Source organism: Thalassophryne amazonica, chromosome 6, assembly GCF_902500255.1.
Source record: "Thalassophryne amazonica chromosome 6, fThaAma1.1, whole genome shotgun sequence".
In the NCBI taxonomy this organism is placed as follows: Eukaryota; Metazoa; Chordata; class Actinopteri; order Batrachoidiformes; family Batrachoididae; genus Thalassophryne; species Thalassophryne amazonica.
Window position 1 is genome coordinate 103,484,119 of NC_047108.1, and position 60,948 is coordinate 103,545,066.

The 60,948-nt window shown below is 40.0% G+C and overlaps 3 protein-coding genes and 1 long non-coding RNA gene across 5 annotated transcripts in view; 3 read left to right on the forward strand and 1 right to left on the reverse strand.

Moving 5' to 3' along the window:
- scrt2 (scratch family zinc finger 2) overlaps positions 1-5,121 on the forward strand; it is an 8,359-nt gene extending 3,238 nt beyond the window's left edge. Inside the window, exon 2 of the mRNA XM_034173046.1 lies at positions 2,483-5,121. Coding sequence (XP_034028937.1) covers positions 2,483-3,282 — 800 coding nt within the window. The 3' untranslated portion in view covers positions 3,283-5,121. The remainder of the gene's footprint in view (positions 1-2,482) is intronic.
- Positions 1-6,259, reverse strand: part of LOC117512814 — a 26,252-nt gene extending 19,993 nt beyond the window's left edge. The window contains exon 1 of the long non-coding RNA XR_004561387.1: positions 6,133-6,259. This is a non-coding gene — a long non-coding RNA (uncharacterized LOC117512814). The remainder of the gene's footprint in view (positions 1-6,132) is intronic.
- A 19,396-nt stretch (positions 6,260-25,655) lies between these two features.
- Positions 25,656-36,782, forward strand: srxn1 (sulfiredoxin 1 homolog (S. cerevisiae)). Of its 2 annotated transcripts, XM_034173048.1 has the most exons (3): positions 25,656-25,935; positions 34,991-35,223; positions 36,015-36,782. In XM_034173048.1, the coding sequence occupies exons 1-2, from the start codon at positions 25,702-25,704 to the stop codon at positions 35,198-35,200; spliced, it is 444 nt and encodes a 147-aa protein (XP_034028939.1). In that variant the 5' UTR covers positions 25,656-25,701; the 3' UTR covers positions 35,201-35,223; positions 36,015-36,782. The 2 variants fall into 2 exon arrangements, with proteins under 2 accessions (XP_034028939.1, XP_034028938.1); XM_034173047.1 differs by lacking the exon at positions 36,015-36,782 and having other exon boundaries at positions 34,991-35,902.
- A 6,261-nt stretch (positions 36,783-43,043) lies between these two features.
- On the forward strand, positions 43,044-44,471 carry tcf15 (transcription factor 15). The gene is made up of 2 exons (XM_034171621.1): positions 43,044-43,725; positions 44,140-44,471. The coding sequence occupies exons 1-2, from the start codon at positions 43,249-43,251 to the stop codon at positions 44,200-44,202; spliced, it is 540 nt and encodes a 179-aa protein (XP_034027512.1). The 5' UTR covers positions 43,044-43,248; the 3' UTR covers positions 44,203-44,471.
- The last annotated feature ends 16,477 nt before the right edge of the window (positions 44,472-60,948 follow it).

The following is a 60,948-nucleotide window of genomic DNA, read 5'->3' on the forward strand; positions in this document are numbered from 1 at the left end:
ACCATAACATGACATGTCATCATATTGCATTTATTACAGATGACAAGCACAATTCCTCCTTCATGATTACTAGTGTAGACCCCAGATGGTCTATCGCGAAGATCCAGACCTGAGGAACAGCCAACCAGTGCTAACAGCATGTGTTCTACAGGTTCACAATTAGTGGAAAACATTAAAGCATTTTATTAAAAGCTGAAAGCTCTTTGTTAAAGCTACTTCTTTTTTTTAGGGGTGTAATGATGCAGTCAGCACATATTATGGTTCAAGACTACAAGGCTCACAAATCATAATACAATACACTTACAATTTTTCAGTGTGGACTCAAAGGCAAAAAGTCTTCATATCTAACATTGATGTTCCTGCAACTATTGGCATGTTGGCTGCAAGTTGTGTATTTGCAGTAGCACGTTTAATTTGTTTTGTTATATTATATTTCCCTTTGGGATGGCTCAATACTAATTTTTCAGGTCTGATATGATGTCGATACTGGAACCTTAAGTATCTGCTGATACCAATGCAATACGCATGTCTTAATACAACTAATCTGTGAACAAATACATGTGTTTGGATGTACTTTGCTAATCTGGTCATCTCACAAAACATCAACTCAAACTGTGAAACAAATATTCTATTCCTCTAAAAGAAAACATACAGAGCCCACAACATACATAGATGTGCAATAGAAGACAAGGATCAAAAGAGATTTTGTTTTTCTTTATTTATTTCCGACACCCAATCCAGTAATTTTGGCCAATATCAGACTCAGACAGCACTGGATGATCAATGAGGGTGCCCTGGTGTATAGCTGTAGCTAAGTGAAGCTTTGTAGCTGAAGTTGCTGAAGCTAAACGTTCAGTAAAAGTTTTGTAAATGGCTGTTGGTTATCACGCTTTGTCACACATGTAACACATAAAATACACTGAACTCCGCTTTTATAAAACTTTATTGAATCAGTGTCTGTTAGCTAGCTAATTTAACATGACCTTATCATCATTTGTGGTGTCACAGTAAAAACTTTGCAATGTCGCCACCATAAAATGCTTTTATTGTGAAGCACATTTAGGAAGTGGTGATGGTTTCTTACATCAGCATTTCGGTACTTTTATCTTCATCTAGAGTCATGCCAATATTTTATGGCTTTATGAAAACTAGTTTAAGAATTGAATCCTTCAAACTAACCAACAAATACTATTTTCACGGCGGATATACCAATTTGTTGTAGATTCTTGATCAGTTTCTTAGACTACATTTTCTATCTGTTGCACTAACAGCTGCATTATTTTCCAGATGACAGCCTATTGATCAGTCTAAACTTTGAATTTCATTAAAAAAGCAGTCAATAACTTATTTACACCACTTGCTGCGCACAGTACTTTGGAATAACATTTTTTTTCTGCCTACACTTAGGAGCTGTTTGTCACAGAGAATCCACTGTCACCACACCTTGCATTTGGTTGCATATGTTCAACCAATAAGGCATCATCTCTCAAAAGCACAACACATTTGGAAGTTATTCACTGTAGAAGAATATACTGAGTTCTGTTTATACACATTTTGCTGCCAGCAATCCTTTTAGCTGCCCTGGCAGTCGGCCGCTTCAGATGGAAAGCAAAGAGTAGTGATCCAAGTGGAAATATATCTGTCTGAAATCATGCAGGAGACAGTTGAATCACTTGTGGTGTTTTGTCCTTTGGTGCAACATGCATAAACCTGTTGAAGATGCAGCAAGAAATATAGCAAGCTTGAATTATGCATCTTTATAACCAATATATATAAATGAAAAATCAAGACACTGAAGAAATACATTATGTTGTCAAATTACGTAATTTGTTCAATGTTTAGAGTAAGTGCTCACAGAACCTTCAAATTTGGAGATAGGCTCTGGCTGCAGGGAAATTATATAAAATAGATGATAATCTAATCATTAGAAGAAGGTCAAGTCACTGAGTGCAGTTTGTTTGAGAGTGGGTTTAATATGCATCTTATATATGCGCTAGGTTTAATATGCATCTTAAGGTGAAATTCCTTAATGAGCTCTTATCGCGTTCATCTCAATGTAAAATTGCAACCTGCCTGAATGCGTCTGCATTATGTTCTCTTGCATCATTGCACTATGCAACCGGGGTGTGCTGGACAAAATGCAATTGGCTCTGTGCTGCTACTCTTTCATTATTTCACAAAAAGTAATGATCCAACAAGATAATGTATAATTTTATATGCATATGTATAATTTTTGTTTTTGGTTCAAGCGGTAGGCGTTTATAAGCTTTTGCTTCTGCCTACACCCTTTTTCCGGTGCATGGGTGCATTGTTGGATTATTTTCTCTCTTTGTTTGTATGTTTTTTGTTGTTTTGGATCTGTTTGTGCCGAATAAATTCATTCATTCATTCATTCATTCATAATCATGTAATCGCCACTATGTCACTCTGTCGTCATCCATCTCATCCCCTGGCCAACTGTGTTTGTTTGTCTCTTACCCAGGCTACATCCAGGATTACATCACACCATCTGTATACCAAGGGGAGAAGAAGATGGAGCACAAGCTGGCCTCACCTGTGTCAGACCCCTTGTACACCCAGGTGAGCAGCGGAGGAGAGTACTGTGACCCTGACCTGAAGCACCCTGATAGCCCTCAGTCTGGCATGACAGCCAGCGGCTTCTACAGCGGGGAATCAGAGGCTCTGGATGAGGGTTACACCATGGATGCCTTCTTCATCTCTGATGGGCGCTCAAGGCGGAAGGGAGATGGTGAGAATCACGGAGGGGGGTCAAGAAGCAGCAGTGCCAACGCAGTGGCTCACGAACGGGTACCTGGCACGCCTCGTCACACCTGCAACGAGTGCGGCAAGACGTACGCCACATCCTCCAACCTCAGCAGACATAAGCAGACGCACCGCAGCTTGGACAGCAAGATGGCCCGCAAGTGTCCCACCTGTGGGAAAGTGTACGTGTCCATGCCTGCGCTGGCCATGCACATCCTTACCCATGACCTCAAGCACAAGTGCGACGTGTGCAGCAAGGCCTTCAGCCGGCCGTGGCTCCTTCAAGGTCACATGCGCTCCCACACGGGAGAGAAGCCCTTTGCCTGCGCCCACTGTGGCAAAGCCTTTGCTGACCGTTCAAACCTCCGCGCTCACATGCAAACACACTCTGCCTTCAAGCACTATAGATGCAAGCGCTGCAATAAGACCTTCGCTCTCAAGTCCTACCTGAACAAGCACTACGAGTCAGCTTGCTTCAAGGGCTCTGCAGACGAAGACGACTCTGGATCAGAAAATTAACCACTAGGAAGAAGCTAAATTCTGAACCCCTCCTGTAGGTTCACAACCAATAACCGTGTTCACTCTGCCCTTCATGCCTTTTTTTCTTCCCTTTTTTTAGAAAGCAATATTTTCACTGAGATTACGTGAAGAAACTCTTATGATTATGGCAAAGACAATTTCAAAAGATGCTGGATTTTTCTCCCCCTGCACAGTAGCTAATCGTCCACAGAAACATACAATCAAACAAACTTTTTCCCGAAATACAAACTGTAGATGTACACAAATAAGTACCGTGTGCTCACATGGATGTGGGTGCACGTATACACACACTCACAGACCACACAAACACACGTTTATGTACGCACGTGTGCACACATACACTTATACACAACTATATATGAGGCCTGGCATGTGAATTTTTATCAATGACTATAATAATATTGATATCAATAGTAATAATATTTAGATTCCTGATATTTTATAGGAAATAGTAAAGACAAAACTGTAAAAAAAACCCCATAAAAAAGGACTAACAGTGTTCTGTTTTTTTAGAGACAAAATGACCTCTTGTATTTTTATGCTGCTTTTTATTTGCTAAGAATTGAATTCTTTTGCAACTGCCAACATGAACTTTTTACGAAAATGTGAACTATGACAGTATTTGCAAAAAAGAAAAAAGGGAGATCATTTTAAAAGGTAGGAAAAAAAAACAAAAAAACATCCCTTTTCCACACCAATGTTCCAATATAATGGATGTTATTTTTCTATTTGATTTTTCTAAATTTATTTTTAATGTGCTTATTATCCTTTGGTGATCAAAAGCATCTTTGTAACTGTGGGTAATTATAAAAGAAAAAAAAAATCTAAGATTTCATAAGCTACACAACCTCATAGGCCACTGAATTCTGCCATATTTTAGAGTGTCTAGCAGGCCTGATGAACAGGTGATTGATCACACACGCCATCTGATCAAATTCATAGTTTCACTACTATGGACAAACTTGGACAAAAACCCTGAGAGCCAGAGCAAATGACGTGTTGTGATAAGTGCCATGTGTGATTGACTATAGCAATGAAAACCCTCGTTGTTCTTCCTCGACCATGGTGGCTTGCAGAAACGCACCGTCCACAGTCTTAACGTGCATTCGTCACCCAGTATTTGAGGTGCTCCCTCTCTGCCAGCCTTACCTCAGAGTGAAGGCATGGACTCACACACCCTCAGTTACAAAGTGTCCATCATCTTAATTCTGTTTCTCTGTCTGTACACCGCTTAAAGCTCCGCCCACAGTTTTAGACACGTACCATCTTGTAAATACATTATTTATCGACCTGTTTATTTATTCAAGTTATTTTGTATTTATTGAAGATTTGCCTATTTGTTAATGGTCATGCATTTATTTATTGTTTGTAATTTTTAAAATGAACATTCACTGACCTTGTAAGATGCTGCTGATCTTCAAAGAAAATGTTTATATGCATGAAAACTGTAGAGAGTCCGCAGGACTTAGTTTTTTAAAGAGGAACAATGTACAGTACCAGTGCTACAAAAACGTCAAAGCAATGAATGCAGATTACCTTTGTTTTTTGGCAATAACTTTTAACTGATACAGCAACTGACGTGTAACAATCACAGCTGTCCTGTTTTCAGTCGATTTAGGGCAATAAAAAGAAACAATGAAAATGAAATGTGAGAATATTCTCCATGTCGCTCTTTCCAAAAGTTCACTGCCTCAAAACGGAAGGTTTTTATTACCCCGCCACTCTTATATCTATAAATCTCAGGCAATAACTAATTACCAGACACCAGGCTGTCCCCAAAATTAAACACTATCTGCTAAAATTGCACAGCAGAATAATGTACACGTAAACTATCAAACGGTGAAAAAGCAATAACAATAATCATATTAGTGATTAGAGCCCGACCGATATGGATTTTTTGAGATTGATGCCAATAACAATATTTGGATGAAAAAAATGCCGATAATCGATAAATTGGCTGATTTGCCGATAGCCGAAAAATCAGCCGATATTATTATTATTTTTTTTTTTAAATGAATAAAATGTTCTTTTTTGGACCCTTAACAAAAAGGTACGAGATAAAAGCTGAAGCTTTGTCCACATATTGATTAATTTTATAAATTAGAAGAATTTTCAAGTTCAAAAAATGCACTCAAGAATTAAACCTTTGTGAAATTAGCAAATACATATCCTTAAAAAGAGTTGTGAAATACATCTGATCTTGTACCTCTGGTTGCTGCAACTTAGATATATGTTCAGGATAAGGATACAGATCCTTATAAACTTACTTGTATGCTTTTGTCAGCCGATCAATGCAGTGTGACGGCAAACTACAGGGGCCGGTGATGAACACATTTAAGCAGGGGTGTAAGCAACTCTCAGTTGAATGGAATCAGAGCTCCATCTACTGGACAAACAGTGCAAGGACATTTTACATTGCCGACAAACATTATTTCAGTAACTGTTCTGTTTATGAGAAATTATTGGTGTTCTGTTGGCAAAATTTCGGCCGATAGTGAGTACTTTGAAAAGGGCTTATATCGGCCGATAATATCAGCCGGCCGATATTATCGGTCGGGCTCTATTAGTGATGCAGTAACACAAGCAACACTCAGTTCTTTACAAAATAATCCCTAAACGACCACAAGTGTTAATTTTTTCATCTTAAAAATATTTCATTTATTATTATTATTTGAAGAAAACCTTTTGGCAGCTGATAGGAAGGTACAAGACACACATTAAACAACAGCGTTACAGCAGTTTTGAAGTCACCACTGCTTCCAAATGTCAAATGTCTTAAAGCAGCTCAGCGAGTCTGATGTGTTGAAGGAGAGAAAGCGACTGAGATACCACAAAGGCAGCTTTCTGTATTTCTCAGCAGTACTAATGGGTATTATCTTGACAGAAAATGCCTCGGAAGTGAAAACTGTCATGGTTGTATTAAAACTACGCGCTGCGATGCTCCTCTAACTCCTCCATTATTTGTCCCAGCTGCACATCCCTCCCCACCAGACGTCCTCTCCCATCCCAACTGCCCCTAACAGACGCATGGAGGATGAGATGTGCTGAAGTGGGACTGGCTGAGGGCGCCGGAGTGTGGGAGGATAACAGGTGTTTGCAGACAGACTGCAGATAGGGAGCGTAATTGAGTTGGTGAGTGACCTCCAAGGGGAAGGTCAAGCACCAGCAGGCAAATGCACCGTCAGCTATTTGCATATTCCAAATGGATGACAGGATCACAGCAATGCTGAGCTCACCGTAAAAAAACAAAACAAAACACCTGAACAGAAGAGTTTCTGCTCTGTTTGTCCGTCCTTCCCTCATCACTCTGTCAACGGTCGTCTCAGCCCTACAGCTGAATCACTGCATGAAAGCAGCCAAACCACCTGTCACCTGATTCATGTGTGCAACACGCGTTTTAGTGCTTTGCAGTGCTGGTGCAGAAACCTTTGTTTCTAATAATTTATTATTATTTCTTTCTTTCGTGGGATGTAAAGACTTCAAAATCCATATCACAAATCTGAGGATTCTTTTAATATAATGCGAAAGAAAAGCTCATAACCTGAGAAGTGCAGGCTGAACATGTTTGTATATGAAATAAAAAGGCAGTATTACAGATCATCCAGAGAAAACGCGCTGAATAAATGAGGCACAATTTAATTCTGAACTCTTAGTTACAGGGAAACATTGTTCCTCTTTGATGATTTTGTAAATATTACTGTAAATATATCACAGCAATAATATAACGATGCATGTAGACATTTAATTGCTTTTTTTCTATCTGCGTTGTTTTTTTTTTTTAAGGAATAATAAAAAAAAAGTCAAATACAGGTACCAAGGGTGGCCACATGAATCAGGGAGTGTCTTGATTAAAAGCTATCTGTTAAGTTCCAAGCAAAACTTCAAGATCCGTATATTCTGGAAGATTTGATCATGTTCTGTATAATTTTCTGTTCTTTGTTTCCTTTTGTTGCTGTGCCCGGCTTGGCTGCGCAATGAAAAGTGCCAAAAAGTATGATTTCCATGACAAAAGCCTTCAACATATGGTTGGCTGCTTAAAACCTTCCATATGGTCTTTGGGGGGAAGAAAAGATTAGAATTTTCCACTGTCTTTCTGTCTATCTCTCTGTTTCAGCCGAGTATGAAGAAACTTAAGCCATGATTGCTGAAGGGTGTTTTTGATTTATTTTGTTCTGCTACAGTTAATAATAATAATAATAATAACAATAGCAATGATAAAGGTAATAAAAACAATAGCACAAGGAACCTTCAAGTCCACTCATTTCTTTTAAATCTATTTTCTCTGCTGAGAAAAAACAAGCTTTTTGATTTTAACACTGCACATGAATGCAGATGTTCATTCAACAAAGTCTACCTGTATATTTACTGAACACCATCGGCGGCTTCATTGTGGGCAGGGAGGGTGGGGGCTCAATGGGGCTGTAGCTTCGCCCATAATTTTCATATTCCCAACATAAGTTCATAAGAAAATTAAGATTTGCCATTCGTCCACACTTTCAGCCTGTTTCTCACCACCGTTTTGAATGATCTTGTCCTATAGTGATTTATGCACTGCACTGGGATCAACTCAGTGAATTCACACAACTCACATAATGCAAGATGTATTCATTTTTTCCATTATTCCTACTACTACTTTGGTATGGCAACATCAATAAAAAGGAATTATTTCCTTGTGAAACAATTCCGCCCAGGAATCAGAACTTGAGGAACTCGCGAAACGGGAGGATGATGGCAGTCTGACAATCAGTAAGAGTGAAGGAGAATAGCGCCTTTAATCTAACTTTCATTTGTCATTAGCTGTGTTTTTCTGTTGTTTTGCCTGCAAGTTCCTCAGATTTACATTTAATGTCAGTTCTGTCCATTGTGTACTGCCTGTGTGAATTAACATGTACAGTCAGGTCCGTAAGTATTTGGACAGTGGCACCATTTTGTACTTTTACCTCTGTATACCACCACCATGAAGTTGAAATGAAACACTCAAGATGTGCTTGTACAGTTGACATTCAGCTTGAGTGCCTATGCAAGAAGGAGACTAGCAATATCTAAAGTAAGATAGAAGCTGCTGCTGCTATGACTGGAAAAACTCAAGTAACTCAAAAATAAGACATTCAGTTTCAGATACAGCTTACCAGATGTTACAGGGGAGACATGAGTCTGTTTCTTACAGTCTGCTCCAGTCCACCATGAACCTGTAACACAACACATTTTCAGTCCATTGTGGTGACATACAGAGGCAAAGTAAAATAAAAAATAAGTGAGTAAAATAAAAAAAATGTGTTAGTGTCCAAAAAAATTATGATTATATGTTTAAATTAACTGTAAAATGCATTTTTGCATATTTTGTCACTCCACCACTAAATGCTGCAACTCATCTCCACAAAGAAAAAAAAATCTCTGGAGCCGCCACTGCCATACACACCGTTATTCCCCACATTATATATGTAAACAAACTGCAGATCTTTACTCCCCACATTATACATAAACAAACTGCGGCTAGTCGCATCTGTTGGATCTGTTTGACATCACCTTTAGTTAACTCTACACTGCATCAGCTACAGCATCATCTCGAAATATTGAACATATTTTATGAGATTAACTTTGAATTTCACTGCTCCTAAAGCCAAAATGCCAAAATGTGTTTTTAGAGAGCAGAAACCTGACCACATTTGACTAAGAGTTCTTGAGAATGTTGCAGTTATCAAAAACAGAGGCATCTGTTCCACCACCTATTAAGTCCTTCCTGGCCATTAAATTTTAATGGAACATTGATTTTATGCTACAGCTACTCTTTCTGGGTGACTCAAAAGCCAGAAAGAAAATATGGAACAAAATAAAAATGAATCATGACAGCAGACGGGGATTATTATTCTGGGACATTTCTTGATTGGTTTCCAGGGAATATATACAACACTTGAATTCAATCGCTTACGTCCTTCAGTGTCCTCCAGCAGCAAAGAAGTGGTATAATGAGACAGCAGGAGGAACAGGTACTCCCAAACATGAAAATCCTCTCTTCCTGCGTGCTACATCTGTAAGAAAGCAGTGATTGCCACACTTGACTGTGGTCCATGACTCATTCTAACACACAAAAAAATAAAATAAAAAATAACTACATAAATAAACAATGACAAATGTGTATCCAAGTGTTGCATCTATTGAGTCAGATGACAACTTCGAGCTTGCACGGTGACGCCTCAGAGCTGCAAGATTGATGTGCAGCACTCGCTCAGACTTTACCCTGGCAGATATCCCTGATCAGATTTTCTGATGAAGCTAAATAACTGATTTCATTACATGGCAATGGACTGTAAAATGGCATCCATGGAATCAAATTACAACATCTGCAGGTGTTCTGTGCATGTGTGACAACAGTGGTGTATGAGTGATCAGCACTGGGAGGCAGGTAGAGAGACTGTGGCTGTTCAAACACAACTTATACAGTCACTGTCACACACCCTCCCATCATGTCGCAGCAATGATTAAAAACAATCTATAGAATCAAACACAGCAGACTCACACTTCTAAGACACCGATCTGAGGACCATGTCAACTATTTTCTGGCTGTCTGGAAGAAAATGCATCTACCTTCTGATCATCTACCTTAAAAAAAAAAGCAGATGCAACAGCGATGTTTGATCATCACACTGCTGACAGGAAAGAAGTATGAATTCACAATATGAACTGCTGCCCTGCAAATCATCTGCAGTAGTAGTAGAAGTAGTAAAAATGGACTATATTCACAATAAAAGCCATTAATGGAAAAAAAACCCATCAGCTTAATTTAAACTATTCCTTTCTGAAAATTTAAGAAAGGACAAAAAACATATCTTTTTAGAAAAGCTTACAGCTAATGTTATTAATTGACGTGTATTTTTTATGATGTTTTTACTGTTATTTTTTGTCTCTGTAGCACTTTGAGATTTGGAATTAGATGTAAAGTGCAGTATAAATAAAATTTATTATTATTATTAACTATTGTCTTTCAGGCAAAAAAAAAAAAAAAAAAAAAAAAACTGCAGAAAATATCATTACTTAGATCAACTCTCACCTGTTTCAGGCCCTTAATCTGACCCTTGTTACTCATCTGGCGCCATCTGTTGGCAGTCACCAGCAAAAAAGGCTTCTCTTCTTGATTATACAACCATCAATACCCCAAATTGCATTCATCCACCAAGACTGAACAGTCTGTATGATTATACATAACATTAAATGACTGTAATCTCCTGATTACAATTAACACAAATGTCATTAGCATCACCTGTGTTTCCTTCCAGATCCTTAGGCACAATATTTCACTTGTTGATTGTTTGTGTTGGGATGTACTGGATTAGAAGGTTTCATCAAGATCAATTCATTAGATTTTTTGGAAACTAATGGTGAAAAATTCACAATCTTGTTATATAAACAAAGCTCAAAAATGTTCCAGAATCTGTCCGTGACTCCCAATCAACACTAAAATTGCACAGATTTCCCTCTTGATGAGTCTGATTACATTAATTTTCAGACAGATCGGCTGAAAATGTTTCGAGAAATGTGGGAAAAATCACACCTTTTTTTTTCTATTTTTGTGGAGCTTGTGCAAAAATCTTTGGAGTAATCCTAACAAATCAACAGATGCAAGTGAAAACGAGCTTCTTGCCTAAAAATTCTTTGTGTTTCCAAAATGCAGCAGTGGCCTTGGAAACAAAAGAAACACATAACGAAGTTCATTTCAAAATATGTGCAACTTAAATCACCTGTTCCTAATTTCCATCATGCATATGATACAATTATTAGTTGCAATACACCAAAACATGCCCAGCAGGTGGCGGTGTTCAGCAGGTGGCAGGCTTATGTAATATGGTATATTCAACCAAGCTGCTTTTGCATTGATCTAGTTCACCAACTTCTCAAAGGTTTATTTTCATTATCTCCTTTCAACTGCTAATCCAGCATCATCTGACTCTGTCTTCTGCATCTCCGCCTGTTACACCATCTACAACACTCCATTACTTTGAACACTTGACCTCAAGTTTTTAAACTCGACCTTCACCACCTCTGCTCCTTACAACCTCAGCCACTCACCATGCTCCCTCTCATTCACACACATGTAGCTGGTCCAACTGACTTTTATTCCCCTTTTTCTCCAGATCATATCTCCAGCCCTCAGGTTTGTCTCAACCTGCTCCATAGTTTTAATGCAAATCACATCATCTGCAAACATCATAGTCCATGGAGACTCGTGTCTGAGCTGCCCATCACCATTGCAAACAAAAGAGGGCTAAGAGCTAATCCTTGATCCAATCCCACCTCCACCTTGCACATATCCATCATTCCTACTGCATACGTATTTCACTGCTGTCACACTGTCCTCATTCATATCCTTCACCAACCTTGTTCCTGGAGGGCCCCTGCTCTGCATGTTTCCTAACTCTCGCTGTTCCACTCCCAGACAATTAACTCTATCAGGTGCACTCAGCCAATCAAGAGCTGGAAAACACCACTTTTAAAAAAAATCACGTGTGACTTGAGTAGGCAATGCCGAGAAAACACACTCATCCAAAACACATAAAAGGCATGCTGGATGAAGAAGAATATACCAAAAACAAAAAGATCTGCACCGCCACAACGCTCCCATGCAAAAAGCTTTTTTTCTCAGACAGGGAAGAAGGGCAGTTTGCCCGAAACGTCACATTTTTTTCATTAATAAAGCTTTTGTTTTTGGTATTGACTTGAGCAGGTAGACATGGAAAAGACAATGGAAAGGGACTCTCCAGGTACAGGGTTGGTGACCCCTGGTCTATGGTTTACAACATCCTCAAATACTTTCCTGCCACTTCTAACATCCTCAATACCACAACTCTTCTCTTAGTGTAACTTCATGTGCAATATGTTTTTATTAGTCTTTTTCTAATTATTTTTTATTTATTTTTATGCATTTACTGGACTTTAATCTTTACAGTGTCTTCGAGGGCTGCTGTTTTTAATTTTGTTTTGCTTCTTGTGCAATGACAATAAATTAATTCAATTCAATTCAATTAGCACCCGATCATACCCATTCTCAAAATAATAAAATAATAATAATAATAAAAAAAACACAATGCATTCTTCATCAGCACCCTTAAAGAAAACATGTATCTGTGGTTACATTGTGGTAGACATTGCACGGCTGCTGTGAAAATAAAAATTATATACCACCCATGGGAATCGAATCCACGCCAAAAGCTCTGATTACCAGTCAGAAACTTTACCATTAAGCTACACTGTCCTGTGAAAGCTGCGGGAAACTGCATCATATCAGGAAGGACATGGATGTATTTAAAAAAAAACAAAAAACGCACACCATATAAAACACCGCATTTTACTGAATCTCTCTTATCAAGTGGGCAATACAAATATGGTCTGTCTGTTCCTCTGTAGACGACCCATGGTCACAGACATACAGTAGTGTTCAGAATAATAGTAGTGCTATGTGACTAAAAAGATTAATCCAGGTTTTGAGTATATTTCTTATTGTTACATGGGAAACAAGGTACCAGTAGATTCAGTAGATTCTCACAAGTCCAACAAGACCAAGCATTCATGATTTGCACACTCTTAAGGCTATGCATTGGGGCTATTAGTAAAAGAAAGTAGTAATAGTAGCATCTGCTGTTGACGCTACAAACTCAAAACTATTATGTTCAAAATGCTTTTTTAGCAATCCTGCAAATCACTAAACTAGTATTTAGTTGTATAACCACAGTTTTTCATGATTTCTTCACATCTGCGAGGCATGGAGTCAACCAACTTGTGGCACCTTTCAGCTGTTATTCCACTCCAAGATTCTTTAACAACATTCCACAATACATTCACATTTCTTGGTTTGCTTCAGAAACAGCTTTTTTGATGTCACCCCACAAGTTCTCAATTGGATTTAGGTCCAGGGATTGGGCAGGCCACTCCAAAACATTAATTTTGTTGGTTTGGAACCAAGATTTTGCTCATTTACTAGTGTGCCTGGGGTCACTGTCTTGTTGAAACACCCATTTCAAGGGCATGTCCTCTTCAGCATAAGGTAACATGTTTGACATTTCCAAACTGATCCATGATACCTGGTATGTGATATATAGGCCCAACACCATAGTAGGAGAAACATGCCCATATCATGGTGCTTGCACCACCATGCTTCACTGTCTTCACTGTGAACTGTGGCTTGAATTCAGAGTTTGGGGGTCGTCTCACAAACTTTCTGCGGCCCTTGGACCCAAAAACAGCAATTTTACTCTCATCAGTCCACTAAATATTCCTCCTTTTCTTTTTAGGCCAGTTGATGTGTTCTTTGGCAAATTGTAACCTCTTCTGCACGTCTTTTATTTAACAGAGGGACTTTGCGGGGGATTCTTGCAAATAAATTAGCTTCACACAGGCGTCTTCTAACTGTCACAGCACTTACAGGTAACTCCAGACTGTCTTTGATCATCCTGGAGCTGATCAATGGGTGAGCCTTTGCATTCTGGTTATTATTCTATCCATTTTGATGATTGTTTTCTGTTTTCTTCCACATGTCTCTGTTTTTTTTTGTCCATTTTAAAGCATTGTAGATCATTGTAGATGAACAGCCTGTAATTTTTTGCACCTGCGTATAAGTTTTCCCCTCTCCAATCAACTTTTTAATGAAACTACGCTGTTCTTCTGAACAATGTCTTGAACGTCCCATTTTCCTCAGGCTTTCAAAGAGAAAACCATGTTCAACAGGTGCTGGCGTCATCCTTAAATACGGGACACCTGATTCACACCTGTTTGTTCCACAAAATTGACGAACTCACTGACTGAATGCCACACTACTATTATTGTGAACACCCCCTTTTCTACTTTTTTTTATGAATAGCCCAATTTCATAGCCTTAAGAGTGTGCATATCATGAATGCTTGGTCTTGTTGGATTTGTGAGAATCTACTGAATCTACTGGTACCTTGTTTCCCATGTAACAATAAGAAATATACTCAAAACCTGGATTAATCTTTTTAGTCACATAGCACTACTATTATTCTGAACACTACTGTATAGTCATGAAATGGCATGAATGATGAAGCAGGTTGCGCTTCTCATGTTCACATCTACTGGTCCAGTGCATCCAGCTGGCCGCATGCGCGTGTCCTGCCCGACACGTGTCTTGTGGACGCCGCGCCACAGGACTGACACCATGCCATGTGGAACAGAGCTCACGTGGGTGGTGTCACAGTCAGATCGCCCGCTGTGTGTTATGATTTGACGGTCCGTTTCAACATGGGAGCAGTCTCTCAATGGGCTGCAGCATGCGTGCTCGCTGCAGCCCGTCACTAAGTGATATATGTTTTTATTTATGTCCACGTGATGACAGCAAGCAGACACACACATGTCACAGTTGTTAGTCCATGTCTGTCCAAACACAGTACATGATGTCCAGCTGGGATGTCCAGATCAACAGATCTCCACAGCTGCTCCTGTCGGCGGCCACACCTGTCAGTTTTTAGCGCACACACCAAAGCCACACTCACTTGGCACGTAGACAAATTTCACTGCCAGCACGACAATGATTGTCTGTTGACTGTTGTCGTGTTAATAGTGTGAATGGCCACACATTTTCTAAGTGCCATGCGAGCGGTGTTAGATGTTTGTGTGTGTCACCTGGAATTTGGCCGGCACCTGCCGTGAGAGGGTTCGATGGGCTCTCACAGTGTACACTCTGTCTTTCAGCCGCTGGTGTACACAAATATACTCAACAAAAATATAAACGCAACACTTTTGGTTTTGCTCCCATTTTGTATGAGATGAACTCAAAGACCTAAAACTTTCTCCACATACACAATATCACCATTTCCCTCAAATATTGTTCACAAACCAGTCTAAATCTGTGATAGTGAGCACTTCTCCTTTGCTGAGATAATCCATCCCACCTCACAGATGTGCCATATCAAGATGCTGATTAGACACCATGATTAGTGCACAGGTGTGCCTTAGACTGTCCACAATAAAAGGCCACTCTGAAAGGTGCAGTTTTATCACACAGCACAATGCCACAGATGTCGCAAGATTTGAGGGAGCGTGCAATTGGCATGCTGACAGCAGGAATGTCAACCAGAGCTGTTGCTTGTGTATTGAATGTTCATTTCTCTACCATAAGCCATCTCCAAAGGCGTTTCAGAGAATTTGGCAGTACATCCAACCAGCCTCACAACCGCAGACCACGTGTAACCACTCCAGCCCAGGACCTCCACATCCAGCATGTTCACCTCCAAGATCATCTGAGACCAGCCACTCGGACAGCTGCTGAAACAATCGGTTTGCATAACCAAAGAATTTCTGCACAAACTGTCAGAAACCGTCTCAGGGAAGCTCATCTGCATGCTCATCGTCCTCATCAGGGTCTCGACCTGACTCCAGTTCGTCGTCGCAACTTCGCACAGCCATTGAAGAGGAGTGGACCAACATTCCACAGGCCACAATTGACAACTTGATCAACTCTATGTGAAGGAGATGTGTTGCACTGCATGAGGCAAATGGTGGTCACACCAGATACTGACTGGTATCCCCCCCCCAGTAAAACAAAACTGCACCTTTCAGAGTGGCCTTTTATTGTGGGCAGTCTAAGGCACACCTGTGCACTAATCATGGTGTCTAATCAGCATCTTGGTATGGCACACCTGTGAGGTGGGATGGATTATCTCAGCAAAGGAGAAGTGCTCACTATCACAGATTTAGACTGGTTTGTGAACAATATTTGAGGGAAATGGTGATATTGTGTATGTGGAAAAAGTTTTAGATCTTTGAGTTCATCTCATACAAAATGGGAGCAATCCAAAAGTGTTGCGTTTATATTTTTGTTGAGTGTAGATGTAGCAACAGGTGTACGAGGTAGCTATGAGTTTAAACGTTGTGCACACGATTCCTGCTTCATGCACTTTATGTGCAAATTGACCAAATTCGCACTATGTGCTTACTTACCTACCCACCACCTCTGTTCTCTTCATCAAATAGACCACTGAAGTAAGATTTAATCATCATTCTTTCTTCATGTTTATTTCTTAATCACATCATCTAACTCAATCTTTCTCACCAATCTCACTCCCCACATGTGGGGCATATGCACTGATGACATTCATCATCACCCCTTCAACTTCCAGCGTCACACTCACCACCCTGTCAAACATCACCTCTAGCACTCCTGAATATATTCTTCCTTCAGAATGAATCCTACATACACCATTTTTTCTGCCAACCACACCACAATAGGTTCATACCCACCTTTAATGCTCCTGGTCTTACTTCTCTTCCACTTGGCCTCTTGTACACACAGGATGTGTACCTTTCTCCTCTCCATCATATCAGCCAGCAATCTTCCTTCATTAGTTGTACTGCCAGCATTCAAAGTTCCAACTCTCACCTCTACACTTTTAACCTGCCTCCTCTCCTGCTGACTCTGGGCATGCTCTCCCTTCTTTGTCTTCACCCAGCACAGTTTCTGCCAGAACCCTGCTGAACAACAGCATTGTGTTGGTCACTGTTACACCAGGTCTGGACCAGTCTGGTACGGAAAATTCAATTTAGTGACCTGCATGTTTGATTTGGCAAAATTTACACTGGATGGTGTTCCTGACGCAATCCTCCTCATTCATCCAGGATTGAAGTGGCACTCAGAATGCACTGCTGTGCGCATCCCAGGTGGCAGAGTTCAGTTTATCCTCATTATATCCCCTTTTATACTCACGCTCAAGATCATATCATTAATTGATTTTGAGTTACTGTGTTAACAAACTGGAGGGGATGGACTCATTTAACTACCAATGCATTTTACAACATACATGTCTAGGCTTTTCCAAAGACTAGTTAAAAAAATATTCACCTTAAACTAAAACACATTCTCCATGCAGTCATTCTCACGATAACCGATTTACATGCTTCGTGACCAAATTTACTCTGAAGTAGCACTGGTACAGCCAGGAAAGACCGACCAACTGTAACTGCCCCTTTAAGAGCTAACAGTTTGTCTTTCACATTCTGCATCACAGGAGAGATGCTCATTAAAAGTGCCTCCATTCCTCACCATTTCATCAAGTGAGACTGCCAAGCTCTTTAACTCGGCGTTCTTGATGTTTCTGCTGTTTGTGTAAAAACCCATCTGTTTCCTCGTCTCTCTGTTGGCAGAGGGTCCACCTCATCCGTATGCTTCTCTTTTTGAAGTTGTGTCAAAATCCCATTTTTATGCATCCTAGATATCCAACTTGTCATCAGTACTCAGGCAAAAGTCAAGAAGGGTAGTCTTTAAATAGCTTTTTTCTTCCTTTATATACTGGCACATGCAGAGACAAAGATAAATGGATCTGAGATATCAGATGTTTATGATCAGTTTAAGACAAAATAAAACTGTCACCCATGTTAGTATGTTTCTGCTTTGTACGTGGAGCTAAGTGTAAATGCAGGAGCTTAATCCACACATAAATAAACTCAGTCCAAAGAACCTCGCACTCTGTCTGGTGGAGGTTGAGAGAGCAAATTCATTCCAAGGCGAGGAAGATCATTAAACAGAAATCTCATTCTGAGCAGCTGCAGTGGAAGGAAATAGTGCAGAAAATAATTTCATAGGTTTAGACGGTGAGAGCCACTGGTGAATAATCAACATCACTGAACAAATCAGTCACACGTTCAGCTGAAAACACGGCAACATCCACTACCGCTAAACCGTGTCGTGGTTTCAGACACTTCATCTGTCATTAAAGTGCCGTTTGAAGACTGAAAAGCCCCGTCAGAATAATTATCACTTTAAAAGCATGTCAACGTATAAAAAGGGATAAATAAATATAGCTCACTTCCCTGTCGGAAAGCTGGCAGGTAATTTTCTCCAGCTGCTGTAAGTGTGACAATCCCGTGGGGACTGAAATCTAATATTAACAGCAAATCATTAAGTGGGAACTGTTCTTCCATGACCTGCTGCTGGTACCTGTGTGACTAACTCAATCTAAGTAATTGAGAAATGTTAGCTGTTACAATACAGTGGTGCTGTGACAACACGGGGTCACGCAGAGTGTAGTGGCACTCCAAAGTGTCGAGATGATTTACATGTCTATATTGTTTGACAGGTTCTCTTGTGTGCAGGTGATGCTTGGCTTCAGTCTGTGTGTGTGTGTGTGTGTGTGTGTGTGTGTGTGTGTGTGTGTGTGTGTGTGTGTGTGTGTGTGTGTGTGTGTGTGTGTGTGTGTGTGTGTGTGTGTGTGTGAGATGAAGTGGATTTTGATTGACAGCAAAGCAGCGACTTCAGATTGACATTTTCTAAAATAGTGAAAGCGCAGGGGGATTTGTTGCTGTTCGTATTTACCATATTGTAGTCATGAGTAAGTCATTTGCAAAACTCATGTCAACATATTAAAGTCTATTTGGGAGTCCATGTTGGTGTCCTGCACACCAGCATGGACTTCCAACATTTCCTATATATTTGTATTGCCAAGTGTGTCAGTAGCATGGCCCAAGCAGAGGGTCACCCCTTTGAGTCTGGTCTGCTTGAGGTTTTTTCCTCAAATCATCAGAGGGAGTTTTTCCTTACCGCTGTCACCTGTGTGCTTGCTCTAGGGATTGGTAAGGTTAGACCTTACTTGTGTGAAGCACCTTGAGACAGCTTTGTTGTGATTTGGTGCTACATAAATTAAATAAATTGAACTGAATCTATTTGGATTATTTTAGGATGCTGTGTTTACATTATAACAGCTCTGTTAGAGAAGAGAATGGCATTCATGTAAATGGGTCCTTAGGCCTTTGAAATCTGGAGATGCCTGGTTGATGGACAGAAGTGAGTTTTTTAAAGATCAAATCAAATACATTTGATTTGATTGATAAATCAAATCAAATCAAATACATTTTATTTATATAGTGCCAAATCACAACAAACAGTTGCCCCAAGGTGCTTATGATGCCAATATCTTTGCAAGAAAACAAAGGTCCAAATCTTTAGGGTCCTGGTGCTTCCTGTCATACTATATGATTGTGAGACTTGGACACTAATCAGTGATCTAAGGCAATGCCTTTTTGTCTTTGGTACTAGATCTCTTTGCAGGATCCTTGGGTGCAGCTGGAATAACTTTGACTTCCAGCTTTCACAGGACAGTGTAGCTTAATGGTAAAGTTTCTGACTGGTAATCAGAGCTTTTGGCACGGATTCAATTCCCATGGGTGGCATATAATTTTTATTGTCACAGCAGCCGTGCGATGTGTAACCGCAGAGACATGTTTTCTTTGAGGGTGCTGATGAAGACTACTTATCAGCTTTGACATTTTAGCTACGTTGTGCGTTTCTTGCCTTCCTCAGTGTAGTGGACACACAGCGATGGAAAAAGCCCAAGGGCACGCCCATGCTTCACTTGGCTGCCACAAATAAATGGTTATAAAGGGTGGGGATTAAAAGAGTGATCGAAGGTTGACCATGTCATGAAAATGTAAAACATTTTGATGGCATTACAAAAAACAAACAAGCAAAAATGTGAGACTGGGCTGTAATACACTTATTGTCTGCCTGGGTGGTTGTCATCCAGGACTCGAGGTGGTTCTGTGGTGTGGATACGGTGGTACACAGCACCAGCACATGCTCCCACAGCTGACCTAATGTTTCAGAGATGAAAGTATGAAAGCAGCTTTCAGTTTTGCACACGATGCTTTATTGTGAGGAAACAAACTGTTGCTGTTGCTGCAACACAACTGTCATTTCACTCCACTCGCTGCAGCAGCTAAATTACAAGCTTTATTTTGTTCCGTTTTATTCTACAAGGAAGTATAAGGCACTGATACCACTGCTAATGACTCCATATTATATATAGACCTCCTTCATGTTGTAACTGATCCCTGTGTGACCAATTAATCAACATAAAAGGTGCCGCCATTGCAGTTCAAAGTATTTGTAATAATTCATTATAATGGCCTGCCTCTCCTGTCCAAGAAATCATTTTTAATTGTCTCATTAGAACATGCTCTAGCTGTGGGTTGGAGAAAACAATAGTTGTGTTTCCGCTCTGTGGATCTTTGAAGTTTTCCACTTTACCTGTGCAAAGCTGCAAGCCCAGACATTCTTTTGTAACCACAGCAACCTGGCTGGCTATTTGAAATCTCTGCAAAAATACAATAAGTCCAAGTTCACTTTGAAGGAGGAAAGACTATATCATGCAACACTCCACAATGCAAAACAGTGAACTCATTAAAAACAACAACAACAACAACAAAAAAAACTCTGTCACCAAAGGATTCTGGTTTGGCTCTTTCAACTGTGTGTCTAATTGCCAAAGTGAATTTTAATGAGAAATAGCTTTGCCGTGAAATAAATACTCTACTACATGGGAGGAAGTGTCACACTTTGACGCATAGAGCAAATGGATTAGTTACGCATTTAATTACTTTGTCCGTTGGCAAAAATTATGTAAACTGTCAGTCTTCTGTGGATTTGGGGTTCTGATGAGTGGATGACATCACATTTCCACTGGCAACACAGAGCGCTGCATTCAGCAGAATGATTTTCCCAGTTTAAAAACATATATGTATGTTGGGGGAGCCAGATTTGAGTGGGATTTGCTGAGGTCTGCATGCAAATGTGGATGGAATCCAGCTCACTTGGGGTTCATGATGTCATACTTCCTGACTATGTTCATGAGCTGACAGCATCTTCTTATTGTGCTGGTGTTCAGTGCGGCTGCAAGAGCAAGGACATCAAACAACCTTCTTTCTCTATGGCGACTTCTCACAAAGAGAATCTGCTGGGTGTCCTCTGACATCCAGATAAAAATACACACAGTCCCACTGTCTTTTTCCTCAGTTAAGTCTGACCTTGACTAAATGGAGAGCCATGCTGCACGTTCCTGCATCGAGATCTGTCCTCTCTTTGCTTGGCAGAATTCACACCCTGCGCCGGAGCTTTTGCCAATCAAAAGCCTATTCTGAAGCACTGGGCAGCCACAGGATATTAATCGCACCAGTATCATAAAAATTCACTCCTCCTTTGTTTTTGAAGATGAGCATATTTCTCCATATGTAAAATAAGTGTTAAAAACTACATGATAAATACATGTGAGTGTGGCACAGTTATAGGCCAGGGGCCTGTACTATGAAGCGGGGTTACTGGCTTATCAGGGTAACTTTGGGAGTAAGTTGATGACGTGTGGAGTAACTTCCCGGTTAACCCGTACTACGAAAGGTGGATAGGTTTGATCGAGGTATGCTGCCATGGCAATTTATGCTGTGTGCCAAACCTGCTCCGAGCAGGTTATGTTCTCGGTTAGCTTGAGATTTTCGCTTAACTGCTCCCTTTATAAGTACCGTCCATCCACCTTCAATCACTCTGAAGACAATGCCGGCCTACCTGGATGATCCGTTTGATATTGGGGCACAAATTGTGAGGGGCTCTCTTCGCAGGGCGAGGGTTTTTAAAGACCTCCAGAATCTGCTGACATACCCGGACGATATTTTCTATGAAAGATATAGATTCTCAGCTGAGGGAATTCGTTATCTTTGTCAGCTGAACGGGCCAGAAGTCTGTAACATCACCCATCGTACACTGTAAAAAAAGACTGTTGTTTTTACAGGAAAACACTGGCAGCTGTGGTTACCAGGGAATTCCTGCAAAAAATACAGCAGTTAAATGTACAAAAAAGAGAGCTCTTGTTTGTAGATTTAACAGTTCTTTTAATGTGAGTCAGCCGTGGTTCATTTACTGTAAATCCATATACATATTATGTCTGTAATGTTATCTACTGTGCTGCTGTATGTTTTACAGGAATTCCCTGGTAACCACAGCTGCCAGCGTTTTCCTGTAAAAACAAGTCATTTTTTACAGTGTAGCAATGCCCCGACGATCAAGCAGATAATGTGCCTTGTGCCTATTTTGCCAGTGGACAATTTATGTATTCCATCTGTGATGCTGAACATCTGAGCAAGAATACTGTATGTCGTATGATTCGCGAGGTAGTACTTGCTCTATCTAAACTGTTGGATGCATTTGTCGTTTTCCCTGGCCATTTATCCACAATGCAAATCAAAGAAGGGTTTTATGCAATCGCGGTTAATTACTAATATCAAAATAGGTCTAATGCATGTCCATTAATTAGGCGAAATGGGGCTTATCAAGATATGAATATAAACCTACCGTTTCATCTTCACCTGCTGCCAGGTGCGTTTGGTACTGCTATTGCATCTGAAATATTGACAGGATTAGGAATAGCAATCATACAGTCAAGGTAGCCTATTTAGGAAACATTAAATTAACCTAACATTTATTAGTAGGCCTATGCCCACTTCTGAATCGTGTTGCATCTGGGCGTAATTAATGAAAGAAGGTCATTTTTTTACACATATTAGACATTCCACAGGTTAATCATCTGTAACAGATTTGGGGAACAATTGGATTGTACGTACGCATTTACCCGATCAGCAATATGTTGCCAACAAGCCTGTCTTGCTTTATTGGCAGACGATGTGTTCGATTTCCCCCTTAACATTAATTTAAATTCCTCGTAGCTCCGCATAATAATCGTGCATTCTTCTTCGGTAAAGTAAGTTGACCGCGCCATCATTGAAAAATGGTGATGTGCAACCTACCCCTTTTATGTGAATGCGCACAAACTCCAATTAGGTTAACACAGGTTCAACAAATCAACATCGTATTCAGCGTTGTAGTACCGATTAACACCACTTGAGAAAACCAGGTTTTGTCAACCCCGGTTTAAGAGGTTGACCCTGGGTTACATCTGAGTAAGTTAACCCCGCTTCATAGTACAGGCCCCAGGACAGTTCGATGTGTGAAGGAGCCTATGAATGGGTTTTCAGCTGGCTCAATGTGGTGGCGAAAGTCACACGGACAGTGAGGGTAGCGGATGATGTCTGCTCAAACTTTTGAGCCTCCACGAAACTTTCTGATGGACTCAGCGGACACCAGCTGACAAGAAACATATTTAGAGTACAATGGGAAAAGGGCTTTTGCAGGAAAAAATAAACACAAACACATACACATATACAAAATTCGTATCAGTTCCTCATGCTTCCTGGATGCATCATGGTGTGACAGGCATTGTAGTTGTTTCGGTCATAAAAGAAGCGCACTCGGGCCTTCGGCATCACTATTCACACCAACACTACAGCTTCTGGAGCAATTGCTGGACTTGAACAAGTTGATTGGCATTGTAATGATCATGGATTTGATGTTCATGTTGTCATGCAAGGGTTAATTGTTCATTAGTTTGGGGAGTGGGAGGGGGGAAGCCGCTCGGGGTTGTGAGACGGTGTTTTTTTTTTATAGTGTCATGAAAATAGACAGCGTTCAGCATGAGTTGCAGCTGTAACAGCAACTCTTCCTTTTGTTGCTGTTAAATAAAAGTCCTGAAAGAGAACCGAGGTCCACGGCTGACGTCTCTGCAGCTGGAGATTTACAGTATGTTGTTGGATCGCAGCAGCTATTACATCACACGTCTGCACAGCTGGACTGGCACTGACTGGCAGGTATATCGACTTCTGCTACATATAGTACTTTGGGTTTACGCGACATGATTGTTATGCATTCACAGATTGTCAGCAAATCAGATGCAAGGCAGACGTAATATAAATTGTTTATTTGTGGCCAATCTGTATGCAGTCACTACAACTTATTTTAGTCCGTGATGTGGACGTGATAGGCATGCTAAATATCAGTTTTACACACTGCCCCAGTCCGCTGCCAAGCCGTAAATCCCCATCATTTGCGGATATCAGCGGATAATGGCAAATATACAGCGCATAGCTTGAGTATGTATTGAGTATGTGCAGCGGATGTCATCGGCCACCAAAGTTTTGTGCAGCTGAAAAATGCTGGCAACAGACAAACGTGCCTCTGCGGACAATTGCGGACGTGTGCGGGTGTCAGCCGACTCATACAAGCATGTTTCACGGATATTGCAGCTGTTTAGCGAATATGAGCCAATTTTGTGCGCAATCCATACGCAAACCTTCATAAACACCAGTGGGACCGGGCCCTAACAAATCACATGTACATAAGTATCACAGCCTATGCCATGAAGCTCAAAATTGAGCTTCGGTGCATCCTGTTTCCACTGATCATCCTTGAGATGTTTCTACAGCTTAATTGGTGTCCAGCTGGGGTAAATTTATTTGATTGCACGTAATTTGGAAAGGCACACACCTGTCTACATGTAAGGTCACACAGCTGACAGTACATGTCAGAGCACAAACCAAGCATGAAGTCAAAGAAATTGTCTGCAGACTTCTGAGACAGGATTGCCTCTAAGCAAAAATCTGGGGAAGTGTACAGAAACATTTGTTGTTGTAATTGCTGATAAAGGTGCATCACCAATGTATTGAGCAAAGGTTGTGAATACTTATGTACGCATGATTTCTTAGTGTTTCGTTTTTGAAGAATTAGCAAAAGATTCCAAAAAGCTTTTTTCTTGTCATTATGGGGTGTTGTGAGTAGAATTATGAGGGAAAAATTAATTTACTCCATTTTGGAATATGGCTGTAACCTAACAAAATGTGGAAAAAGTGAAGCGCCGTGAATAGGTGCACTGTAAAATGCAGTGAGTGAATGAATGAATAAAGGACTGAGCCCATCCCTTTCATTTTGTTAACACCGTAACTGAAAAACAATAGATGATACCATTCTGTATGTCTCTGAATTTAAACTCTGCTGCACCACAAAAATCTGAAAAGCAACTTTGTTTTGCTTATGTAATATCTCAAAGACCTGTCTGCCACTTGCTGGATGGATGATGGAAATTAGGAGCAGGTGTGGCTGAACTTACCATGTAGCTTGCTGCCATTTGCTGGACCTGGTCAGTCCTCCCCACAACCCTGCAGAAAGGATTTTGTATGAATGCCAAGAGTGAAGGTGGTGGTTGACAGAGGTATGGAGTGAATGTAATCAGTTAAGTCAGAGTGATTTCTGCACAGAAATACACTGAAAAGAGAAATAATACTTCTCAGATGAAGTTCTATAGAAGCTGTATCTGAATTGTGATTTTTCATCATGCACTCAGCATTTTGAGAAAAATGTGCAATAATATTACATCTTATTCTCTACACTGCTGTTAAATTTGCCACGTTTTGCAGAAATGTCCATACAAATAGATTTTATTTAGCTGTAAACCCATTCAGTGTTACTGAATCCTGTTTTTAACATTTTTGGATAGCAACCACCTAGGCAGACAGCGTAGACGTGCAAAAAACATTACATTTACAACAAAACATTACATTTCCAAAGTTACGCAAGCTGTTGATGTTAGCATAAACAACTTTACAGCCTCAAATATACTTTAAGAGGAAGGAGGGTGTGGGACATATGACGATGATTGACAAGCCAGACGACCAATGAACGCTTTCCACTTGAAGACCCTCCCTGTCCAGGAAGCAAACCAAACACCCGACAAATAATCGTTTGGACAAATGTTTCAATTATTTCTTGGTGTCAAAAGTCAAATTAAGCTGACAGGGTTTGCCTTTAAATATCTGAGGAACATGTCTACTTATTCTGGCGCGGATCTGAAAGATAACGACAACAGGTCGATTCACTCTGACAGTGTTGAAGCAGTTCATAATGTCCCAATGGACATCATCATCAGACCGATTCCTCCTGTTCTGGACGAGGACAAAGTCCAAAGTCTTGTGAAAGCGATACAGGTAATGATATGTGTTTACACTGCTGTTCTGATGATGCTTGGGCGTAGTACGTAGTAAGAAGGAAACAGTCTAACCCTCAGGAATCGACACAGGTTTCGAAACATCATCTGTGGTCAGCTTCGGTTTCAGCTCATTTATAGTTGCAGTACCAAAGTCAGACAGTAGGCTGTGCACCAACTTCGGAAAAAGCAATGTGCAAAGGGATTGAAAACTATTTCAGAAGTGCTTCAACTTTTCATCACTCACAAGTCACTCTAATTCTGAAATAAATAAACTAACGGGGAAAAGGCAACTTGCCCGACTTCAATCAATCAACCAATCAATTTTATTTATATAGCGCCAAATCACAACAAACAGTTGCCCCAAGGCACTTTATATTGTAAGGCAAGGCCATACAGTAATTACGTAAAAACCCCAACAGTCAAAACGACCCCCTGTGAGCAAGCACTTGGCGACAGCTGGAAGGAAAACTCCCTTTTAACAGGAAGAAACCTCCAGCAGAACCAGGCTCAGGGAGGGGCAGTCTTCTGCTGGGACTGGTTGGGGCTGAGGGAGAGAACCAGGAAAAAGACATGCTGTGGAGGGGAGCAGAGATCAATCACTAATGATTAAATGCAGAGTGGTGCATACAGAGCAAAAAGAGAAAGAAACACTCAGTGCATCATGGGAACCCCCCAGCAGTCTAAGTCTATAGCAGCATAACTAAGGGATGGTTCAGGGTCACCTGATCCAGCCCTAACTATAAGCTTTAGCAAAAAGGAAAGTTTTAAGCCTAATCTTAAAAGTAGAGAGGGTGTCTGTCTCCCTGATCTGAATTGGGAGCTGGTTCCACAGGAGAGGAGCCTGAAAGCTGAAGGCTCTGCCTCCCATTCTACTCTTACAAACCCTAGGAACTACAAGTAAGCCTGCAGTCTGAGAGCGAAGCGCTCTATTGGGGTGATATGGTACTATGAGGTCCCTAAGATAAGATGGGACCTGATTATTCAAAACCTTATAAGTAAGAAGAAGAATTTTAAATTCTATTCTAGAATTAACAGGAAGCCAGTGAAGAGAGGCCAATATGGGTGAGATATGCTCTCTCCTTCTAGTCCCTGTTAGTACTCTAGCTGCAGCATTTTGAATTAACTGAAGGCTTTTCAGGGAACTTTTAGGACAACCTGATAATAATGAATTACAATAGTCCAGCCTAGAGGAAATAAAGGCATGAATTAGTTTTTCAGCATCACTCTGAGACAAGACCTTTCTAATTTTAGAGATATTGAGCAAATGCAAAAAAGCAGTCCTACATATTTGTTTAATATGCGCTTTGAATGACATATCCTGATCAAAATGACTCCAAGATTTCTCACAGTGTTACTAGAGGTCAGGGTAATGCCATCCAGAGTAAGGATCTGGTTAGACACCATGTTTCTAAGATTTGTGGGGCCAAGTACAATAACTTCAGTTTTATCTGAGTTTAAAAGCAGGAAAGTAGAGGTCATCCATGTCTTTATGTCTGTAAGACAATCCTGCAGTTTAGCTAATTGGTGTGTGTCCTCTGGCTTCATGGATAGATAAAGCTGGGTATCATCTGCGTAACAATGAAAATTTAAGCAATGCTGTCTAATAATACTGCCCTAAGGGAAGCATGTATAAAGTGAATAAAATTGGTCCTAGCACAGAACCTTGTGAACTCCATAATTAACCTTAGTCTGTGAAGAAGATTCCCATTTACATGAACAAATTGTAATCTATTAGATAATATGATTCAAACCACCGCAGCGCAGTGCCTTTAATACCTATGGCATGCTCTAATCTCTGTAATAAAATTTTATGGTCAACAGTATCAAAGCAGCACTGAGGTCTAACAGAACAAGCACAGAGATGAGTCCACTGTCTGAGGCCATAAGAAGATCATTTGTAACCTCACTCATGCTGTTCTGTACTATGATGAATTCTAAAACCTGACTGAAACTCTTCAATAGACCATTCCTCTGCAGATGATCAGTTAGCTGTTTTACAACTACCCTTTCAAGAATTTTTGAGAGAAAAGGAAGGTTGGAGATTGGCCTATAATTAGCTAAGATAGCTGGGTCAAGTGATGGCTTTTTAAGTAATGGTTTAATTACTGCCACCTTAAAAGCCTGTGGTACATAGCCAACTAATAAAGATAGATTGATCATATTTAAGATCGAAGCATTAAATAATGGTAGGGCTTCCTTGAGCAGCCTGGTAGGAATGGGGTCTAATAGACATGTTGATAGTTTGGAGGAAGTAACTAATGAAAATAACTCAGACAGAACAATCGGAGAGAAAGAGTCTAACCAAATACCGGCATCACTGAAAGCAGCCAAAGATAACGATACGTCTTTGGGATGGTTATGAGTAATTTTTTCTCTAATAGTTAAAATTTTATTAGCAAAGAAAGTCATGAAGTCATTACTAGTTAAAGTTAAAGGAATAAGGACTTGTTCTTAAACATGAGGATTTGCTGGGTTCTCCCCTCCAATTGTAAAGGGAAGGTGTTGGGGTCGTAATGTGCCATAAAAATAATTTTAAAAACTTGAATACCTACATATGGGTTGCCGCGGACTTTACACCGAGCGCCCTCTGGTGGCCATTTCTGGCTGATGAAAACATCGCCGACCTCAATACAAATACATGTAATTTGCTCACTTTTCAGAGGGGTCACAATTGTCAATAAAGTCAATTTAATGTACAATGGTTCATTTCAGGTCAACTTGATGTATAAATCTTATCGTTGCAGGCAGTGAGAGCTATCAGCTAGCTGTTAGAAGCAAGTTAGAGACAAACAAAACCAGCTGATTTCGACATTCAATGCAGCCCGAGGTGGTTTTCATTGGGCGGCCAGTTGCGGAAGTACGAATTCTTGTCTTCGGATTGGTCACTTCGCCAGAAGTGACATGGCTCCGCGGCAACCCATATATCCAGCCCAAGCGTGTTTTCACAGAGCGATTGCTAGCACATGGATGTAGAAGTACGAATTCTCACCTAGTTTTCGCCGGAAGTGACGTATACCTGACTGTGAGAATGTATAGTAGTAGTAGTATACATATTGTCGGGATGAGGGGAACAGTGTAGTGGTGAATGCTTTAATACACTTGCTTTCAAAATAGGAGGTTCCTGGTTCAAGACTACCTGTGCCCGTTCTCCATATAAATGAGTTGTGTGAGGAATGGCGTCCTGTTTAGAAGTTGTACCAAACAGACATGCAGATCTACACTGGATCTGCTGTGGTGATTTCGGCTGATAAGAAGCTGAAATTACTGACTATATCACTGCTGTTATAGGGGTATTTCAAATTAGACACCCTTTCTGACCCCCTCTACAAATCATTCATGGACATTATAGATGTATTAGGATTCCTGCAATCCATTCAGGGTTCGACACACATAAGGGGAAATGCCCTGGATTTGGTCCTTGTTTGCGGTATTGCTGTCACAAATATTGACCTCATATCACTTGCGTCAGTGATGTCAGATCACTCACTTGTTAAGTATACAGTCTCGTTGCCGTGTTTGCTGGAACAAGAACCTTGTATATCATTGCAGCGACACATCAACTCTTCAATTACAATTGAACTTGGAGCCAGACAGACTGCCTGATATCTTGGCGTCACTTTTGGAAAATGACCATTCAGTAGACAAGTCTTGTGGACAGCTTAAACTCAGCGCTCGCAACCACACTCGACATGATTGGTCCACCTATATTAAAATCCCCCCCCCCCCCCAAAAAAAATACAATGGCCTTAAATGGTTCAGTGATTACTTACATGGCCTCAAGCATAAGGCTAGAGGTTGTTGTTGTTGTTGTCGTCCATTCAGCTGCAACCGTTTTGTTCAGCCTCGCCACAGCGGATAAAGCCACATCTGCATTGATATTTGGAACAAAGATTACGCCGGATGCCCTTCCTGATGTAACTCCAGTTTTACCTGGAGAAACAAACACTGACGCTGGTGGTCTGAAGAGGTTGACCATCCAAGTGCTAACTAAGGATGGGTATCGAGAACCAGTTCTTTTTGAGAATTGTTAAGAAATGATTCGATCCACCGACATCAATAACCTTTTTGCTTATCTATTTGCTTATCGGTCCTTCAGAGTGGCTGTTGTTTTCGAGGGTGTTTATTGGGAAAAAGACAATTTCTCTACATTGATTGCAGACCCTGCAGCGGTCAAAATAATCCAAAATTCATCCCATCCCGTGTATGGCTGATGCAGAGAATCTGATCCATGCATTTGTCTCTTCTAGACTGGACTACTGCATTGTTCTATTTTCTGGTTTACCGCAGTCCAGCATTAGGGGTCTCCAATTGGTTCAAACTGTTGCTGCCAGACTCTTGACAGGAAGCAGAAAGTTCAACCACATTACACCCAATTTGGCATCTCTTCAATGGCTTCTTGTGTCTGCAAGATCAAATTTTAAGGTACTGTTACTAACCTATAAAATTATTCACAGACTAGCACCTCCCTACTTAACTGACCTAATTAAACCCTACGTACCGGCGCGGGCTCTATATTGTCAAGGTGTTATAGTGAATAAAAAGTCTGCGGGCCATAGAGCTTTCTTTTATCGTGCACGTGTGTTGTGGAATGACCTCCCTATGGAGATAAAACAGTTAGATTCTGTAGAGACATTCAAGTCCAGACTTAGTATGCATTTATTCTCCCTCTCATATCGCTAGCATACTGGCATAGTGTGGAATTATGCTTTCTATGCTTTTAAATTCATTTTATTAGTAATGGAACAGGTCTCTGCCTCAGCTTTATCTAAATTCTGGGTCTGTTAGTGAAGCTTAGGGCTAGCAGCCAGCGATCACCTTAGTATTTTCTCTGCTTTCCTGTCGATTTACTGCTGATGAATTATACCTTAGCTGTGGTTTTTACTGCCGACAACGGGATGCTGGACTGACTGTGAGATGTCATGCCTGAAGCTAATCCAGCAGATGTAGTTTTGACTTCCTGTTTCTTCAGCTTTGTAAAAACCTTGTAACTGTTAAAAGCAGAGGGTCACCCCTCTGAGTCTGGTCTGCTTGAGGTTTCTATCTCAACATCATCAGAGGGAGATTTCACTTACTGCTGTCACCTGTGTGCTTGCTCTAGGGGTTGGTAAAGTTAGACCTTACTTATGTGAAGCCCTTTGAGGCAGCTTTGTTGTGATTTGGCGCTACAGTGAGGAAAATAAGTATTTGAACACCCTGCGGTTTTGCAGGTTCTCCCACTTAGAAATCATGGAGGGGTCTGAAATTTTCATCTTAGGCACATGTCCACTGTGAGAGACATAATCTAAAAAAAAAATAAAAAAAAATCCGGAACTCACAATGTATGATTTTTTTTTTTTTTTTTTTAATTTATTTGGATGTTACTGCTGCAAATAAGTATTTGAACACCTACCAACCAGCAAGAATTCTGGCTCACACAGACCTGTTAATTTTTCTTAAGAAACCCTCTTATTCTGCACTCTTTACCTGTATTAATTGCACCTGTTTGAACTTGTTACCTGTATAAAAGACACCTGTTCACACACTCAATCAATCACACTCCAACCTGTCCACCATAGCCAAGACCAAAGAGCTGTCTAAGGACACCAGGGACAAAACTGTAGACCTGCACAAGGCTGGGATGGACTACAGAACAACAGGCAAGCAGCTTGGTAGAAGACAACAACTGTTATGATTATTTATTAGAAAGTGGAAGAAACACAAGATGACTGTCAGTCTCCCTTGGTCTGGGATTCCATGCAAGATCTCACTTTGTGGGGTAAGGATGATTCTGAGAAAGCTCAGAACTACACAGGAGGACCTGGTCAATGACCTGAAGAGAGTTGGGACCACAGTCACAAAGATTACATTAGTGACACATGATGCTGTCATGGTTTAAAATCCTGCAGGGCAGCAAGGTCTCCCTGCTCAAGCCAGCACATGTCCAGGCCCGTTTGAAGTTCATCAGTGACCATATGGATGATCCAGAGGAGGCATGGGAGAAGGTCGTGTGGTCAGATGAGACCAAAATAGAGCTTTTTGGAATCAACTCCACTTACCATGTTTAGAGGATGAGAACAACCCCAAGAAAACCATCCCAACCGTGAAGCATGGGGGTGAGAACATCATTCTCTGGGGGTGCTCTTCTGCAAAGGGGACAGGACGACTGCACCGTATTGAAGGGAGGATGGATGGGGTCATGTATTGTGAGATTTTGGCAAACAACCTCCTTCCCTCAGTAAGAGCATTGAAGATGGGTCATGGCTGGGTCTTCCAGCATGACAATGACCCCAAACACACAGCCAGGGCAACTAAGGAGGAGCTCCGTAAGTAGCATTTCAAGGTCCTGGAGTGGCCTGGCCAGTCTCCAGACCTGAACTCAATAGAAAATCTTTGGAGGGAGCTGAAACTCAAAACCTGAAAGATCTAGAGAAGATCTGTATGGAGGAGTGGACCAAAATCCCTGCTGCAGTGTGTGCAAACCTGGTGAAAAACTACAGGAAACGTTGACCTCTGTAATTGCAAACAAAGGCTACTGTACCAAATATTAACATTGATTTTCACAGGTGTTCAAATACTTATTTGCAGCAGTAACATACAAATAAATTATTAAAAAATCATACATTGTGATTTCCGGATTTTTTTTTTATTTTTTAGATTATGTCTCTCACAGTGGACATGCGCCTACGAGGTCTATTAGAAAAGTATCCTACCTTATTATTTTTTTCAAAAACCATATGGATTTGAATCACGTGTGATTGCGTCAGACAAGCTTGAACCCTCGTGCGCATGCGTGAGTTTTTCCACGCCTGTCGGTTGCGTCATTCGCCTGTGAGCAGGCTTTGAGTGAGGAGTGGTCCAGCCCTCTCGGCAGATTTTCATTGTCAGGAAATGGCGGAATGATTTGGGCTTTTTTTCCATCAGAATTTTTTCAGAAACTGTTATAGACTGGCAGCTGGAAACCATTCGAAAAATTTATCTGGCTTTCGGTGAAAATTTTACAGGCTTCACAGAGAATAAGGACTGTTACTACAGCTTTAAGGACGGCTTTAAGGACGCTCGGCGCGCCGCGCTCCGTGCCGCCATCGAGAGCCACAAACCACCGAATCATTTCTAAACGGATGGCTCTGTGGAGCCGGACCGTCGTGTGCACTTTCTCTGGTTATCACAAGAGCTGGACATCAACCATTTTCCGGCAGATTTCACTTTTAACAAGAGATTTTGTCATGGAAAGCCGAGCGAAGGCTTCGCGCGTCACGATGGATTCGCTACTGGAGCGAGACAAAACCACCTCCGTTTTGGTCTCACAGGATGGCTTTAAGATGGCGTTTAGACAGCTGTCGGTGGTTTTTCCATCGAGTGATTATCCGAGAAATTGTGGATGTGCCTGGACATGCCAGAACATGTCCCGTGAGGCTTCATTACGGGCGTCGCTTTGCGCCATGCGGCACCGCCGCGACGCGCGGAATTCCTCCGCACGTCTGTCTCAATGTGCCAAAAAAGTGCTGATGTCCACGTCTTTTCACAATTCCTGTGCTAGTCAGACAACGTCCTGGATAAAACACAGCGTCCAGTTTGGAAATGAACGGCACATTCCACTGTTACAGGATTTTTTGTCATGGAAAGAGGAGTGGAGGCTTTGCGCGTCGCGGCGGTGCCGAATGGTGCACAGCAACGCCGTGATGAAGCCTCACGGGACATGTTCTGGCATGTCCAGGCACATCCACAATTTCTCAGATAATCACTCGATGGAAAAACCACCGACAGCTGTCTGAACGCCATCTCAAAGTCGTCCTGTGAGACCAAAACGGAGCTTTTGTCTCGCTCCAGTAGCGAATCCATCGTGACGCGCGAAGCCTCCGCTCGGCTTTCCATGACAAAATCTCTTGTTAAAAGTGAAATCTGCCGGAAAATGGTTGATGTCCAGCTCTTGTGATAACCAGAGAAATGGCACACGATGGTCACGGATCCAGACAGCCATCCGTTTAGAAATGAAATGGTCGTTCAGCCTGTCGATGGCGGCTTCGGAGTGCGGCGCGCCCCACAGCCGCTGGGGGCCGTCCTTAAAGCGACAGTAACACTCCTTATTCTCTACCAAGCCCGTAACATTTTCACCGAAAGCCAGATAAATTTTTCTAATGGTTTCCAGCTGCCTGTCTCTAACAGTTTCTGAAAAAATTCTGATGGAAAAAAAGCCCAAATCATTCCGCCATTTCCTGGCAATGAAACAACGACGAGGGGGCTGGACCACTCCTCACTCAAAGCCTGCTCACAGGTGAATGACGCAACCGACAGGCATGGAAAAACTCACGCATGCGCACGAGGGTTCAAGCTTGTCTGACGCAATCACACGTGATTCAAATCCGTATGGTTTTTGAAAAAAAATAATGAGGTCGGATACTTTTGTAATAGACCTCGTAAGATGAAAATTTCAGACCCCTCCATGATTTCTAAGTGGGAGAACTTGCAAAACTGCAGGGTGTTCAAATACTTATTTTCCTCACTGTATATAAAATGCAAATGAAAAATGTCTGCATTTGGGCACTTCTGTAAAAATTATTTTCTGATCATTTATAGGTTAGTTGTTTGGTAGGTTAAGGTCTAGATCTTACTCATTGTGTGTAGTGTTTTGAGCTGGCTTCTTTAGTGATTTGTTGCTGTAAATTTGAATCATTGGATCTTTAGCATTCCGGGACAGGTTGGGGTCTTTAGTACCCCATAACTACTCTAAAACTGCTCCTCCCCTTAATCTTTTGCTCAGTGTGTCAGACACACTCGACCTCTATACAGTCAGTCTTTGTTTTGCTTGGTATGAAAACTGATATTAAAAATATTTTGGCAACCGCTGTTCTAAATGCATGACTGGTGGAAATCATAATATCCCAGAGTTTTTATTTTTCACACAGTTAACTGTGGGTTTGGCTTGTGAGAGCATTCGGTGGCAAAACTGCATCTGTAAACCAGCTTCTGATGGCTAAAGAAACATGTTAAATAGATAATTCAACAGCACTTTTATTGCCACCTGCAGATGTTCACTTTACAGTCTTATTTATTTATTTGACGGTCGTTCCTTGCAGGATGCAGTTGACATCGCCAGTGTTCCTCCTATTGATGTACTCTGGATCAAAGGGCGAGAAGGGGGCAATTACTACTACTCTTTTGGGGGCTGTCACAGGTTTGCTGCTTATCAGAGGCTGAAAATGCCGATGATACCTGCCAAGATCGTCAAATCGACTGTTTCAGACCTCAGAACCTACTTGGGTGCATCAACACCAGATCTGCGTTGACTCTGGATCAGAGACTTGTTCAGGTATCTGCATGTCTGCTCTTGGATTCCTGTGCCTGAGGTTGGGGACTGTAGTGCAAAGGCTGTACCAGTAGGGGGAGATGTTACTGTTTATCTAAAGTTTTGGTTTTGATATTAAAAGGGCGTAAATGGACTGTGTACCTTTGTTTTTGTTATTTATTCAGTTTACATTTCCTAAAGTAGTTTCAAAAGGGTGAGGTGGGGGGATTGTTCCCTTGGGTCATGAATGAATTCTGAGTCAGCAAAGAGCCATAAACATTTGTGAATAGCCCCCACCTTGTTGACTGTTATGTTATTTGAAGTATTTTGTCAAACCACTGATCAAACTACTGGACTTTGAGATTTCTCTCTCTCTCTCTCTCTCTCTCTCTCTCTCTCTCTCTCTCTCTGTGTGTGTGTGTATGTATGTATGTAATGGTTGTGATATTTAAGTGTTACCCCTTGAATTAAAGGCTAAAGTCTACACTATGATCACATTGTTTCATTTTAAATGCCACTGTGTTGGTGCACAGAGGCAAAATTACAAATATTTTTGCTGTTCAAGTACTAGAAATTCTTGTATACTGGTGTATGTTGGTCTGATAGATTATCAGAATTGTTTGCATTTTTGCTATCAGTTATAGAGGTAATTGTTTTTTTCACATGGGTTATCATGCCAATAAGTCAGTCATTTTAACAGATGTATATTGTGTTTACTCATGTTTGTCTTTAATTTTGTCTGTACATCAGACCATTAAGTGTGACAAAAATAGAGGAAATCAGGAAATGGCTTAAAGCCTATTTTTCCCCTGCAGCATTGTACATGAAGCCCTGATTGATGTTGAAGCCATCCACAACTCACATCCAGTCCGATGACAGCTCCTTTTCCTCTTTCCTAGAGGAAGGAAATGTAGCTGTCAGGTAAACGACACATTGTGCATTATTACGCAGAGACGAAGCTTTTTTTCTTCCTCCACTGCTTTCACATTGTGAGCTCAGAGCAGCTTGAGGGTCTCCCTCTGTGGACATTAAGGAAATGAAGGGAAACCTGGGACAGATTTTACCCAGCGGCCCAAAAGAACTCTAAATTTTTCTTCTGAATCGTCGCGTGTGAGAAGATTTCCTGTGGCTCGCTCACTGTCTGGGAGTAACTGTATCCTCAAAGGGTTCTGACATGCAACACAGGCATTAAAAAAAATGATTGCACCTGTTGCTTTAGTGAGCCGTTTCCACGGGTGGTTCAGCGCGTTTTTATTTTGGAGGTTTTAAACAGATCAAGGGGCTTTAGAGGCTAAGAGTAGGAAGTGATCGTGGTCCTTTTTCAGAGTTCCTGCTGCACTGTTAATTTTATACAGTCATTTATCTGTAATGTGTCATTGCCACATCAGAATTCACACCGCTGGTTGAAGTGACTTGTTTTAGGATTTGTTTTTGTTTGTTTGGGGGGTCACCCCCCCCAAAACAAAAAAATTTAAAAATCCTGATCTTTTCATCTGAAGTGGTCATGTTTCCTCGTGGTCTGTATTTGATATGACCAGAATTTAATCAAATCTAATATGAAAATAAAGCACATTTGACATGTTTACTCAGGGTGATAAAAGTGTTTTGATTCTTCCTACAGCAGACACATTGACAAAAGTCACATTTATATCCCAAATCTGATTTGATGTGTTTGCAACACTCAAAAATAATGTCTCATGTGCAAGGAAAAAAAAAAAAAATCTGCTTGAGGTCATCAGCTTCTAATGCAAATGTAACTTGGGATATGAGATTTTTATAGATATGGAAGTATTTGAAAAGTGACTGTGTAGGATTTATGGGTGTTTGCTAACAGAAATTAATCGGTGTGCTTTCATTAAATTAAGACTGAGCTTTTCATATTTACGGACAACCAGCCCCCCTTATGGAGGCTGCCATATTAGCCCGTTTATGCCCAGATTTTTTTTAGAAGTGGAAAAGTTGCATTAGTACCTTTGAGATTTTTTTATTATTATTGAGTAGAAAATGACAGTGATACACTTCGGCAATAATTGTTGCCAGTGGGGCAAAACGGGTATTTTTTCAGAATAGCCAGAAGTCTGAAGAAAAGAAGAGGAACCAGTACTTCTTTCCCTATACCCCATACACTTGCTACTCTGCAAGGTAACAAGTATAAAAATGCTGACTTTTGTGAAATGTTTATTCACTTTGTTTATGACAAGAGAAGGAAAGAGAACATGAGTCCCTGTCATCAAAGAAGCAAAAGTATCAAGGGAAGTAAAATAATAACCGGTGACGGCATAACACAATCTGCAAACTAGCCAGTAGATGGCACTAAATTCAACACAGTGTAGCTTTAAAATCAACCCTGAAGTGAATTTAGATGTATTTGATTTAAAGGGAGTCTCTCCTTCATTATTTTTAAAGACTTTTGTTTTTAATTAAGCAGCTTGAATTTTTTTATTTGATGTCATAAAGTGATAAAAACATAAAACTGTTACAAGGCATTTTAAATCTCTGTTTACAAATTTTTATTTTTTAGTCTTTTTTGTTGCTGTTATAGTTGCTGGTCTTTGAAAAGCTCCATTGTTTCTATCTGTTCTGTGGACTCTGTTCTAATGTTCCAGCTGAAAAATGATCTCTGGTTAGCGAGCTCAGCCATTTGTTCCACTTTTGGGAGGCATTCCAACCAAATCCTCTTGAAAGAGGTCGGTTTAGGTGTTTGAGGCGATGATGACTTCTTAAAGCTTCCTATCTGGAATTCAGTCAGACTGCTGCTGGTTTCAGGCATGTAACTTGTGCCAGGTTTGCAATGCCGTATCAGCCCTCTGACCTCTCTATGGCACAAACGGCACGTTGTGCATGAACAGTTGTCTTTATGTCTCGTATGGAAAGTATACATGTACTGTATCAACATTGGATTCTATTTCACACAAACGTCAAACCTGTTATTTAGGTCAAACTGTATGTCATAATTTTATCATTTTACTCTGCCAACACACTCAGCTCCACACAACTGGAAAATTCTCAAAAGTCCTACTTTCCAGCCTCCAAATTATTACATTTGCTTTCTGATGACATTTTCCCCAAATTCAGCAGATGTATCCTTTTTAGCTGTGATTTTTTCCCACGATTGCCCTAATGAGTGCTCTTCTGGCTCAGTAAAGGTTTAGTGGGATGTTTGCAGAAGAATGCAGCAACACATCAGCAGCTAAATGGGGGCACTTTTCTCAAAATGCAGTCATACAAAATAAAAGATTCTCAGATTGATCATCAACTTAAACCTAAAACACTGTTAAACCAAACACTCCATTTTAATACAATAATTAAGTTAATGTAACTCAAACTTTGAAAAAGTTATAGTCACTCATTTCCTTTAATTAAACTAACTCAAAAATGAATTGTCATAACAGCTCAGTTCCTTTAAGTGCATTTGACGTTGTGGGGCATTTAAGTGTTGGTGATGTATTTCCAGTGCATTCCTTTCACTCATTTTAATTGAGTTTATACCATTATGAAAAACTGCAAGTTCTGTTCATGGGCTACCATTTAGCATTTTTCTTTCTGTTGTCCTTTTAGAGTTTTTTTTTTTTTTTTTTTTTTTAGAAAGCAGATTATTGTCAACAAGTAAATCAAAGAATGCATCAAAAAATTTAATCCAAAATATAATGCAAATTTTTTTAGTCATAAATTTGTCACTTTTTTATTGAAAAACATAAACTAGATTTACATAAGTTTAATTAACTATAAAGTTACTAAAACTTTAACAATTAAATATTTGAAAATTATTTTAAGTTGACAAACTCAAATGGTTTGAGTTCGAACGACTGGAGCAGCACGACTGCATCCAATTTTGCCAGAAACTGGGCGACAGCCAGGTGGAAACCATTCGGATTATTCAGACGGCTTTCGGTGACGATGCTATGGGCATCACACAGATTAAGGAGCGGTACAACCGGTTTAAAGACGGCCGCACAACGGTGGAGAGCGAGCCGCGGCCATCAACATGTTGAAATGACCGGATCATTCCAAAGTGAACGCTGTGGTGATGTGGGACCGTCGTGTGACTATCTGAGAAATTGTGGAAGAGGTGGACATCAGCACTTTTTCGGCACATTCCACTGTGACAGAAGATTTTGCCACCTCTTCCACCATTCGGAAGATTCAGACGGCTTTCGGTGGCTTTGCAGTCGTGTGACTATCCGAGAAATTGTGGACAAGGTGAGCATGTCACAACATGTCCTGTGAGACTTCATCACAGTGGCACTTTTGCTGCGCCATCAGCTTCGTGCCAATGAATTTCGCTGCAACTCTTTTCATGGCAAAATCTTCTGTTACAGTGGAATGTGCCGAAAAAGTGATGATGTCCACCTCTTCCGCAATTTCTCAGATAGTCACATGACGGTCCCACATCACCACAGCGTTCACTTTGGAAATGATCCGGTCATTTCAGCATGTTGATGGCCAACCAGAGTGCGGCGCGCTCTCCACCGTTGTGCGGCCGTCTTTAAACTGGTTGTACCGCTCGTTAATCTGTGTGATGCCCAGAGGATCGTCACCAAAAGCCGTCTGAATAATCCGAATGATTTCCACCTGGCTGTCGCCCAGTTTCTGGCAAAATTGGATGCAGTCGCGCTGCTCCAGTCATTCCGCCATTTCCTTGCAAAGAAAAAACGACGAGAGACGCCACCCATCCTCACACAAAGGCTGCTTACAAGCAAATGACGCAACCGACAGACGTGAAAAAAAAATCTCGCATGCGCACGAAGGTTCAAGGTTGGCTCATGCAAGCACACGTGATTCAAATCCATCAGGTTTTTGAAAAAATAAAAAGGTCGGACACTTTTCTAACAGACCTCGTATGTTTGAATCTCACTGATCCTCCAGCAGACAGTGTGAGTGTTGGGTGGTTGTCTCTAGTCTGTTGATTGACATGGTTGGAATCACTCATTTGTCATTGTTATTGCCCCCCAACGTGAGATAGGGTTGTTCTGATTCAGCAGGTACATAAATCCTTGTCATTCCAGCATCAGTTTTTATTTAATTACAATCTATTTGACCTATGCTCATGCCAATTAATACAGGGACACTACAGCAGGCTTAATTAATATTGATCATTTTGAATATGTATTAAAGCAGTTTTTGTCAACACTTGGTAACAGAGGGTAGAACGTAGTTCAGACTTCCTCGAAAAAAGTTCAAATTAAACCTTCCTGTATTTGACTTAATAATTGTGGTGAGAGCTGGGAAGAACAGTCTCTTCATGCATTACTTGTTTAAAGGTTTGCACAATTACAACCTAAACACTGTGAAACTGTTGAACACACTGAAATCCAAAGAAATTTATCATTTTTAGTGGCCAGTAAAAACAATCTGTAGTAGGTGGCAGCACCATTACCATGTTAATACGACCCTACACTATATGGTTATATGATTATATACTGCCATATCAGATATGCATCAATGTATTGCAGAAGAACTGCTCAATAATAGCGTACATGTGTGTGATGTGCACCCCTTTCTGTCCCATGCAGGACAGTGAAATAAGAGAGGGAACTATACAACATGGTTGAGTTACATGTGAGCAGATTTTGCTGTATAAATCATTGGAAATACTGTCATGTGCATACAAGATACAGTCTGCATGATTTTTTTTATTCAGTCCCACATCTGATTAGCTCCTGTATTTTGCCAAGTTCAGCATGCACAGAACATGCTAAATTGAGAGTAACACTGAGTGAAAGACGTTATTGTGTTTATGTGGATAACTAACAACACAAATATATTCATTAAACTTTAAGAGCTACATGAATGCTGATGTCAGACTGAATAACAGCTGTATGCACTGATAACATCTTCTGCACACTAATTAAACAAGCCATGGTTAAAGAATTATATTTGTTTCTATTTTTTCCTCCGTCTCTTTGGCTATCAAAGATAGTTGAGCTACGCAGAGCTCTGGTACGTTTGGTGCCTGCTCCAAGGCTCCATGGGTGTGTATACCTTCATGTGCACACACTGGAGGTCAGATCCTTCCACAGCACCCAGCCCGAACACAAACATGCATCGCCACCTGACACAAATTTTGAGTGGAAATCTGGTGAACTTTGTAACTGCTGCAATGTGGTCTCATCTCATCTACGCATGGTCATAAAAAGTAAAGTCCCTTCGGTTGCTCCCTTGTTTGCACTCGGGGTCGCCACAGCAAATCCAAGGTGGATCTGCATGTTGAATTGGCACAGGTTTTACGCCGGATGCCCTTCCTGACGCAACTCCACATTACATGGAGAAATGTCGCAGGGGTGGGATTTGAACCCGGAGCCTTCTGAACTGAACCAAGCGCGTTAACCACTTGGCCACCACCCCTTTCATCTACGCTTGCTCATAACCCCCTTAATCCATACACGCTGCAACACGGCATACGTCTCACTGAGATCCTACATAATGCACACATGTATCACATAATTATGTAGAGGATACAGACTGGCACAACCACAAACTGTCAAAGATCTGTAAAACAAGACCTTATTAAAAAAACAAACACTATTTGTTCTTCAATGACAGCCATGCCCTAACCCGAGTTTTGCAAATACTGAATGCAAGTGGAAATATCTGCAGTGCTTCTTTGCAACCCCTGCTGATTTTCCCATTAGTGTTTGATTCAGTTGACCAGACTGCTCACTGGGACATCTATAGAAAATTTGCAGGACACTTAAAAAGTTTCTGGACATCATGGCAAGCAGGTACTGGGAGTGTTGTGCAGAGCGGCGGCAGAAGATCTGAATTTGTCCTGGTGATGCTGGTGCAACGGAGGCCAGCAGGTGTCGCTGTGCAGATGTAGTTAGTAAACCTCACTCCCAATAGCTCAAAAGGATTCTCTGGTCACAAGGCCAGAGCCCTGGGTTTTAGCCTTCTGGTTAGAGTCCGACTTCCATGCCGGAGATCGTGAGTTCGCGTCCCGAGGGGAGCGAATGGACGGAGTCATAACAAAACAATGCGGAGTGCAGCTGCTACAATGGTGCCGTGACCCGAATGGGAGTGAGTTTAGGGGGGTGGGTGTAACAGAGGCCAGCAGGTGTCGCTGTGCAGATGTAGTTAGTAAACCTCACTCCCAACAGTTCAAAAGGATTCTCTGGTCACAAGGCCTGAGCCCTGGGTTTTAGCCTTCTGGTTAGAGAGTCCGACTCCCATGCTGGAGATCGTGAGTTCGTGTCCCGAGGGGAGCAAATGGGCGGAGACATAACAACACAAACCGGAGTGCAGCCGCTACACTACATTCATCAAGGATGTGTTCTGGCTCCTACACTTCAGTGCTTGCATGGGTTGCAGAAACCTCTCGCTTAGGTGTCTTTGTTGTCAAGGAAAGGTTTCCTGACCTTGACTTACAGACAGTGATCATTGTTAAACCAATGAATAATTGCAGCATTTGAGAAGCTGAGTGAGGCATCAGAGTGCTTGTGTTTGTGATCGTCCTCTATCAGGAATACGATCTAGGCTTTGAATGACTTCCTGTATGTGGCTGTCAGAAATGTATCTATATGTGGTGAAAGTGTCAAACTTGTGGAAACATTCTCTTATCTCGGCTGTAACATTCAGGTCTCCGGCTCCCCGGCCATTGAGATTGGTTTTTCCCTGGAAAGAGCTTGTGGAGTCACAAAGATGAGCCAACAATAATCTCTGGTATTAGAATACACATTTGATGTGCAGCAGGAAACTGTCAGATCACATTTAACAACACAAAACTGCAACTTGCAGGCCTTATCTGGCCCCCAGGACACCAATTGTGACATGGATTAGCTTTTCATGGCATTTTGCTTGGTATTTTTTGGGACATTGCATTGTAAAATATTATTACAAATCAATATATTTGTTCTGTGTTATTCTTGAGTGGACTTCATAAGTTACTGCAGCTCCTCCCATCCGTTATAAGAGCAGCTGACCAGATACCCAGAAGTCTCCCAGCGTTTTTTAAAACAGTTTTGCCTCCCAGTGGTCTGCAGCTTTGTGGCACACTGAGATGGACGGTTAGGTTTTTCAGCAGGTCTGGCCCCGGGATTGTTCAAACTTTTAATGATGACTTTCGCCATGCTGCGTCCTGTGGCGACGCGCTTCATCTGCACAGACTTTGTCACGTCCGAAGACGATGAAAACCGCAGCGAAAGTGACGGCAGCTCTGACCAAGGTTACTGCGCCACCAGCGCAAAGCGCGGGAGGATTTCACGCAAACTGGATGGAAGCGCCGGGATAGTCATGAAACAACGGAGCGCGGCCAACGCCAGGGAAAGAGGCAGGACGCAAAGCGTCAACACCGCATTCACGGCACTTCGGACTCTCATACCCACAGAACCGGTGGACAGAAAGCTCTCCAAGATTGAAACTCTTCGTTTGGCATCTAGCTACATTGCCCATCTGGCCAACGTGCTGGTTCTTGGTGAGGGCAGCGCGGATGGGCAGCCCTGCCTCGGCGTGGTCCATACGCCAGGAGAGAGCGGGGCGATGCAGCCGCGCACCATCTGCACCTTCTGCTTAAGCAACCAGAGGCGAGGGGTAAATACACTTGAATTTATTCCACACGCAGATTTAAGATTTCAGATCGGTGACGCTTTAATGTGGTTGATATGGTAAATTTTAACATAAAAAGGCATCTTTAACTCAAGACCAGACTTTATTTATTGGACTTATGTAAGCTTTGAATAGAAAGTTTTACCTGTAAGGAATTTGCTTGACTTTTAGCATGACCAGTTTATATAATTTAAATGGATCCGTGCGTAAAAGGTGGTTTTACGCACGACGAATCTTGGAGCTTGTTCACTATTGTGGAATGTAATGCATAATTATCACCTTTTACACACACACACACACACACACACACACACTTTTTCTGGGATTCATGCATTAAAAATTCGTTGAATGTGATTTTTATGACGGGAATCTTTCCATTTCATTTTATTGTTTTTCCAGACAAAGGATGGTAAAGACTGTTTCAAAATACGAGGACTGGCTCCACTGCGAACGAGGCGCTGACTGAAGAAGAATGAATGATGAACAACCTGAAAATCCTCAAAGACTTTCTCAGGGAAGAGTCAAAGCTGGTCTGACACACAAATCACGGTCATGCACAAACGGATCAAATGATGGGAACAGAGACTATTTATACTTGACTTACATTTTTATACTTGAAAAATGTAAGCATGAAGGCTTTAACAATGCAGTGCATTTGTTGGAAATGTATGTTTTGTTTTTTCCCCCTTATCGTCATTTTTGGCAAATGTGAAAAATAAAACTTATTTTATTAAAAAAAAAATCTTGATTCAAAAATTTAATGACATTATTTATCAAATAAGTCTGTCATGATAAAAAAAAAAGTCAAACATCACATTTACTATTAATGACAAAAATAATTAAGGAACATAAATAAGCTTTTCTTCTGGAAATAAGATGTATATATTGTATCATGTTTCACAAACTGAGAGGGTACACTAAAATTTTTACTTGCATTGTGGAACGTAGCAGAACATATCAGGCTACTTCACTTGTTATCCAAGAATTTCTTTTCGCTTCTGTCTTTTTTTTGCTCAGGTCACAACACATTTAATAATTTCAAACATTGACTTTAATTAAATCTACTTCATCAGCAGGTTCCACAAAATTGTACTATATTATAGTTAAAAGCAAAAACTTTTTGTCCAAACTAAATGAAGATGGAAAAAAAAACTGGGCAAAGATTAATTTTAAGTAAACTAAAACCTAAAGGTGAAATTAACAACCCACCTCATTCAGTTGTTTTGAGTGCAGCAGATCTGATATGGATGCGAGTTTTATACCAGAGGTACATGGAGAACAGGGCACACTTGGCCTTGAACCAAGGACCTTCTGTTTCAGTGCAGTAATCAACATGCTACATAATGTTTCATGAAGCAAGTCCAATATAGAGCCAGAGGACCTTTTGGTGCCGGTGCTTTTCCCAGGATTCTGTAGTGTGAAGCAGATGAGAGTCTACGACTCGGACAGGACAGGATGTTAGTTAAAGGCAGGTTACTTCCAGATCCAAGAATGGTACCCACTTACAACTGGGTGGACCGAGACGATGCAGATGAAGTGTCTTGTCCAAGGACACATGCAGGTAGTGTGACTGGGAATCGAACACAAGTCTGCATATTGGTAGCCTGACTCCTTAATCACTTGATATAAAGACATTTCTTTTTTTTAATTAATTTTTCCTCCCTAAACAAGTTTGACTTCAGCTCCGTCTAATCACCAGCTTATTGAAGTTTTTTTTATGTCTTTGTGGAAACATGACACACCCAGGCATACCCTCAAATTCCATTGCATTGTTTCCAGTCATGCCACCAAGATGTTGTTTATGAAGTCTGTGGCGCCACATCAAAGTTTGAGGGTTTCTGGTGTCATATAGTGGTAATTTTTTTTTTTTCCCCCTCACAAATCTCACGATGGCTGTTTTTTTTTTTTTTTTTTTTTTAAGTCTGTTATCGATTAGTCACGGCAAATAATAGCCCACACCCTGCTCGGAGCCCCCAACACAGCTGTTGTTATGTCAGAGGGATAAATCACTGCTGTGGGCCCAGTGGACAGGGAGAGATAGGGTGAGAGGTCAGAGGTCGTAGTGGAGTGCAGAAGTGAAACTCGACATACACTGATGGCAAATGATGCAAAACAAACCGGGTGTTGGCTGTAAAACAGGCTCACTTTGCTGTGATCGTGTTTACATCAGCAGAGTTTGGAATTAATCTGAAACTGGTTCCAGCTCCACTTGTTGTCCTTTAGGTCATTAACTTGATCAGAACTGCACATTTACAAATAAATGCATTATTGTGATTTAACGGCTTATGACAAATGAGATTTCTGGTGCATGACATTTTTACGTTTTTACAACTACTGAGAAATCGACTGCTTAACAACATTTGTGCACTCTCTTCAGGCCTGTTTCTGAGGCTTGGAAAAAAAACAGTCTAGCAAACAGTCGAAGAGAAGGTTTGTCGATCAGACACACAGACAAATCTCATATGTCCATGTCTGGAATTGCTTCATCCTCAAAATAAAGGAAGAGAAGCATCCCTGGTGACAGAAGAGGATGTATGGAAAGTGAATTTTAAGGCAGTTAATGGCACATGCTGGGGGTCTGATCACCTTCCCGCCCTCCATCCCCCATCCGCCCTGTCAAGCTAATAGGAATTCACTGTGCACAGTCGTCCACGCTCGAGGCCCAGGCCTCCTCCTCGAATGACTCCCACAGGCTCCAGCAACCGGTAGGAAGACATCACGGAAGAACAGGAAGGGAAAACAACGTGCCGACAACCTTGATGAGGAACTCTCTGGGCGGCAGGCTTTGGGTCAACGCCAGTCCTGACATCATCTGGAGCTCAGACGCAGATGTACAGCTCTCTGGAGCAAGACAACGAAATGGTGAGTTTTCAACAAAATCGGAAGGAGGCGTTTTGGAAATGGCTGACAGACGTGATGAGACGAGGAGAGAAGGAAAAGCAGCCGATAAGGTCACTGCGGTTCAGTTTAACATGTCTTGACAGATGAGGACGTGGATCCACATGGGACACACTGCAGCGGTTCAGCCTTCATTACTTCACTTTGTGAGCGTTCTCTTCCGCGAGTGCTTGCATCTCCCAACACGCCCATTGAGATTTTGTGCAGAAAGAATGTCAGCAGGGCTGAAATGACGTTAGACAAAGACTTCTGCCTCCTCTTTTGAGACCTGATTTGACCTACATAATATGGGCTGTACTGTTTTGTAAAAGCAATGCAGTTGCTACTTATATTACTTTTAAATTGCCTTTTTGATGGAGGTTAGCTTCCAATCACACATGTAGAACCAGAATAAATGAGGAAAACTGGTGCTTCTGTCCAAACCTTTGTATCTACAATGCTGAAATTAAATAAATGATGACACACTCAGTGCATCTGTCAAGGTTCAGATATGTTCTGTTCACATTTTCCTTTTATTACTCTGTTTTTCACTGTGCAGGGTTAATTTCCCTAAGGTCTAACAGTTTTTGATCCTGATAGCTGACCTTTAAATCTCTATACTTACTGTACATATTCCAATTAAGGGTTATGGGGAAGTTGGAGCCTATCCCAGCAGTCACTGGGTATGACTCAGGCTACACCTTGGACAGGACACCAGTCTACTGCAGTGCCACATATAGACAGACAAACATATTCACATCTATGGTCAATTTAGAGTCACCAATTCACCTAACCTGTATGTCTTTGGAAATGAAGGGGGCCAGAGCACCTGGAGAGAACCCATGCAAACACAGGGAGAGTATGCAAACTCCACACAGAAAGGAAGCAATCCCATGACCTTCTTGCTCTGAGGTAGCAGTGCTAACCACCAAGCCAGCGTACTGCCCTGACCAGAGGCGCTGCCATGGGTTTTGGGCCCCACGAAAAGAAAGCTTACTGGGCCACCACCCATATTATTTTGGCAGTATTATATTTGTATTAGGGGCTTCTTTGGGCCCCTGTGAATCATGGGCCCCTAGAATCCTTCTCCTTATTCTCCCCTTTATGGCACCCCTGGCCCTGACCTTTGATCTTGAATTTAGATCATGATTGCTGGTTGCTTTGATCATGATTACAAGATTCAGTCAAGCTCAGAGATCAAAGGCAAGATTAGGATAAAACCTGGAAAATCAAAGACTGCATCTGCCTGTTGATCTGAAGCTATAGGAAACGTTGATGGTTTCTTCCTTGACCCAAGGCCCACTTCTCCACCAAATATCATTGAAAGCCATTTATGTCTGTTGGTGCTTTTGTTGGCGATGACAGGTTTATTGACCTTGAATTTCGTGGACGACATTGTGATCGTTGTGGAATCAGTGGCTACCCCGATTGTAGCACTTGAAAGGCTGAGTGAGAATCCGAGTATCTGGGTTTATGATTGTCCTGGATCAAGACTGAGATCCAGGCTTTTAATTACTTCCTTGACCTGGCCGTCAGACCTGTACCTATGTGCAATAATGGTGACCAGCTTGTAGAGAGGTTCTCTTATTTCAACAGTGACATTCATGTTTCTGGGTCCTCTACCTGTGAAAACAAGAGATGCCTGGGAAGAGCTTATTGCCTTAAAGCAGTGGTATTCAAAGGATTCCAGAAAGGGCCAAGGGTGCAGGCTTTGTTTGCAGCCACTGACTCCAGCAGGTGATTTCACTGATTAACATCACTTTGAGCAGATGGGATGAGTTCATCAGTGAAATCACCTGCTGGAGTCAGTGGCTGCAAACAAAACCTGCACCCTCTTGGCCCTTTCTGGAATACTTTGGACACCACTGCCTTAGAGGTTTCTTGAACAGAGGTGTTTGGTGATGCCCATATACAGAAGAATGATGGTCCAAGTCTATTGGGTCCTGGAGCTTCCTGTCTTATTGTATGGTTGTGAGACATGGATGCTAACCAGTGACCAAAGGTAAGCATCCTTAGTACTAGGTCTTTTTAGAGGATCCGTGGGTACCTCTGGAATGACTCTGTCAAATGAATCATTAATTAGGAAAATGAAGTGGTGCAATGCTTGCAATGTAGTGAAGCTAGCTCAGTGGATAAGGAGATGGCCTACCGATATGTAGACCTTTGAGGGGAAGTAAATGTGAAGCATCACTGTAAAGTGCTTTGAGCACCTGCTTCTTGGAAAAGAGCTATATAGATGCAGTCTTTCATTGTGGGAGAACATCAGCTCTATGACATTTTGGCCTTGTGGGATGTTTCTCGGGGTGTGATCCAGCATGCACGTGTCTCAGTGTTGAGGATCCCAATAATCATCGAAGGACAATGAAGTGCCCACGTTTCACATGGCTGCAGTAGGTACATGCTTACTTTTGCGAGGTGATGATGGGCTGGTTGCCATCTGGGACCAGTGGTGGTTTTGTACTGTGGTGGATGTTGCAATGATCTGACCTTTTGAGAATCACACAGAAAACAGAAAGACACATACCAGCAAAAACAACTTCCTTGGTGAAAGTAGTTAAATATATTCAAAGATATGGGAACTTCATCTGGATAAAAGAAGGCATTCTAGTCTAATAAAGTACAGTTTCATGTAAACCTAAAACAATGACTGTGTAAAATGTGTTTTTCTAATATTGCCCATTGACTTTTTTTATATGTACAACAGATTACAGTTTGACAATGTTATTTTTACTTTTTGAGACATTTTCCTCCATAAATAAAGATTTTCTTGTAACATCTCTCAGGAACGTTTATGTGATGCAAACAATGTTTACCTGCTCGAGCATTTAAAAGATGAAACGCTCACATTTAGGAATCAACTTAATGAATCCTGCTGAAAACATCTTCACAGATTAAACACAAATCACTGCTCTGACGGCGCAGACTACTCAGATGTGTCTCTGTCCTAAAATACATGATCCAGAAATGGAAAAGGATGTAAAACATTTTTTCAGCGTCATCTGGGAGCGCACTCTTGATTCCCAGATGGCTACTTACCTTCAGCATTTTGTAGTCTTGCCAAATAACTCTTGTTAGAAACAAACCAGCCTGTGGTAATATTTTAATAGCATTTGCTCTCACAGGCCTCAGCTGGAATCAGAATCTGTTTCCGCATGTTTCAAACACACTTTGACAGGAGGGATAACCCCCTGCTCAACCTACATGTCTAAGATATTAATGGTTCTGGGTCACTTTGTGGCTCAAGCCTCGGATACTTAAATTTCCGACTTTACTGGAGGTGAATACTTTCCCAGAGGTGGAAGATTTATTCCCGACTATCAGATGAGCTTCTGTCTCAGGAGCCGATTGTGTCTCAACAAACATATAAGAGTAATTGTTGTCATGTGACAAGTGATTAGCAAAGCCTGAAGACAGGAGCAGGGTGGTGATGAAGGGTTAAATATTAAGTCAGACGGGTGGGGAGCTGGTTAGAGGAAATCCCACAGAAGAAATTATGGAACAATACATAGCATCAAGGCTCAGATCTGTTCTGCCATGGGCTTGGACCTCCAGCATTTGGATGCCTGCCAAAACACTAGCAGAGGAATTTTGTTTAATGGACAGCGTTATTGATGCCGCTGTGCAGCCTGTTTCTTAAAAAACTGAGAACAATTTTAAAGTTAAAAATGCATTTTTGTTATAAAGAAATTGTATATTGTTTGTATATGACTGATGTTTGAGATCCATGCATTTGGTAGGGTATATTATATTTTCTATATTTTTTCAGTCATGTTTCACTTTTATTGAATTGTTTATTTATTTATCTACTTATTTTATTACTACAAATCTGACACCAAAGTGAGGACAGCAGCATAACAGCAGCTTTCTTTGTAAACTAATATGTATATGTTTAAATTAGCAGTTAGTTTTATCCATATTTAGGTGTCATGAGCGTAAAACAAACAAAAAATTCTCACTAGTTTGCTTGGTTTTAACTCACTTTTTTCATCGCATTTAGGTTGAAAATAATGTGTGATGCTAAATGTTTAGCTAAATCTTTAAACATTTACATAGGATTTTTTAAAGCCTTTTACTAAATATATACACACAATACCCCATAATGACAATTTAGGAAAAGTTTTGAATTTTTTGAAAAGAGATTTTTGCAAATGTATTAAAAACAACAACAAAAACAAACTAAGAAATCACATGTACGTAAGTATTCATAGCCTTTGCTATGATGCTCAGAATTGAGCTCAGGTGTATCCTGTTTCCACTGATCATCCTTGAGATGTGTCTTCACCTTAAATAGAGTCCACCTGGGGTACATTCAGTTGGTTGGACATGGTTTAGAAAGGCACACACCTGTCTACATATAAAGTCCCACAGTTGACAGTACATGTCAGAGAACAAACCAAGCATGAAGTCAAAGAAGCTGTCTGTAGACTCTGAGACAGGATTATCTTTAGGCACAAATCTGGGGAAGGGTACAGAAACATTTCTGATGCTTTGAAGGTCCCAGTGAGCACAGTGGACTCCATCATCCATAAATGGAAGAAGTTCGGATCAAACCAGGACTCTTCCTAGAGCTGGACACCCGTCTAAACTGAACAATTCGGAGAGAAGGACCTTGGTCAGGGAGGTGACAAAGAACCCGTTGGTCACTCTGTCAGAGCTCCAGCAAGGACAACCATCTCTGCATTTATTTATATACTGCTTTTCCATCTGCATCAGAAGCTCAAAATGCTTTACAATGATGCCTCACATTCACTCATTCACACAGACACATTCACACACTGATGTCAGGGTGCTGCCATGCAAGGCACTCTCTACACACTGGGAGCAACTAGGGGATTAAGGACCTTCCCCAAGGGTCCTTAGTGATTTTCCGGTCTAGCTAGGTTTTGAACCAAGGATCCTCTGATCTGAAGCTGAACTCTTAACCACGAGACCATCACCTCCCACTCCTTAAAAAAAGGTAGATGACAGCCTGCCTGGAGTTTGCCAAAAGGCATCTGAAGGGCTCTCAGACCATGAGAAACAAAATTCTCTAGTTTGATAAGACACAGATTGAATTCAGTTCAATTTATTTAATTTACATAGTGCCTAATCACAACAAAGCTGCCTCAAGCGCTATTGAACTCTTTGGTGTGAATGCCAGACATCATGTTTGGAGGAAATCAGGCACCTTCCCTACAGTGAAGTATGGTGGTGGCAGCATCATGCTGTGGGGATGTTTTTCAGCAGCAGGAACTAGGAGACTAGTCAAGATTGAGGTAAAAGATGAATGCAGCAATGTACAGAGACATCCTGGATGAAAACCTGCTCCAGCGCACTTTTGACCTCAGACTGGGGCGACGGTCCATCTTTCAGCAGGACAATGACCCTAAACACACAGCCAAGATATCACTACCGGACCTGTGGTGGTGGAGGCTACTGGTGAGAATTGTTTTTGTAATCAATAGTGGCCATACTGAGCCACGACAGTCGGCATGGCACCACCCAGGAAAACGGATAAACTCGAGGAAGATATAGAGGAGATAAAGACCTCATTAAACCATATATCAAAAGACATGTCTAATCTAGACAAACTGATGGTGGAAATTAAAGAACTCCAAAATCTGGTTAAAGAGAAGGACAAGATCATTAAGAAACTTGAGCAACGTGTAGATGAACTTGAACAATTTACTAGAAAAGATGACGTTATAATATCTGGACTAGAAACAAGGCATCGGACATATGCAAGGGTGGTGGATTCTGGTGTAGCCAGTGGGGAGGATGCACCACCTGAAGAAAGACAATCATTGGAACAACAAGTTACAAACTTTTTATATCAAAAAGGTGTTGTCATCCATCAAGACACAATATCAGACTGTTATACTATTCCAACTAAAGATAGAAAAAATAAACTATCTAACATTGTTATACAATTTACAAGCAGAAAATATAAAAATGAGTTATTAAGACAGGCAAAGAATTTGAAAGGAAAGAGTGTCTATATAAATGAGCATCTAACAAAAAAAAAATGCAGATATTGCTAGGGAAGCAAGACTACTAAGAAAACAGGTCTGGAATTGTAGGGTGTGGATTAGAGTGAAAGAAGGAACAAACGGTATACAAATCAAAAACATGGAGGACCTTACAAAATACAGACCTGAACAGACAATCAAATATAACATCTGTTGGTAATTGGACCAACAAAAAATCAGATCAAACATGGAAACAGAGGATAAAATATATGACATAGACACTAATATTGATGAAAGTATATTTGACTTAAAAACTATTGTGAGTATTATACAGTAGAACAGCTGAATAGTGAAAAAATTGCAGAAGATACCCTGTCACTCACATATAAACAGTCGAAGCTTGTATTGTAAAATGTCACAAATAAAAGATTATTTAAATCAGTTTAAAAATAGATTTAGTATTGTTGCAATCACTGAATCTTGGCTTAAAGATGATCTCATGGATGAAGTTCAAATGGAGGGATATGAGCTGTATTTTGTAAACAGAAGATATAAAAAAGGCGGTGATATTGCTCTGTATACAAAAACAGATCTGATGTGTACAATTGTTGAAGAAATGACAATTATGAATGATGTCATAGAAATTGTAACAGTGGAACTTGTACATGAAACATCTAAGAATATTTTAATCAGTTGTGTATACAGAGCACCAGATTCTTGTGTTGTGAAATTTACAGATAAAATAATTGAATTATTCCATCAAATTAAAAACAAAACGCTTTTTATGTGTGGGGACTTTAATATTAACATAGAAAGCTCCAGCTGCCAAAGATTAAGTGATTTTGTGAATTCAATGTATAGTTTGGGGTTATTCCCCTTGATAACAAAACCAACCAGAATTACATCGCAAAGTGCAACGGTAATTGATAATATATTTACAAACAGAACAGATGAAATTATCAAGAATGGGATCTTCATGACAGATATTAGCGACCATTTACCAATTTTTTTCAATATTTAAATATAAAAATAGGTACAACAAAAAAACTGATATAAACTTTAAAAGAGATAAGTCAGTAAAAGCCTTAGAGGCATTAAAATATGACCTTAAAAATCAAAACTGGGAAGAAGTTTATGTCAGTGATGTTAATGTAGCATATAACTCATTTATGAAAATATTGATGAAATCATACAATAAAAATGGTAAATTAATTGAAATTAGTAAGAAAAGAGTAAATAAACCATGGCTGACAAAGGGAATAAAAAATGCTTGTGCAAAGAAAAACTATTTATACAGGTGCTTTTTAAAATTGCAAACAAAGGAATCAGAACATAAATACAAAAAATATAAAAATAAACTATTAACAATAATTAGGAAACAAAAAAAAAAGATTATTACAGTGAAAAACTAAATAAGAGTAAAGATAATATGAGGGTAACATGGGGAATTATAAAAAGTGTGATTGATAGTGATGGAGCGAAAGAAACTATTCCAAATTACTTTAAGGAAAATAAAGAGATATATGATATAAAAGAAGTTGCAAATGGGTTTAATGATTATTTTTCAAATGTAGGGTCAAGTCTGGTGGGAAATAAACCAATAATAGAAGATAAATTATGTACATTGGTAAATACGGTCAATAGTATTTTCCTGGACAATGTGGAAAAAGATGAAATAAGAAATATTGTAAAAAACTGTGTAAGCAAAAGATCAACTGACCATGAAGATTTAGACATGATGACTGTAAAAAGTATAATAGAAATTGTTATTGAACCATTTACTTATATTTGTAATCTGTCTCTGTCAACTGGGGTTTTTCCAGATGAAATGAAAATTGCTAAGGTAGTCCCATTATATAAAAATGGAGACAAACATAATTTTTATAATTACAGGCCAGTATCATTGCTACCACAGTTTTCTAAAATTATGGAAAAAGTTTTTGTAACAAGATTGGATAAATTTATTGAGAAACATCATATTTTAAATAATGCTCAGTATGGATTCAGAACAAAACATTCGACAGCTATGGCAATTATGGAACTAATAGAGAAAATATCAACAACAATAGATAATAAGGATTATTTTGTAAGTATTTTTATTGACCTGAAAAAGGCTTTTGATGTTATAGACCACTCAAGATTGCTCCACAAGTTACAACAATATGGAATAAGAGGTGTTGCACATCAGTGGGTAAAAAGCTACTTAGAAAATAGAAAACAGTTTGTTCAGATAAATAATACCAAATCAGAATTGTGTAACATTATTTATGGAGTACCACAAGGATCGGTACTTGGACCCAAACTGTTTATTTTGCATATCAATGATTTTGTGAATGTATCCAATGTGCTTGGCAGCATTTTATTTGCTGATGATACAACGCTGTTTTACTCTGGATCAGATATACAGGAAGTAGCACAAGTGATAAATACAGAGTTGGAAAAAGTTAAACATTGGTTTGATATAAACAGATTGTCACTAAATATTAATAAGACAAATTTCATATTGTTTAATGATAGAGCGAAAAAAAATAATGTGTCATTACAAATAGATGGAATGGATATACAAAGGGTAAAAGAAATGAAATTTTTAGGAGTCATGATTGATGAAGATCTTACATGGAAGTCACACATAAATTACATAAAAGGAAAAATAGCGAAAGCCATTGCTGTTTTGCATAAAGTAAAATATTCATTAAATAGTTATGGTTTATTAACATTGTACAATTCATTGATTGTCCCATATTTAATTTACTGTGTAGAAATCTGGGGATCAACATATACAACCTATATACAACCTTTATTTATTTTGCAGAAAAGAGCTTTAAAAGTGATTAGTAACAGTGGTTTTAGAGATCCATCTAATCCATTGTTTATTAAGTATAGGGTACTTAAATTTCATGATTTAGTCGATTTGAAAATATTACAAACGATGTACCAAGTTAATAAAAATACTTTACCAACAAACATTCAAAATATGTTTGAAAAAAGAGTAAGTAGTTATAAATTGAAAGGAATAGAAGTCTTTAAAAAACCAAGATTTAGAACCAAAGTAAAGGAAAGGAGTATTGCAGTAAATGGTGTCAAATTATGGAACAATCTTAATAAAGAAATTAAAGAATTAAGGTCGCTTAAATTATTTAAAAAACATATTAAATTAGATGTATTAAGTAAGTATGAAACTATGAAGTAAGTCAGTGGGCTGCAAGAAAGTCAAAAAAAAAAAAAAAAGTAAACTTAATAATGTTTGGAGTCTCTTAAGTTTAAATGTAACCTGTCAGTGATGTAATCTATTAATTAATGGTCAGAATTATGAAATGGGTCAGTGGTATGTGACAAGTTAAAGAAATGCAATCTGTTAAATAATGTTGACTATGATGCTGTATATTGAAAGCTTGTATTGTTAAAAGGGGCAGAAATCATAAGACTTGTTCTTCTTTCTGCTCCTTTTCATTCTGGTATTGTGGTGCTTTTGTTTTTTGCTTTTCTGTTTTTTAAATGAATGAAATAAATAGAAAAAAAAAAAAAAGGAGTGGTTTCAGGACAACTCTGTGAATGTCCTTGAGTGGCCCAGCCAGAGCCCAGACCTGAATCCACTGAACATCTCTGGAGAGATCTGAAAATGGCTGTGCACCAACGCTCCCCATCCAACTGATGGAGCTTGAGAGGTACTGCAAAGAGGAATGGACAAAACTACTCAAAAATAGGTGCAGCAAGCTTGTGGCATAATATTCAAGAAGAATTGAGGCTGTAATTGCTGTCAGTTGTATCAACAAAGTACTGAGCAAAGGGTGTGAATACTTGTACATGTGATTTCTTAGTTCTTTATTTTTAATAAATTTGCAAAAATTCTAAAAAAGAAAAAAGGTTCTGTATGTTGTCATTATGGGGTGTTGTGAGTAGAATTTTGAGGGGGAAAATGAGTTTACTCCATTTTGAAATAAGGCTGTAACTGTGTAATATAGCAAAACGTGGATAAAGTGAAGTGCTGTGAATACTTTCTGGATGCACTGTAGTAACTAAAAAATTAGCTTAATGTTTTCTGCCTGTGAAGTTACTTTTTTCTCAGTTTATTTTAAAGTAGTAAAATTATGTTGGAATTCTTCTTGGCCACTGTGCCAGAGTCCCTAAAAAGGATGTCATTGTTCTAATTAGTGATTTCCAGAATTTTCCTTTCAGCATTACATTCTATGGGAATACAGTATGTAGAGCTGCAGTGATTATGACAAAATATAATTGGAATGCTTCTTTAGGACCCTCCCCAGCCCAAAAAGGGTACTGGTATAGTCCATCAAAAAGTTATATATCTGTCAAACCCTAGTAAACATGCACAAACTTCATGGGAAAGTCTCCGTGTACAGGACCTGTGGGATTGACAGCGGAACCATTGGGACGTTTAATTTCAGTGCACGGAGCAAACAGTCAGAGGATTTCCTCAATCAGAGGCTAAAGAGTGTGCAGAGAACAACCTCGCTGACAGAAACATGGAGAGCCACACCAGCAGCTGGGCCTACTAACAACCACTGGGGCTTATTTGTGATGTGCTGCACCTTTTTAGCTACAGTTTGGAGAGCCAGAATCAAACAGATATATGTGTGTGTGTGTGTGTGTGTGTGTGTGTGTACACTGTAACACACCTGTGCTCACTCACAGTCACACCTACAGTTACAACTTCACAGGATCTGAACCTTGACTTTTTCTGACTTTCAGCCCTTTTTGTCAATGACCCGTTGAACTAAACTAAGTTTTTAATTAATTTTTTAACGGAAATAATAGAAATCCCTACCTTTTGGTGGGCACAGCTAACCTAAAATTTAGCTTCAATAAACACTTTTTCCATATATATTTAGTTTGGCTTTGTATTTTGTTTTAAACCCTTGAAAAACAGAAATTAAGAGCTGTAATTTTAATATGTTGTAGCAGAAGTATGGAGGTTTCCAAAAATGTTTAGCAGGCCAAGAAAAGATGATGATCAAGATAAATAATTAAATTAACAATTTCAGTTCATTTATTCACAGTAAAGAAAGTATTAAAAAATAAGAATCATTAAGAAAAAATAAAAACATACATGGAAGACATTTATATTAATGTAATTTTTGCATTTACTCTGTCCTGAGCTCCTGCTCCTTCATCTCGAGACAGCAGCCAGCTGACATCATCGTGCATCTCTACTCTGATTAGCTGTCACCATGTGCTTCCCAGCATCCCTTGCGCAAGTTGGGAGAAGCCCCCACATGATCTGTGGCGTTGCTCTCGTAGACTATATGGGCCACTACCGTAAATCATTCAAGGCCCTCTACACTCTAAGAAATGAAACACAGGGGTTATAAATGTAATTAATACTATTATTTTCAATATACTTGCAATTGTTAATTTTAAGGATTTAAGTAATAATGTTTTATTTGATTTAATTAATTTCAGCTACAATTTTGTTATGCACTTAATTGACAATGTTATGTGGAAAGAGTTACCTTAACTTTATCAATTAAATTCAACATTTAATTTCTTAGTGTATATTCTTTTGAAATTTTTCCCTTCAGGGGAACTTTTTTTCCCAGACAATGCGAATTTTGAACATATTGGCAATGTCATTTTATGAATCCCCTATTTAAAGGCTAATAAATAAAACTATAGTGGTACCAAAGAAAATTCTCTTTATGACTTAAATCTTAAAAAACTCAATAGCTGTACACTTTTAATGTTCAGTATCATTTTGCTGCTGTGTGTTTGCTGGACCATCTGCTGCTCAGTGAGGCATTGTTTATTGCAGATGGTGGAATCCAAAGACCTCACTCTTCCTTTTAACATAAAGCCAGCCTGCTATAAATAACTGTATATAGACCTCCTTTGTCAACAAGAGCGACACATACAATTAATATGGCTGAAGGGAGACAATGGGGGAGTTCCCTCGGATGAAAACAGGATGAGCCGGCATGTGTGTTTGCTCTGATCCCAAACTGTGTATAGACACTCAGTCTGTAAGCAACGTGTCAGAAAAACCTCACTGGCCGTCTGATGTTCATGTCACCCACAATGTCATTTTAAATGTTCCCCCCTTATATAATGTATGTAACAACATGTAACAACACAGTGTAAAAACTGAAATTCGACTATGCCAAAGCAAACTACCTGCCTGTGAGTGGAAGTGATTTTATTTACTTCTTACAACTTAAAAACACCTTGTTTTTATGTAACATAAATAAGTAAATATTACATTAAAAAACTCCCAATGGAACAAGTAAAAAAAATCTCTGAAGATTTCTTGAAATAAACTCTTGAAATTAGCTGAGAAAACCTATTCTGACCTTTATTTTACAAATTCAATTCAATTCAAACCTTTATTTAACCAGGAAAAGCTCATTGAGATTGAAAATCTCTTTTCCAAGAGAGTCCTGGCCAAGACAGGCAGCAAAAGAGACAAAGTTAAAACAAACAAAAGAGACAAACAGGATAAAACATACATTGATACTCATGAAACATGTTGTTAAAAATAAGCATCATGTGATCATCTGTCCAAGCATCTACAGACTGATGTTTCAGCCTCCAAGTCTTGTAGTAGTACTTTAAAAGTGTTTAAAGAGACCATCTCCTGAAGTTTCAGGTAATTTTGTAAGTTGTTCCAGGTGAAGGGCACGGCAAATTTAAAAGCCTTCTTTCCCCGTTCTGTTCTGACCTTAGGAACAGACAGCAACAGCAGATCCTGGGAGCGCAGACCATAACTACCTGCGGCTTTTGTGCTGATAAAAACCCGGAGATACGAGGGAAGCAAGCCTAAAATACATTTGTAAATTAAAAGATGCCAGTGGCTTTTTCTTCGAGAAGACAGATCTGACCAACCAACATGAGAATACAACAAACAATGAGTTAGAGATTTTAAGTTGGTGACAAACCTTAAGGCACCATGATAAACGGAATCTAAAACACGCAGACTTTGAACAGAAGCATTCATATAAATTACGTCGCCGTAATCTATATGAATATACAAATATTAGGATGTTTTACAGCTTGTAAAAACAACACTCCAACTTAAAAATCTTACAATGAGTCAAAAAAGCCTGTTCCATCCCAGACATGACTCAGAACATCTGCAAGACTCAAACTGTAAAACAGTTTTTATATGTAATATCTGCAACCCCAAATCAGAAAAAGTTGTGATGTATGGAAGATGCAATTATAAAATAAATAACATAAAAATGCAGACACCCCCCCGCGCGCCAACTAAGTTTCATTTGTTAAAATAAATCCATTCCTGCATGTCAGGCCCCCAACACATTCCAAAAAAAGTTTGTACTGTAAAACATTTACCACTTTGCAATGTTGCCATTCCTGCTCATAACACTGGTGGTACTGAGGATACCAAGTGATACAATGTTTCAGGTGTTCTTTTGCCTTATTCTTCCAGCAAAACACATCTTAAGGTGTGAAACACCTCAGGGTCGTTGTTCTTGCATTTTTCATTTCAAAATGATCCCCACTTTCTCTTTTGCTATTGAGGCTTTTCAGGTTTCAAATCCCGCAAAACTTAGGAGAGGTCGCTGCACTGTGAGATCTCAGTAACATTGAGAACTGCATTGATACGCTCTGATCACGCTGCACACGGACAACACAATTAACATCGCAACATAAAACTATTTTTATATTGTGCCTAAAACTCTCGTGAATTTATTCTCTGGGTTTATAGACGTTGTTATTGCGTTTGTTTTATGTAAACATGCGAGAATCACAGGCTGTCTCTCCGTTATTTTCAATGGGAGTTGCTGTGAGCTCCGCTCGCTTCCTGATCATGTCGTTCTGGGAAAAAGTGAAGTTTGCTCTTTAATGTCTTGATTATTGTTCTTTACAACACTGTTTGTCCTCTTTGTTCCAGAGTAATATGTATAATATGTCTGAAATTCGGTTTGCGCTTATTAAATTCCATGCAGATTAAACGTAGCAGACAGGGATTTTTTGTTATAATTGTTTTAGCAAGTTTTCAGGGTATCATGCAGCAGTCTCTTATTAACGTGACGAAAAGCATAAAAAATTACATTTTTTGTAGTATAATATTCATTTACAATTGTCATTGTGTGGATTCTCTATGTTGTTTTGACTGCAGCGACTCTCTGGCACGCAAGGGATTATGGGATACGTGAAAACCCCGAATTGGAACAAATGAAAATTCAATGATGGTAATGCTAAAAGACAAAAGAAAACATTTTTGTCCAGACAGGCATTTGGGTAGTTTTTATTTTTTATCATTTTGGCTTCTCCATCTTTTATGATTTTTGTGTATGTTTTACTTTTTGTCATGGCATTCTTTAGCATGTAGTACTTTGAATTCAGATTGTACTGTCAAGCACTGTGCGGCTCTGTCTGTGAAAAGTGCTATATCAATATATTTTACTTA

Excerpts from the sequence above, each read along its gene's own strand:
- srxn1 (XM_034173048.1), top strand. The coding sequence starts at position 25,702 with ATGTTTCAATTATTTCTTGGTGTCAAAAGTCAAATTAAGCTGACAGGG. Across the intron at positions 25,936-34,990 it reads GTCTTGTGAAAGCGATACAG|GATGCAGTTGACATCGCCAG; the intron begins GTAATGATATGT and ends CGTTCCTTGCAG.
- tcf15 (XM_034171621.1), top strand. The coding sequence starts at position 43,249 with ATGATGACTTTCGCCATGCTGCGTCCTGTGGCGACGCGCTTCATCTGC. Across the intron at positions 43,726-44,139 it reads TAAGCAACCAGAGGCGAGGG|ACAAAGGATGGTAAAGACTG; the intron begins GTAAATACACTT and ends TTGTTTTTCCAG.